The sequence below is a fragment of the Panthera pardus genome, unplaced genomic scaffold (genome assembly GCF_024362965.1).
Source record: "Panthera pardus isolate Hobbes unplaced genomic scaffold, ASM2436296v1 HiC_scaffold_3, whole genome shotgun sequence".
In the NCBI taxonomy this organism is placed as follows: Eukaryota; Metazoa; Chordata; class Mammalia; order Carnivora; family Felidae; genus Panthera; species Panthera pardus.
In genome coordinates this window covers 22926422-22987369 of record NW_026526876.1, presented here as the reverse complement: position 1 = coordinate 22987369, position 60948 = coordinate 22926422, and the positions used below count along the sequence as shown (strand labels likewise).

Below are 60948 nucleotides of genomic sequence, written 5' to 3'. Positions count from 1 at the left end.
AAAATAAAATAAACGTTAAAAAAAATTTAAAAGAAGTCAAAACATTCTTCACTCATGAGACATATAACAACAGCAGATGGACCGGAGTTGGTCCGTGAGTTGTAGTTTCTGAACTCCTTGCTCAAAATCATTAACCTCCATGTGTGGTGTGTGGCGATCCCAGTGACTTCTATGCTTAGTATTTTCAAAATTCAATGAATTTAATTCACATTTATTAAAAAATCTACGTGTAAGAAGTAAGAGGTGCTGCGAGATTCAAAGAGATGATAAGGGAATTCAGAAGGGAGGGACCAACTGTCCACGGCATCCTGTAATAGGCACTCATGGGAACTCCTGCTCTAAAAATAATGCATGGACCTACTTACCACTTTACTTTGTCATTCTTGAACCTGAACGGAAACAGATTTCATGTCAAATCTGTGTCATTATGGTAAGGTTGCCAGGGTGGGGACTGACTGACTTCCATTTACTGTATTTGTTCCCAGAAGTACAGAGCAGTTCTCCCAGTTCCCTTAAGGATTAAGGTGGGGTTTGGGAATTAAGTGATAGACACACCTATTAGCAAGTCCCAGGGACTAACTATTCTCCTTGTGCTCCACAATTCAGGCTCTCAGTCATACTTTACTCCCACCCAGTGTGTTCCACTCTGCTGGCCAGTTAATCAGACAAAGCAGGAGACAAGTATGGGCTGGTATGAGATGTCACAGCCTTGAAAGGGCAGTGCCATTCTAATACTCAAAAGCTGCAGCCTTTTAGAAACGTGAAACTTGTTCTAATATGTGTGAAAAGACCTGTTAACCTTGGGAAAATATCACCAGCCACTGAGCAAACATTGTCTTTATAGAGTATATGCTTTCATGTCTCTTTCCAAGTCTCTTAACTCATCTTTAGCTTTAAGTTTTATAAGCAAAAGGAAGCGGGAGGGCTGCTAAAGAAGGGGACAGCCCTGGGGCGCCTGGGTGGCTCATTTGGTTAAGCAACCGACCTTGGCTCAGGTCATGATCTCGCAGTTCATGGGCTCGAGTCCTGCGCCAGGCTCTGTGCTGACAGCTCAGAGCCTGAAGCCTGTTTCATATTCTGTGTGTCTTTCTCTGTCCCTCTCCAGCTCACGCTCTGTCTCTCTCTTTCTCAAAAATGAATAAAAATTTAAAAAAAATTAGGGGCGCCTGGGTGGCTCAGTCGGTTAAGTGTCTGACTTCGGCTCAGGTCATGATCTCACGTTTGTGAGTTCAAGCCCCGCGTTGGGCTCTGTGCTGACAGCTCAGAGCCTGGAGCCTGTTTCGGATTCTGTGTCTCCCTCTCTTTCTCTGACCACCCCCCCCCCCCCGTTCATGCTCTGTCTCTCTCTGTCTCAAAAATAAATAAACGTTAAAAAATTTTTTTTAAAAAAGAAGGGGACAGCCCTTAATCAATGACCTTGGATAAAGGAATCATCTTGTTTCACGTGTCCTTCCAACTCCCATTTTTAACCCTCGTAAGGCTCACTTGATGCTTTCCGAACGTTCATCAATAGGTATACTCCTCAATCTTTTGTGAAGAATGATCTATATGGTCCTTTACTTTGGGCGCCCACCCAGTAAGAAGCAGATCTCGAACTCCACCCCTCCCCCCACCATGAGTGAAATATTTAAAATAGCTGTCAAACAAACTTAGATGCCTCCATCCCAGAGCACACAATACATTCGCAGAGTCTTCCTTTAGAGCAATTATATTTAAGTGAAAATAAAGCAAAATTTTTATTTTAATGGAAAGGGGAAAAATAAAGAAGCAATAGTAGACGAACATGAGTTACAGAGATGGAAGAAGTCTCTGGAAGCCATCACTTCCTTTATTTGGTTATGTGCAGACTTAGGCTCAAGCCATATCTGAAAAGACAGTGAACACATCTCAAGGAGCCCAGACCCTCACCCAGAAGTATGCAGGGAGCCACCCACAAGGTTTGTTTTAAATCCCTCGCACCGTAATTTTTGACAGTGAATATTTATTGAGACATCAGCAAGTGACACTTAACCTCAAATAGGAAGATCCCTTGTCTTTCCTGAGATGAGGGCTGCACGTGGCATGTTCTCTGCAAAAATTATTTTTGTCCTTACCCATGAGCTAAAGTCCTGGCTTAGAAGCAGGATACTGGGATACAATTACAGATTCTTAAATAGACCTGGAAGGAACTTAAGAGAGCTTAATGGGAGGATCACTCATCTTGGAAACAACAATCTAGAATGTCCTGGTGAGTTGAGTTTGCTTAGCTGGTCAGTGGATGTGCTAATTGGATCAAAGACAAATGGCTTTTTTTGTTTGTTTGTTTTTTGATTTTTTAAAAAAAAATTTTTTTTCAGGTTCTGAAAGTGGATCAGTTAGGTTTCTTTCATGCTACATGAATGGGCTTTTATGCAGAGACAACAGATTTCCAGTACAAAAGACAGGATTCATGCTGCTTCCTTTTTTCCACTGTCCCAGGAAAAGAGGTGTGTCCTGAGTGCAGAGGGAGTGGGGCTTCTTAGCCTGGACTCTTTTCTTTTCAAGTTTGTTTATTTTGGGAGGGAGAGAGAGAGAGAGAGAGAGAGAGAGAGAGAATGAGTGGAGGAAGGGCAGAAAGACAAGGAGAGAGAGAATCCCAAGCAGGCTCTGCATTGTCAGCATAGACGCTGAGCTGGATCTCAAGATGGCCATAACCAAGATGAGCCAAAACCAAGAGTCAGATGCTTAACCAACTGAACCACCCAGGCACCTCTTGCCTGGACTCTAAGCCAGATAGGCATATGATGGTAGTGGGGAGGGAAGGCAGACATTGTTCTGCAAGCCCCAGGGTCTCCTACAAACTGGATCTTGACTTGTCTTATTAAGAGGGGGAATAGTGATTCCAAGGGCAGGTCTCTTCACGTGCCACACCACTGGCAAGAAACAGAATGGGTCCTGTCATCTTAGGCTGCTCCAGGGAGAGGGTCAGATGGTAAGGCTATAGTCCTAGCCTCCACAGAGGGAAGCAGGCCATTGGATCTGGGCTGCTGAGGTCCCGATGGACCACACATATTTAAAAAAAAAAAACATAGTCAAATATAACTCCTCTTCAAACACAGCATTTTCTGCCAAATTAAACTGTTTCATGTATTGGCAAGGACCAGTTTTATACTTTTGTTCCATAGGTTAGGACCAATTTGAAAGGCAGTTTGTTGAACAAAGGAAGGGATTCTCTGAACAACTAGGCAGTTGGAAGGAGAAAACACTGGAAATGGGAAACCCCTAACTTTAAATTAGGGAAGATGTGAGGCACCTGGGTGCTCAGTTGGTTAAGTATTTGACTTCGGCTCAGGTCATAATCTCATGGTTCATGAGTTTGAGCCCCCCATCGGTCTCTGCACTGACAGTGGGAAGCCTGCTTAGGATTCTCTCTCTATCTCTTTCTCTCTCTCTGTCTCTCTCTCTGTCTCTCTCTCTGCCCCTCCCCTACTTCTCTCTCTGTCTCTCAAAATAGATAAATCAACTCAACAAAATAGGTTAGCCAAGACAGGCAGTGCTGTCTATGACTCCCAATTAAGGGGTCTCTCCAGGACACCAAGAGTGAAGTGCCTTCTGACCAAACTGTCTTAGGAAGTTTACAAAACTATGCATAATAAAAAAGAAAAACAACTTCTAGGGCAAATCAGGTGAAAAAGTCAAGTATGATGCTAAGGCCAAGGGTTACATTAACTCAGATGAGAATGGACACCAAAAGGTTTTATAATTCTAAACATGACCATAGATTTGGTTCAAGTTTTTTAGTAGCTCTTGGATAATCAACACATAATGGCTATGTGAATGTGTATCATTGTGTGTGAGTGTGTGTGTGAGTATGCATGAATATAAGTGAGTATGTGTGTGAGTATGCATGAGGGTGTGTACACATGTGTGTGCATGTGTGTGGGATTTGTGTGAGTGGGCGTGAGTGTGTGTTCCAAAGAAATGACTTTCCTTGCTACTGTTGCGAAGGCATATGGTAACTGGTAGTCTTTGAATGAGTTCAGCAAAGATTTGAGACTCTGATACTGGCCTATATAGATTTCTCAGTGACATGAAAGCTTGTCCGTGAAATACAAAACAGTAAATATATTAATATTTAAAATTTTGCTTTAAAATAATTTAAATTTTGAATAACTAAAATTTGTCTTATTTTTTTTTTTGCCGTCAGATCTTGCCTTTCCTTATTGAAATATGGCTTATTCTAGCTAAAATTAACGTGAGCTTTAGGAATGAACATGATTTCTTTGAGCTCATACCAGCCAGGACTTCGTGGCTTTGAGAAATATGATATAGATATTTCATAAACAGCCAAGCATAGCTATTCATAATGTAGCATTTCACGCAGATCGCTCAGTGGTGTTTAGAATACAGTGGATCATTTTGGCTGCATGAGAGTTGAAAGATTAAAGACATCAAGATCACTATTTATTTTTTCTACAGCCTCAATTTGCTCATCCCCAAAATGGAAGAGTTGGTATCTACCTTACTTTGTAACTTGACCTCTGAATTCTTTGCCTCTTTTTTTACTGAGAAGTTATGTTGGCAATGGAATATCAACCTGTATTGTTGTATTTGTTGTTTTTAGCACAATAACACTAGTACCAGACACGGTTATTGAGTATGACCATGAACCGTGCATTGTGCCAGATAGACTCTATGCCAAGAATAATTTCAATTAATCCTCACGTTAACTTGAAAACAATAGCTAGATCATGCTGTTGCAAATGAAGAAATAGATTCTATAACTCGACAAGATCACCCAGTTCGTGTATAATTTAAATTCAAGGTTAAAATCAAGAACTATAAGGGGGGGCCTGGGTGGCTTAGTCAGTTAAGCGTCCAACTCTTGATTTCGGCTCAGGTTATGATTTCACAGTTCGTGGTATCGAGCCCCATGTCGGGCTCAGCACTAATGGCATGGAGTGCACTGAGGATTCTCTCTCTCTCTCTCTCTCTCTCTCTCTCTCTCTCTCTCTCTCTGCCCTTCCTCTGCTCATGTTCTCTCTCTCTCTCTCTCTCTCTCTCTGCCCTTCCTCTGCTCATGTTCTCTCTCTCTCTCTCTCTCTCTGCCCTTCCTCTGCTCATGTTCTCTCTCTCTCTCTCTCAAAATAAATAAATAGACACTTTTTTAAAATCAAGAACTATAACAACTGGGAGTTTTTAAACCCTGTATTCATCTGAGACAATTTTGGACCACATATTGGCAGCAGAAGGTAGCACTATGTCAAAGATGGCTCAGCCTGCATGCGACTGAGGCTGTCCGGGGGATATGGGTTAGCTCTGCTCTCCTAGAAAGGAGCACAAAACAGCTTAGGAAAGCAGAAGACATGAGTCACTTCCAAACGATAGTTTCCACCACACTGGGCAGAGATACAGAGAATCAAAAGTTGGGTATGTGACATTCTGCGCTGTGTAAGAGAAGGCAAAGTGTATAATGTGCTGGGGACACCAGAGCAGCCATTCAGATTTCTATTTTATGTACTTCTGTTTTCGCTTCGATTAAATAATTCAATTCTTTATTTCCACTCTTGCAAAGGGGAGAGGGGTAGAGATGGGAGCTGAACGAGAGGTAATATAAGTGACCCAATATAAATGGTACCATAAAAGCAAGCTAAAATTTACGGCTGAAAATTATTGTAAGTAAATAGTGATGTGGGCACAGGAATGCATTGGAAATTTGGAACTGCTGTTTTCCCCTGTGTGAGAAAGATAGCAAGTTTGCCTAAAGCCTCAGTTCGTATGCGTTTATTTCCACAGGCTTTTCTTAACCTCAACAAACACTGTGTATCCCAACTCTGCGCTGTGTGTTTGCATCAACATACAAACACATAGCAATAGACTTTCTGGAGTCTCCAGAAGTCCTAGCTGCAAGATGGTTAAAATGTTTGCTCCACTGTGCCAACTTGCTGTTCTTGTCCACAATCTCTCTGGGAATATTTATCTTTTATGAGTTTCAAAAAAGATTCCTGGCCTTAGAGGAAAGACAGATGAACAAATTAACCCCTATGGGATTACACTGGCTGCTTCTGGTCATGCCACCTACTTAGACTAATCTTTTCTTCCTCATATCCCCATATAGGGGGTGTAGTTTAATGAGGAAAATCATCATTAGTGGAATATTTATTGAGAAATCCAGAGGTCAATGCCACCCACCCTTTCCCCTTGTTACTGGATTACAATAAAGATTGGGAAGCCTAATTATGTGGTGTTTGGTACTTTTTACTGTGTGTGTTAAAATGCTCATCTGTGTTTGTTGGCATTGTTTCTATTTATTGTCTTTATGTATCAGTTTGAGGTTTTTTTTTTATACATTTCAAATTACAATTGTAATATTTCAAGCTTTACAGAGTGAATTCTTACAGGCTACATAGATGGCAGAGATATATGACACTATTATGGTGAGGTTTAGGATTCCTAAGATTAGGATCCATAGAATGACTATTCTTTTAGGCCTGCTGATAATGAAAAGGAGAATGAAATGAGGATATAAAAACCCACTTTTTAAAAAACAACCTCTCTGGCTTTAATTCAGCACCTGATGGAAATTCAAACTTATAAATACCTTACTGAGCGCATAAAATGATGTTTACAGACGTGAAAGGGACCTGGAGAGAGAACACGATACAGGTGTCTGCCTGAGCATCTGAGGTTGGATGGTTATATATGGGACTTGTATTCCAATGACAACAGTTGGTTTGGCATGGGGGCCAACCGACCAGAATGGACAACCATTGCTCTGAAGAAGGATTCTGGAGGGCCAATGTTGTTCTCCATCCTACGACCATGTTTTGCTGGGTAATGGGGAGGGAGTTGGGGATAAGCCACGGCATTGTGAGCTAGTTGGGGGGCCTGGACAGTAGCTATGTAGGAAACAATTTGGACTTGGACATAGGTCAATATTTTAACAAGGAATATGAATCTACTAGAGAAAACCACACACATATTAGCCCTACATATGCTTTCTTAGAATGAGCCTTCTTCTCTTTATAGAGCATTTTTCATCTAATACAAAGATTCTCAGTACATTCATCTGCAATCTCTCCAGTTGAACCATCCATGCTATGGACCTCTTATAAGAACTCTTCATTTATTTGAAAAGAGTCATTATTTTCCAGTTTTCTTCTCTTTTCCAAAGGAGTGAGGGAGTGGCTAAGAAGCATTTGAGCTTTGGGGTGAGGCAGATTTGGGGTTTGAATCAAAGTTACCAGTGCTACATCATATTACACCATTTCATAACTCAGAGCATTTGTCTGTCTCCTTAGCTATGACGATGGCCACTCGCGGGAATTAAGTGAGGTGAGTCTGTGGACAGTGTTTGGCACAAGTTGGGGGGGCCATATATGTTTCATATCATTTGTTCCTTTTTGTCTGTATGACCCCTGTATCATACTATAAGGATTTGTCCCGGGTCTCATCTCCCTTATTCCATAACAGGCAGCATCTCAGAAGGACTGTGTTTCAAAAATTTCATCTTTGGGGCCATCTGGGTGGCTCAGTCGGTTAAGCATCCAACTTCAGCTCAGGTCATGATCTCACGGTACGTGGGTTCGAGCCCTGTGTCGGGCTCTGTGCTGACCGCTCAGAGCCTGGAGCCTGCTTCGGACTCTGTGTCTCCCTCTCTCTCTGCCCCTCCCCCACTCGTGCTCTGTCTCTTTCTCAAAGAAAATAAATAAACATTTGTGTTTTTAGAAATTAACAAAACTAAACAAAACAAAATTTTCATCTTGATTTTCACCACTGCACAGAGGGCAGGACCATGGACCCAGCTAGTAATTACTATCCATTGAACAGTTCTCTCCAGCTTTTATTCCTAGGACTTCACTTTCTATCACTTCAGGCACTTTTTTCCTTTCTCCTGGATGCATTCTGGATCCTCAATATCCTTTGAATGTAACATTGGTAAAGTACCTTCCAGGGACACATGTGTAAAGAATAAAGCTGTGTCACTGGAGTCCGTGTGAATATTTTTAAAACTTTTATTTCCTTAGCTACTCCCTATAAATCTCCTTCATCTGGGCTGACAGAGCCTTTGTGTCCCCTTCTAATTTACAGTTCTTATACACTTCACACGTCACCACGTAAATCCCACACACCCTCGCCCCATCCAAAAATAACTATAGACCCTGAAATTACCCAAGAACTTTTACAAACTCCTTTATTAATTCCTTATAGAGTCACGTTGGGAGGCCATGCGGCATAATGGTTAAAAATATAGGCTCCAGGAATATATATGGGTTCAAATCTCTTCTTTCATTTGCTGGTTTTATGACTTTTAGCAATGTAATTAATTCCTCTATGCCTCAGTCTCCCTATATGTAAAACAAGGCTAACAATAGTAGCTACATTAAAGGGTCATTTTAGAGGTCATGTAGTTAATGCATGTAAGGAACTTAAGTAGTAGCTGATAAACGGTACTTAGCAAAAGTTGGCAATAATTATTACCTGTAACCACTCTCCCCTCCCCTTCAGTTTAAACTAGTAATGCATACATTATACAGTTGTATTTAAATAGCTTATCTGGGAATTTCTGACAGAAAGAAGCATTCTAGGAAAGCACTAAGGTACTTAACTGCAGCATTGTGAGCATAGTCGTAAAAATTAGCCACAATCTAAATGTCTGTTATTAGAAGAATAGTAAAATGAACCAGAGTGTACCCATTACTGTAGATTATCATACAACCATTTAAAATAATTAAAGGTGGCACTTGGGTGGCTCAGCCGGTTAAGGGTCCAACTCTCAGTTTCAGCTCAGGTCATGATCTCACGTTCGGTGAGTTCGAGCCCCACATTGGGCTCTGTGCCCAGTCCGACAGAGTCTGCTCAGGATTCTTTTCTCTCTCTCTCTCTTATTCTGCCACTCTCCTCCTCGCCCTCTGGCTCTCTCTCTCAAAATAAATGAACTTTAAAAAACATAAAATAATTTCATGTTTCTAAGGTATGTTGTTAAGAATATGAAAGCAAGTTATAGAATAATACATTATGTCACATAGGTAAAGATATGAAAAATATAAACCATGTACCGTACTTCTAAATAGATACATAGAAAGCAGTTTTAAAGGATCCACACCAAATTAAAAGCTGTGATAACCTCAGCAGAAGGTAGTGGAATTGGGCATAGTAAACTGTTTTTGTTTGGTTTCCTTTATTTCTGTATTTTAAATATTATAATACAAATGTATTTCTTGTGCCATGAAAAATCAAAATAAGAATAAACAAAGTTCAAAACAGAAAGCTAAAGTGAATACTTTGGTTCAGTGGCATTGAAAGCTATTGACTTTTTTTTTTTTTAACACTGAACTCTGTTTCTTCCTAGGATTGAGAGAAACTTCATGAGAGAAAGTCAGTTTATTGATCAATAATGAGTCAACAGGGCTAATGAGCTCAACTGGTTTGAATCAATGGCATCCTTTCTTAAAGCAAGTGTATATAAACAAGTCAATTATGCATTTTCAGATCAATATTAGGAGGACTAAGATTTACTGTTGGGCTTCTTTATGTGCTTTTACAAGAAGGCACCTGTATTTTATGGGATAAACGAATCCAGAATGAAATAAATCTAAGGACATCCTCCCTGCAGCTTCTGTGTCTCTGGAGGAGACCACATTCCTTTCTGCATTTCGCGTGTTTTACTGCATTTAGAATCCATTCTTTCCTTTAGTATCTAGGACCTTATTTCTCAATGGGGAACTTTTCTAGATCGAAAACAAAAATATCACTACGTTTTTGAGTTCGGGAAATTGTGACATTATGACTTTACTGATTTTTTTTTCCTGAATTTTATTTTTGGAAGGAGCTGTATAAACATAGCCTGTTGTCGGTCACAAGTGTTCTAAAGGCCAACAAGTGTTTACGAACAAGGACTGAGCTTGTGTGTACCAGCTGCATTGTCCTTCTCCCACTGATAGATTGTAATCTATTCTGTGGACAGGAACTCTGGCCTTTGTTGGGTTGAAAATTCTCATGAACTCAGACAAGGAAAGGCAAGCAAAAGCAATATGCAAGCATCCTCCAGTGAAAACACCAGGTTTCCCGGGATCTGGCTGAGGTCTGAGTGAAGCATGGCCCCACAGGGTCAGGAGAGAGCAAGAATATTGATCACACCTCATGTTCCCTGTCCACAGTCTGCGGCGGCTGCGGTGCTCATGTTGTTCTCTAACTGGGGAGCAGGCACGCTCATGGAGTTAATCACAAGATGGTAAGTTCCCGGGCTTGGAGTTGGGAATAGGGCTTGGCCACTGGTAGGCTTTAGGCATACCATTTCTTCCCTGGGAGATGATGTGGGAGAGTACAAACGTAAAAACACAAAGAGATTCTCAAATTGGAATAACCAGCCACCAGATGGAAAAAAAGAAAAAAACTAAAGTCTACCAGTTCCAAATAGGAGGCGGGGCTGGGGGAGGGGGCAGGGGTGGAGGTATCCAACAAGGGAAACTTTGCTGAAGACAGGGTACAATTAGTGTCACCATTTTGGAAATTAATTTCACAATAAAGTTGAAAATGTGCACATCCTTCCTAGGTATTCACCAAAAATATTAAACGTATATACAAGCAAACCTGTTTGTATGTTTCTCCAATATAATCTTGTACATATGATAAAGTGAACAGAGGTACATGTAATAACACGGACAACAAACACAATGCTAATAAAAATCTCACACGCATAGATTCTACTCTTAGCTTTACCATTCACCATGTGTATAATCTGGACATATTTTTTAACCTCTCTGATTTTTAGATGTCTTATCTATAAAAGAGAATTAAGAATAACTTCCTCATGGTTATTGTACAATTTTAAGATAGTATGTCTCAGAAAGACCTGGAATATATAGAGATTTTTTTTTTCATTTGTAAAATGGTAACAACAGAAGTGTGGCGAAATTTAGGAAGTGTAGCCAGTGTGACAGTGTCTTGATATGTTAACTCTACTGCGCATATGATATTTAGCATGGGCAGTTGTGATATTATGCTCCAATACCCCACAGATCTCCTTACTGAACACCTGAGAGCAAATTGCTCTCATTGGAATATTGTTTGTACCTCCAATTTATTGTGTTATCACTGCATTTTTTTCAAATGTTACCACTCATATATCTAAATCCATCCCAGAAGTAGATAGATCTTGTTACACAGGCTTTATTTGATCCATCCCCTAAATCGGGTATCGGGTACTTAATGAAAACCTGGCAGTTTGCTGGAATCTGGGGAGTAAGGGAAAAATACGATGTGCTATTTGACACCTGGTAGCTCACAATCCAGTATCGAGGTAGAAAACAAGGGAACAAAAAAAATCGCAATGGAATAAGTGCTCAAATTTACAAAGAGCTTTGGGAAAAGGCAGTTAAGAGCAACTGATTTATCATTTGATTACCTTACCCCACTTGATTTAAATTGAGAAGAAAATTATTTGGCCAAAGATACAAGAATCCTGAATTCTTCTCTCACTCTGGCTAGCTCATCATACTTTCCACCTTTAGCCGATCCGTACGCTCTCCTTTGTCTTTGCAAAAGTTGTTAAACACATCTGTCTTCTTTATGATAATAGCAGCAATCCTAGTAAAGTACTGAAAGAAATAAACTTCATTCTTGCATCAATTCAAAATGTATTTGTCCTAGTAGAATAAAGTCTTATCTCCACGATCTCTACTTGGCGTCTAGGTCAAAAAACAACTTAGTTTCATGCTCTATGGCTCCCCAAATATTTTAGGGTTTTTTTTTCTTCATTTAAGAAATTCCATTTTATAGTAGTTGGAAGTCTTATTAGAAGTTCATTCTAAAAAAAATGCTAGTTTTTTAGACCCATAAGAGTGGAGAGTAACCTTCCTCCACCATCCACTCTACCATCACCCCGAATACTACAGTGCTAAACCCAATGTCAGAAAATATATGATTGGATTTGCTTCTTTGGTCATTAGAGCTTGCCGGGTTACTGACAGACACTGAAAAAGGAAGGAAAAGGAAGAAAAACAAACAAAGAAAAAGAGGCTGAGGTGGTTGCTTCAGGTGAACTATACTGGGTGTCCAACAATAGGTCTAAGCAGATTTCTTTAAGTTTTCTGCTTATTAACCCTCTTTGTCTGTCTCTGTCAGCCTGTGGAGTTATTCTCTTGTGATTGCTCACTGTCGTGTGGGAGAACCGCCGACTGTATTGAGCATGAATCAGCTACTAAAATAAGTGTCAGGGGAACTGGGGTATGTCATTTGACCTTCAAATTAATTTTCCCTCGTCCCTGTTTCATTTCTCCTTTCCTGCAACCCCTGCCTGTCTCTTTTCAGCAGACCTCTGCCAGACAAATCAAAAAGCAAACTGCGCCACCGCCAAGGTCCTGAACAAGCCCATCCCTCTTTGATTTCTAGGAACACTCATTTGCGAAAAGCACAATAATGTATTCATTCTTGTAGCAGCATCAAGAAATCTACAACATAAACGCACTTTGTATTTTTCCCCCTCTGATTTAGGCAGCATCTCGGTCTGTCACCGTTCTTGTCACAATGGTGCTCTGATTTCAGTTAACATGGAGATCGGAGAACAGTACATGAGTTTTATTTGGTCTCTTTGTAATGAGTTAAAACACATACACTTTCAAATTCTATAAACTGCTTGACCTGGGCAAAGCAGGCAACACGTGTTTTGAGGGACCACTGCATCCTTTATCGTCAAGTCATTTGAAATTCTACTGGGGAATAGGCAGAACGAAAATACTCCAAATCTTCTTTTGTGAACATGTGCAAGGACAGAGATGTCACTTACGTAAAAAGTTGGCTTCTGAGTCTACTCAGCCCTACACGGAAGAGTCTCCCTTGTGCCTCTCTAAGCTTTCTGTGACTGTAACTTGATAAATGGAAGTTTGGAGTGAGGACACCAATCTGAGTAAAGGCTTTGCTGCTGCTGCTCTGCCACTGAGGGGTGAGAACAGCAGACAGAGCTTAGAGTGACATATTATGGGATGTGATGAGAGGGAGCACTCACCCAGAGCAAACACAGAGGAGGCACCTGTGAGTCTAATGCCACTTAATGTGCAGATTCAACCCCAGTCGTAACAATACTGCAGGAATCACTGCATTGAGTAACAAAGGAAGAAGATGAAAGGAAGGAAGAAAGGAGAGTAGGAAGGAAGGAAGAAAGGAGAGAAGGAAGGAAGGAATGAAGGAAGGAGTGAAGGAACGAAGGAAGGAAGGAGAGAAGGAAGGAAGGAAGGAAATAAAGAAGGAAGGAGAGAGGAAGGGAAGGAAGGAAGAGGAGAAGGAAGGGGAGAAGGAAGGAAGGAAGGAAGGAAGGAAGGAAGGAAGGAGAGAGGGAGGAAAGGAAGGAAAGGGTGAAGGAAGGAAGGGGAGAAGGAAGGAAGGAAAGAAGGAAGGAAGAAAAGAAGGGAAGAAGGAAGGAAGGAGAGAGAGAGGGAAGGAAGGAAAGGATGAAGGAAGGAAGGGGAGAAGGAAGGAAGAAAGGAGAGAAGGAAGGAAGGAGACAAGGAACAAAGGAAGAAAGGAGTGAAGGAAGGAAGGAAGGAAGGAAGGAAGGAAGGAAGGAAGGAAAGAAGGAAGGAAAGAAGGAAGGAAGGAGAAAGGGAGGGAAGGAAGGAAAGGGAGAAGGAAGGAAGGGGAGAAGGAATAAAGAAAGGAAGGAAAGAAGGAAGGAAGGAAAGAAGGGAAGAAGGAAGGAAGGACAGAGGGAGGGAAGGAAGGAAAGGGTGAAGGAAGGAAGGGGAGAAGGAAGGAAGGGGAGAAGGAAGAAAGGAAGGAAGAAAGGAAGGGAAGAAGGAAGGAAGGAGAGAGGGAGGGAAGGAAGGAAAGGGTGAAGGAAGGAAGGGGAGAAGGAAGGAAGGGGAGAAGGAAGAAAGGAAGGGAAGAAGGAAGGAAGGAGAGAGGGAGGGAAGGAAGGAAAGGGTGAAGGAAGGAAGAAAGAAGAGAAGGAAGAAAGGAGAGAAGGAACAAAGGAAGGAAGGAGAGAAGGAAGGAAGGAAGGAGCAAAGGAAGGAAGGAAGGAGGGAAGCAACAAAGGAAGGAAGGAGATCAGGAAGGAAGGAAGGGGAGAAGGAAGGTAGACAGGGAAGGAGGGAAGGAAGGAATAGAATGACTCTCAGTCTAGTGTAAAAAAGCTCAGTACCTAGGAAAGCATACCAGGTTGTATTCTTTAATCCATAAACTATGAGTTCCTTTGGAGACACCTATTTCTAAAGTTTAAGAGAGATGAATTTGACAACCAGGGCACGAGGATATTTCTAATTGAGTTTCTCCCTAATCCTAATCTGATGAATTAAAAGGCAAAGACTAGCATTTATCAAACATAGGCAAGGAAAGAAAGTATTCTTTATAGTTTACTTTTTTTTTTTTTTTGCTTAAATAAATGAAAGATTGGTGAGGGCCTCTCATACAGATGTGGAGAAAATGAATGTGCCAGAGAGGGCAGAATCCAGAAGACTATTAGGTTGACTTCATCCTGAGAGGCTGGGGATATAGTTAAAACAAACCACAGCAAAGTCCCCCCATTGATATGACCAGGATATTCCTCTGGAAGTTGTAATCATTTCTCTAATTACTATATGACCCTCATATGTTTGGCCAATGCTGTCAGTTTGCCAAAAAGTTGGTCGGGGGCTGTAATCCAATAAGTTTTATTTTCAATTGCACATTCGCAAATTAAACCACAGCTGCAACCCAGATCAACCCGATCTGTGCAGAGAGGCATAGGAAAAGTCAATTAGTTTTTCCACTCTCTAGGGCCAAATGGACAATTAGACTAGACAAAATGGGGGTGGGGCATGCGTGTGTGTGTGTGTGTGTGTGTGTGACCATTTCGTGGACAAAGTAAGACTTTGAAGACTGAAGTATCGAGTTCACATAAATCAACCCACCTAAAGCGTGTCGTTTTCAAAAGGACATTTTTCTGCTATTAGCCTATAAAATTCCAGAAGGTAGGATTTATAGAATGATCATCATCTGTTCACCCGCGTCTCACAAAACACATACTGTATAGAAGGCTCTTAAATATTTGCCGAATGAATGTCTGAATGATTGGTGGAAACATGATCCTCTGTGAAAACATGCATTCAGGTAATCACATTCATTTTACCACTTGTTCCTTTCCCAGCCCCCAGGTACAGTTGTCAGACCACGCTGTCCTATATTTGGAATAGCAGAGAGCTGTCAATGTAGCAGGTGTCTGGGTTAGCGGTCCAATTGCCTCATTCTTTTGTGGATATTGCCATCAAACAGTGGGTGAGTTCAAAATTAGATGAATCATCACCTCTCTTGTCACTTGATATGCCCACCTGCTGACAGGGAGTAATTCCCCCTTAATGGGAATCATCCCCAGTGAAGAGAACACACCTCCACGTCATTAGAAGCAAGCAGTTCAAGGCTGACCTGGGGCAGGGTGTAAGGAATTTAGTGTTTATGATATCATGATTTGCTACAAACAAAGGTAAACTGTGTTTGGAAATAATGTGTGGCAATGGAAATTTAGCTGTGTTCTTGGAAATATTTTTATCAGTGAATATCGTAGCAACCACAAAATTGCTATGGACTTTTTTTTAAGCTTATTTATTTATTTTTCAGAGAGAGAGAGAGAGAGAGAGAGAGAGAGAGAGCACAAGCAGGGGAAGGGCAGAGACACAGGAGGACAGAGGATCTGAAGCGGGCTCTGTGCTGACAGCAGAGAACCCATTGCAGGACTCGAACTCACGAACTGTGAGATCATGACCTGAGCCAAATAGATGCTTAACCAACTGAGCCACCCAGGTGCCCTGCTATGGACTTTTGTTAACAGGGAATCATCTCCTTGCTGTTTTGCAAAACTTTTAAGAAGAAATCATTAATTATAAAATAACATCCTAACTCAGCATGCCATTCGGGAGTCTATGTCATTGCTTGGCCAGCAATCTCAATAAACTTTTCTAATTCAGCCTCAATAGGCATGCTATGTTTTCTCACCTATGACCTCCATTTCCTATGTCAATAGTGCATTTTCCCCACCCATGTCCGCCTTTCTACTGATTCATCAACCCTTAGCTCTGATCATCTGATTCACAAGTATTTCTCTGGTCTCCCTGGCCACTACTAAATTCTGTCTCTCCTGAGTTGCAATACATTATTCTGAAATTTTATTTTATTATTACTTATCACTAATTATCCATTACTTATTGTATGAAGGAATGAGTGACAGATTTGCCTTCTGGCTTTGCTAACTGTGCAAGTGTTACCTTCCTCTGAGGACAAAGATCATGAATTTTGGTTTTTCTCTGACTCAGCGCTTTGCAGTACCCCTTCTACAAAGTAAGAAAGCGGGGCACCTGGGTGGCTCAGTCGGTTGAGCGTCCGACTCTTGGTTTCAGCTCAGGTCATGATCTCACAGTTCGTGGTTTCAAGCCCCACATCAGGCTCTGCACTGACAGTGTGGAGCCTGCTTGGGATTCTCTCTCCCTCTTTCTCTGCCCCTCCCCCACTTGCGTTCTCTCCCTTTCTCTCCGCCCCCTCTCTCAAAAATAAATAAACATTAAAAAAAAAAAACAAAGTAAGACTGCAATAACTATTAGTGGAATTGAATTGTACTGAACTGGCCTCATGAGGCTTTTAGTCTAATTGGGAAAAAAGACAGATTAAGCAGCAGAAAAAAAGGAAGGCAAAGCATCAGAGTTATAACTGTAAAATAATATGGGATAAAGTGAATATGTTCATCTTGGAGAAATACACTGTAAGGAATTATTGTAGTTGAGTAAGAGGTAATCAGAAAAGATGTTTAGACATACCTCTTGTGCTAAATCTTAAAGGATATTGTTATGTTTTTGCTCCAGTGACTAACACATTCAACAGTTCATTAAGAAAGTGGAATATTTGAAATGCCAGAGGTTAAAGTGAGAAAGACAATGTCATATACATTCTATAGAAACATAAATTGGCATAAACTTTCTGAAAAGTACTTTGGTTTTATCAGGAAACTTTTGGGAAGTCCATAACTTCACTCCAATTCTTTCATTTCAAGCAATCTATTCTATTTTTTTTTAATATATGAAATTTATTGTCAAATTGGTTTCCATGCAACACCCAGTGCTCATCCCAAAAGGTGTCCTCCCCAATACCCATCACCCACCCTCCCCACCCTACCACCCTCCCCACCCTACCACCCTCCCACCCCCCATCGACCCTCAGGTTGTTCTCAGTTTTTAAGAGTCTCTTATGCTTTGGCTCTCTCCCACTCTAACCTCTTTGTTTTTTTTTTCCCTTCCCCTCCCCCATGGGTTTCTGTTAAGTTTCTCAGGATCCACATAAGAGTCAAAGCATATGGTATCTGTCTTTCTCTGTATGACTTATTTCACTTAGCATCACACTCTCCAGTTCCATCCATGTTGCTACAAAGGGCCATATTTCATTCTTTCTCATTCAAGCAATCTATTCTAAATACATAAATAAACATTGGAGCAATGTTTTTTATAGGATTATACTAGTCTCTCCTTTTTTATCTATACCATGGGTCAACCTTCAATTCATCACATTCAGTACACTCTAGGCTGCCTCAGGACTTTTGCTCTTGCTTTTTCCTTTGCCTGAAGTATTCTGCTGCAAACCTTTTCTTCTCTCAGCTAGATCCTATATATCTTCACCTCTTACTAAGTTTAAATATCCCTCTACCAGGACTACTTTCCTTCTATTCCCACAGAAGAACAGAAGTTTGGTTTACTCCGAAACTCCCTCCCCTCACCAATATGCTTACATATCACTCATAGGTCCTCACTCTCCTCCAAACATTTACAGACATGTATTGAGAGTCTGTCTTTTCTATATATTCTAACTTCCATGAGAATAGGAACAGCTCTATCTTTCTTATTTCCGTATCTAAATGCCAAGCACAGTGTTGGCAGAGCAGGGCACACACTCGGCCAGTATTTGTTAAATAAACATACCAATAATTTCAATAGCAACAGATTAAAAAGAAGCTAAAAATTCAAGAGCCAAGTACTTGTTTATAAGTGGTGATATAGTTGTAAGATGGTATATGATAACCATTAAAACAATGTTCACATTTGACACTCTCCCATAAAAATGCTTGCAACTGTAAATGCAAACAAAAAGGTATAAGGCAGCAAATATATAACGATCATCACTCTATGAAAGGTGGAGAAATGTTTGCAGGAAGTAATTAATGCACTAGCAGACCGTTGACACTGATTATGGCAGCCTGGAGGGCTTGTGGGTGTGCCTCGTTCAAGTTGCAGGCTTGGGCCCCGGCCGTCAGTAATAAGTAAGAAGATGAGAACTTTGATCTTATGGAATTTACTTGTTCATGGTAGAGACAGATGATTAACAAGGTATAATTAAATATATAGAAAGCCAATTCCAAGTTAGAAGCTCTTCTGGGGACCATGCAACAAGGTAGAGTGACAGAGTATATCAGTGCAAAGAGTCCTCTTGGGGTCTGGTTGACAGGGAGGGTTTTTGCCAACTAAGACCTCAGGGGTGAGAATGAGCCAAGCTTAGGAACAGTGTCTCTGAGGTGGGAGAGAACTTGTGACTTCAGTTTTCTTTCTTATGCTTTTCTGTATTTTTATTTCTCTATAATGAACATGAAACAGTTCTAGTTAGAAACAAATTAACTCCATAAAAAGCATATACATTGTCATAAAATTTGCACAGAGTAGTGTGAACCACATAAAAAGGAAGAAAGAAAGAAAGAAGGAAAGAAGGAAGGGACATGTATACCATTCATTGAACTCAGCTACCTGGTGTCTACATAATGTCAAGATCTCCCACACTGCTCATCCTGACCCCATATATATTGAGGATCTCAGCTGGAGTCTAAGTTGGGATTTCAACGTGGGAAATTAAATAATATAGTACACATAAATTATTTAAAACAGTGCCTGGTACTTAGATGGTGGGGTGACCTATTTGCCTCAGTTTAACCAGGACTGGTCCCAGTGTTAATGTTTATTTATTTTGAGAGAGAGACAGAGGGACAGAGGGACAGAGCATGAGTGAGGGAAGGGCAAAGAGATAGGGAGACATAGAATCTGAATCTGAAGCAAGCTCCAAGCTCCCAGCTGTCAGCACAGAGCCTGACTCGGGGCTCCAACCCAGGAACCATGAGTTCATGACTTGAGCCGAAGTTGGGCGCTCAACCAGCTGAACCACCCAGGCGCTCCTGTACTGGTCCCAGTTTTAAAACCTGGCACCTCCACCCACCTGCCCACAGTCCTAACATACAAAGAGAGTTGGTCACTCTGTTAGCAGGTACTTTTAATGATAAACTAGTGAATGGCACTCCCATTTTTGAATGAGTGTTTTTATCCAGAGAGGAAGAGAGTTTTCATCACTAGCAGCTGATTGCCACCACCATCCATGTGTATCTCTTAGACATCAGTTCCCTGTGCTGAGTTACCTCAGACCCTTACAAGAGGGGCTGTAGACAGAAACCGAATAGGTGATTTTCACAAAAGCCTCATGAAATAAGCATTGTTCTGATGGCTGGGTGAGTTGGGAAGGGAAAATATTCCTAACTTCCGTAGGGAATATTGCACAGCATTGGTGAATAGAAAAGAGAAGGTAAGTCAGGGCTACAGTCAACTGAGTGTTTAGGTTTGTATCTTTTGAAGCCACTAAAATCTTTGAAATTTAGGACATAATTTCACCTTAGTGTAGTTTCATTACTTTGTTCATTTATTTTAAACACATGATATATTATAGCAATATTAATGAAATTGAAGGAAGTTAATAATACACAACCACATGATTCTAATATAATAGATGTTATATATTGTCCCAATATTTTTTAATATGCATTTTAAACAGTTATAAGTATAAGATGCTGCAAGTTAGGTATATATATGTTATATATATAAAATCTTTATCTTTTTAAAGCCCTTTTAGGTTCAGAGAAAAACTGAACAAAAGGTTCAAAGGTTCCCAATACACTCCTTGCTCCCATACATGCATAACCTCACCTATTAGGAGCATCCCCCACCAGAGGGGTACATATGTTGCAATTTTTTTGAGTTTCTTTCTTTATTTTGAGAGAGAGAGAGCAGGCAGGGGAAGGGCAGAGAGAGAGAGGGAGAGACAGAATCCCAAGCAGCCTCCATGCTCTCAGCACAGAGCCTGACACGGGGCTGGAGCTCACAAATTATGAGCTCACACCTGAGCTGAAATCGAGTCAGTCAGGACTGAGCCACCTAGAAGCCTCACAACTGTGGAGTCTACACTGATATACCATAACCACCCAAAGTCCATAGTTCGCACCAAGATTCACTCTTGGTGCTGCATTTTCTACGGGTTTAGAAAAATGTATGACATATATCCATCATTACAGAATCAATCATACTGAATAGTTTCACTGCCCTAAAAATTCTCTGTGCTGCACTTTTTGATTCCTTCCACACCAGATCTTTTTACTGTCCCCATAGTTTTGCCTTTTCTAGAATGTCATGTGGTTGGAACCAGTATGTAGCCTTCCCAGTCTGGCCTCTTTCATTTAGGAGTATGCATTTAGGATCTCCCTTGCCAAGTCTTTTTGTGGCTTCACTGATCACTTTTTTTTGGGGGGGTGCTGAATAATATTCCTATCCTGGATATATGGTATGGATGTGCCATAGTTTCATTATCCATTCACCTACTGAAGAATTTCCAGATTGTGGCAATTATGAATGAAGCTGCTATCAGCACTTGTGTGCAGGGGTTTGGGTGGACATAAAGTTAATACCGGAGAGTGTGACTGTTGGGTTGCATGGTAAAAGTATGTCTATTTTTTTAAGAAACTGCCATACTGTTTTTCAAAGCAGCTGCGCCATTTGCATTCCCACCAGCAAGGAATGAGAATTCCTGTGGCTCCACGTCGACACCACCATTTGGTGTTAGTTAGTATGTTAGATTTTGGCCATTATGACAGGCATGTAGAACTATCTCATTTTTTAATTTTTTTAAAAAAATTTTGTTTAATGTTCATTTATTTTTGAGGGAGAGAGGGTGGGAGGGGTAGAGAGAGAGGGAGACACAGAATCCGAAGCAGGCTCCAGGCTCCGATCTGTCAGCACCGAGCTTGACATGGGGCTCAAACTCATGAACTGTGAGATCATGACCTGAGCCAAAGTCGGGCGCTCAATCACGGAGCCACCCCGGCACCCCTAATTTTTTTTTTTAATATTTATGTATTTATTTTGAGAGAGAGAAAGAGAGCAAGTGCATGCTAGCGGGGGAGGGGCAGAGAGAGAAGGAGAGACAGAAGCCAAGAAAGCTCTGCACTGTCAGCACAGAGCCCAATGCAGGGCTTGATCTCAGGAATGGTGAAATCATGACCTGAGCCAAAATCAGGAGTCCAACGCTTAATGGACTGATTGACCCCGGCGCCCCTAACTCATTTTTTTTAATTTGACTTTCCTGATGATATAGCATCTTTTCAAATGTTTATTTGCCATATCTGTATCTTCTTTGGTGAGGTTTCTTAAGATCTTTAATCATTTTTAATTGGGTTGTTTTCTTACTGTTGAGTTTTAATTGTTCTTTGGATATTTTTGGTAACAGACCTTAATCAGATATGTCTTTTGCCAATATTTCCTCCCCGCCTGTGGCTTGTCTTTTAAATTTCTTGACAATGTCTTTTGCAGAGCAGAAGACTGTAATTTTAATGAATTCTACTATTAATTCCTTCTCTCATGGATTGTGTTTTTTGGTGCTGTATGAAAAACGCACTGCCAAACCCAAGATCTCCTAGATTTTTTCCTATGTCTTGTTCTAAGTGTTTCATAATTTTGAGTTTTAGATTTATGACCTAACTGTAGGTCTATGACTCATTTGGAGTTAATCGTTTATGAAGAGTAGAAAGTTTATGTCTAGATTCATTTTTTTTTTGCATGTGGATATTTACTTGTTCCAGCATTCTATATTTTTATTTAATATATCATGCACATTGTTTCCAGTTCTCACATATCCTTTACCACCATCATTTTAAAGGCTGTGTAACATTTCATCACCAACATTGTGCCATAAGGCATATTTACAGAACTGTAATTATGCCCTCAAATGCAAGAACACACTAATGTCTTTGACTGCCTTTGCTACTTACTTGAAAATGCCTGTTAGTAATTTCAAGCACCAACAGTAGGTTATGACATCTATAGACAAAAAAAAAAAAAAAAAAAAAAAAAAAAGTCTGGTGTTTTATTTTGCTTGTATTCATATTGAACATTTTTATCAAGTTTGCTTACTAGTTGTATGTCTTCTCTTGTACATTTCTTTTCCTATTTTTTCCCACTTATCTATCAGTGATTTGCTCTCCTTGACAAATATTTTTCTATTTTTACTAAGGTCTCCTGCTCTTTTCTCATCTTATTTTGTAAGAATAGTGTCTACTCTGCTGTTTACCTTTGTGTTTTGTTATATTTTTAACCTGCATAAAGTTTAAATTTTTACATAGAAATCTATTGAAAATTTTTTTCTTTTTGTGACTTTTTCACTTGTCCATTTAGAAACCTATTTCCCTTCCATGACTTTAATAAATATTCAATTCTATTTTCATTGTAAAATATACACTCTAGTTTTATATAGACATATATCTATATCTATATCTATATCTATATCTATATCTATATATCTCAATTTAATTTACTCTATGGAGAGATTTAAGACACTGTGCTTTTTTATTTTCCAATTTGTTGCCACTTACTCAACTATGTACTTCAATGTGAACTCAATGGCATTTTAAAATAACATAATTGGAGTTCACATTTATGCCTTCTTTACTACTGTTGAACTATGTTTTAAGCTAAATTAATAAAGCAATGGCTATGTTGATAAAAAGCCATTTTTATAAATATCATTTGAATATTTTTTACACATTTGACTTACATACATAACAAACGTTTGGAAAGAAATAATATCTGTCCCAAACCTGATGAAGATTTGCAAATAATCATTTTGAGGTTTTAGATTGCTTTATCTCATTTCTACTGCTCCTTGTTGTATTTTATGACTCATTGATTAAAAGGAGATGCTATTTTAATCTATTTTGCAAACTTCTCGGTAAATAAATGAACAAGTAAATGAACAAATAAATGAACAAAAACCATATATTATTCCATGCTCAGGTTGGGGGGGGTGTAATTAATGATAAGACATAAGATTCTGCTCATATGAATAGGATAGAAAAAATATACAGCTTAAAAAAATAGATCAAGAGATCATGACATAAAAAAACAAAGATTATGAGAGCTGGCTAGAAAGAGCCTTAGAAGACATCTGGTTCAACTAGTTCATCAGATTTGTAATAAAAATAATAGTAGTGAATGTTAACTTGACATGACAACACAGAGACTATACTAAGTGTATTATCTCATTTATTGATCAGAATTACCTTCTACGTACTTCCAGTTTACAAATGAGGAAATTTAGGTGTGATGCCATTGTTTCGGCATGATCATGAAGACACTGACCTCCAAAGAAGAAAAGTGACTTTCAAAAATTACAGAGTTGAGTCAAGACTATCAAACACACTGAGATATGCTGATATGATGTGGCTGGTGTAAGACAGTACACACACACACACATACATCCAGATTTTCTGATAAAGTCATTTCATTTTTTTTATTTTATTGTTGAAAAAAATTTTAATGTTTATTTTTGAGAGAGAGAGAGAGACTGAGCACGAGCAGGGTAGGGGCAGAGACACACACACACACACACACACACACACACACACACAGAATCCGAAGCAGGCTCCAGGCTCCGATCTGTCAGCACAGAGCCTGATGTGGGGCTCGAACCCACAGATTGTGAGATCATGACCTGAGCCGAAGTCAGAAGCTCAACCGACTGAGCCACTCAGGTGCCCCTCATTTTTTAAATAGAATCATTTCTAAGTACCCAAAATATACAATGCACAAATATAGAAAATTATTAATACATTTATACTCCTTTAAAGACCTGCTATTGTAAAGATATTTGTGCCTCTCACAGTTGTGACAGATAGAAGTAAAATAATTAATCATAATTAACTGTTATGCTCAGGCTTTCTTGCCAAATCCGTTTAATGTAATTAGATGTGCTCCTTGCACTCCATTTTGCTGTGATGGGCTCAAATTCTGGCTGGGTTTCATGTGGTGTCATCACATCCTGTAGTCATCATTGTAATTTTCTCCATTAGGGTAGCTCCCTGACGGAGTGCCCTATGCCAGGCACATCATTCTATATTTTCTATTCTGTTAACGATGTCAAGGAATGCATCACTACCACCTTTTCTCCTCGCACCAAAATACCATGAATTGCCAACATATGATTTAAATGGGAGGGGGGGATCTTAGGCTACAGGGCAGAGCTCTGGCGTATAGAAGCCTGTAGTTAATCTTTTGTCTCTCTTGTAAACTAGCGGATCACTTTTGGGTCAAGTTACTTAATCTTTCTAATTCTCATTTTACCTGTCTGTAAAATGGAGGTAAGGATTCACAGAGTCTCAGGGATTTTATAGAGATTTACATTTACAGCATGTAATTGATTCTCAAGAAATATTAAGTTTCCTTTCCAAAGACAGGTTTCTTTCGTAGAAATGGGGCAGTCCTTGAGATGTTGTTTGCATAGTTATCACGGATAGGTTTTAACCCGAGTATTTCTTTTACCCTAATTCGGCCTTGAATATTAACATGGCATTCCTAATTAGGTCTTAATCTCGTTGGGAGAGTTAACAGTAAGTACTAAGGACTCCCATAACACAATCTAAGCTTGCGTATTAGTCCAGAGAAGGACAGCTATAATTTTCCATTCTTCTCTGGTTGATTTTCCCCTATTAACATTATTTGCTGAAGATGGAATTTCATAGTAGGAACAGAAGGGGAGGGAAAAGAAGGATTTCAGCTTATGATGATCACAGAGCCATCTCTGAAGGGCTTGGTCTTATACATGCTGGGTGCCAAACTTTGGTCTTCATTCTGAACTTCCTTACGCATTCTCTTGGATACACGAAGCGAAAAGCCGAAGCCACTGCAGCGGATAGATTTTTACAATGGCGAAATATGACGGAAAAGACTCTGGGCTCATCATTCAGAGAAACCATCTGTGCCGGAGTAACTGTCTGTAGAGGGAAAAAATAAATCATTTTCAAAAATCCCATTGCTCCAAAATCTGGTCCAGTGCCACCGTCCTGAGTGCCAACTATTCCATCTGGCAAAAGCAAGTCATGGAAAAGCACAAAAGCAATTTACCCAATTGGCCTGGGCAGCAAGTTTATTCTTCAATTATTTTTTTGTGAGTCTTCCCTCCGAGTGTGGCTCAGATAGTTCTGCACTAGGATCCCCAGCTGGGCAGGGTTCAACTAGGCAAAAACACAACTTGGGGTGAGTAGCAGTGAAATTTGCAGTTAGTCTCCCTCATTTAGAATCCTCCCTCCTGTTTAGAATCCCTCTTTCTGAATGGGTTAACCCTATTGAGTGGTTTTTAAAGAGTAGCTTCCTGATAGGATCATACTGCGAGATATAGAGTAAGTTGGTATTCAAATTTACTATTACAAACTATCGGGGAATCTTTGAAAATTTATAATCTGACAGCCTCGCTTCTTAGATGGGCTGCTGTGGTGAATGCAATTAATTGGGGACTTCCTCATCTCTATTCTTTTCTATTATTTTTAGGCAAAGGTTTCATTTTAAAAGTAGTCTATTTTCCCTTCAGTATCCTTGGAAACCAACCAATCCAACGGTTTTGTTGCATTGGTGAGGCCATCTATTTCTTGGGAGATTGCCATTTAGAGGATTAAAATTATAAGGCCCCAAAGAAGGAATTTTTCCAACAGCAGTCAATCTGTGTACCTTTCAGAGAGTTTTCTAGAAATTTGCTTCAGAACAGCTGAATAGATGTAATGTCATTTCAGGACTAGGACTCTCAGCTCCGATAGAGGTTCTAACCAGCAAACGTTGAGAGCTATCACCAGCTGGTTATTTGCAGTCCGTGGAATACATGTTCTGTACTCCAGAGACATGAATCACTTGTTCAATTAAAAATAGTATTTCCCTAGCAATTATTTGATCAAGAACGGGAATAACGTGTGGGTGAAATGATGGCCAATTTGCGTTCCCATCTTGGAAACAGGCCTGTCGTTTTGACAGCATATACACATATCGATCTGCTTTTCTCTCTGAAACAACCAGCTCCAGAATTAATGACTGTAGATTCTTCTAGGATTTCCTTAAAATTAGGTCAAGGCTTTCCACTGTGGGAGTTAAATGCATGCTTCTCGCTGTGGAATTCAGGGGGGAAATGAGTTGCCAAGAGAAAGGCATATTAAGGACCTAGTCATACACAATTCTTTACCAAATTGTATCTGAGTCCTGTTTTGCTTACTCAAGACAAAGCTAATTACTCCATAGGATTATAGCATGGAATAGCTGACCAATGACAACCTCCAAGTGTCACAATCCAGTTTAAACAATCATTTTATCTGAATTATTAAATGCCTTAAATTTTTCAAAACTTTATTAGATACCTCCAATGTGTCAATTTCTCCATAGAAGCTGGGTATAATCCATTGTGGTCTAAAGCTTTAAAATGTTCACCACTGTTTGAGAAAGATTCATATAAATTAATACTTAGAAAATAAAGCATATAACACTGTGAAGGAAAAAGGATAGATCAGTTAATTATCCTATATAGATTTGATTTCTGCCTTTGGATTTGAAGCATGAAAAAGTAAAAAAACAAAAAAAAAGTGGAAATAAGGGTAATTCTAAACAAAGGTAGGAAGATGCCGAAGCCATTGACTTGTGAAAGTTTGGGATAGTGTGGAAAATACATAAATGGTTCAACATGACTGAGTGTGGAAATAAAGGAAGTAAAGGAAGTTAAAAGGGGCCTTCTGTGCTATGTAAAAGTGTTGTGACTTAATTGTCTAGGATATAGATATTTATGGAAGAACTTTAAGCAAAAAAATGCTAAGCTCCTGTGTGCATTTTAGAAGAATGAGGTACAACAAAGAGTTTTAGAGGGGAAGCAGTGGAGACAGAATAACAAGTTAGACAGTAGGAGTCCCCCAAAGAATGAGGATTGGACCTAAAAGTAAAATTTGGGCAGATGGAACCAAGAAAACTGATGGTGAGGATGTGTGTCATTGCTGATGTCATTAACAGAAGGTAGAGAACAGAGGAGTCAAATAGATACTTGCTTTTCATTTACTCTTTGTGTTTTGGCTTGCTTCAACTATGTCATTATTTCCCTATTAATATTCATTTACTTATATAGATGGAAGTATTCTAGCATGAAACCAGGAGGAAGGACAACAAATGATAATATATGTTGTGGGTGGAGAAAGGCTACACTATCGTCTTGGATAACTGTAGTATTTCCTGGATTTCTGTTTGGGAAATCTGACTTAAATTCATTCCTACTATCCCTGATCTGTCCAGTGGCCATTTTCAAATCAGAATATTGGATTTTATATTTGATCTTTTAAATGTCACTGTTCCGGTCTGATGAGACTACTGAGAATTTTGATTCTGTTGTGTCTTATGTTCATTGTGTCTTTCACCTTTAGGTCATGAAAAGGTGAGGGGCAATATTTGTGCATATAGGATTTTCCCAAGTCACAAATACAACTTTTACTGAACAACACCAGGAACACTGTGCTGTTGAATAAAACTAAGTACTTCACTCCACTGAGATACCAAGAAACCAATCAGTCTTCCAGTGGAGTTATTCAGGAGTCCTAAATCTACTGCAAAATGCTGTAATTTAGACCAAGGCTATAAAGGGAAGCTACATCGAGTGCGTTTTGCTTAAATCAATAGCTTGTAATTTCCCATTATATCTACAAAAATCCGGGGCTGGTAGCTGTAAATGTACTTCACGTACCTCTTGATTGATTATAGCTTGATGTCCTTATGTAAAATTCAAAATGATATTTCTGCTTTCAATATTTGTCTTGGCATGGTAGAGTAACATCAGGGAAATAAGGTTTATTGCATTCTTTTAAAAAATAGTTAGGAATGAAGAATACTTTTGTTGTAAGCTTGATCCCACTATCATCTAATAATACTACGTTTTATTAGTTAACTAAAAGGTGCTGTAATCAATTGAGTGCTTACTACATGGTAGTCATTAATCATCTAAATTGGTGATTTCAGCTAATTCTCCTAACAATGGCATGATTTTAGCATCATAAGTAGTCCTGGAACATGGGTGGGGAAACTCATGCTTAGAAGAATATGGTACTTTCTCACAATATTTAGGTTACCCAGTATATATTTGAACCCACATCTGTGTACCTATCTACAAGAACCTGAACACTTCACTGGATAGTATGATGACATCTGTTAATAATCCATAGGAATAACAAATTTATTTTTCAAAGCTTCTGAACTCCAGAAACTTGAAAACTCAAAGCCTAAAGTCTGACAAACATAAGATGAATTCACATATGAGCAGAGAGTGGGATAAAACCAGCTCTCTCACTGTGTTTAAAAAAAAATGAACCAATGGAGTTCATTGGTTCAATGTCAAAGAAGGAGACACCGGGGGTGCCTGGGTGGCTCAGTTGGTTAAGTGTCTGACTTTGGCTCAGGTCACGATCTCGCGGTTTGTGAGTTCGAGCCCTGCATCAGGCTCTGTGCTGACAGCTCAGAGCCTGCAGCCTGCTTCGGATTCTGTGTCTCCCTCTCTCTCTGCCCCTCCCCTACTTGTGCTCTGTCTGTCTCTGTCTATAAAAATAAATAAAATGTAAAAAAAAAAAAAAAAAAGGAGACATTGGATTTTCTATAGGCAAATGTGTTTCCAATTGTTGACAATATCTGAGGTAGTTGGCTAAATTGGACATTCTTTTGAGACCTTGTTCTTTATTTGGTCTAAATTTGATTCAGTGTGCATCTATCTCAGCAGGGATTTGAAACTACAATACTTAACAGATTACTATTCTTGCTCCTGAATGCATCATATGTCTTTATTCCTACAGACTGAGATCTGTGAGATGTTTCTCAGGTTATACCCTTTCCCTGTTGCAGAAAGGGGATTGGTGTGCATGGTATGACAACTTTGTGGCTACTCATGGGCCACGTGTCTTCACTATTTTATTTGAAGCTGTGTCCTATAGCACAATGCCCATAAATATGCCGGTGCAAAAACTACGTCCAAAGCCAAAACTTATAGCTTTTACTTTATCTCTCCTTTGGAGCAAACAACCAAGAACTTACTAGTGTTCTTTACTTTCAATCGGTATCTGGGAAATTGCAACACGTAGAAAGAAGACAACAGCTCAATACTCATCTCCCCGAGGACAAGTTTACTTCAGTTTAAAAAAAAAAAAAAACACCACAGGGTATTTTACTATTTGTAGTTTTTCTTGTAAAGGGAGAACTTGAAAGAAATGGTTTCCACCGCTGTGTACCAAAGAGGAAATTATGTTGAGAAATTGCAGACTTTTGAGGCATTAAGCAATGAGCTGTCCAGAAAAATAAATAAATAATTTCACAAGGAAAGAAAAGAAAAAAAACCCAACCTCCTTGGGAATTGAAATATATTAGACAATGCATCAAAGAGGGTAAAAGAAAAAAGAAAGTCAGGTAGTTTACAATAAGATCGAGGGAGATAAAGTCCTGAATGTCCCACTTCTCATGATTAAAAAGCAAGGAGGCAACACAGGGCTGTGCATTCAAGGTAGTTCATAAGGACAAACGGAAAAGTGTAAGAAAGAAAACAAAACAAAACACTTCAGTCCCATGGCCTTATTTCCATCTGTTCACATTGCCCCCACCTGCTCCAGTTTATAAAGTGGCTCAGTGTCATGTGAAGGACATTCTTGTTGCGTTGGCTTGGCCTGCACAGAGCCATGTGACATGTTGGAGAAGTTTCAGCCTGTTCTTAGCTTCCCTGTGCGACTTTGGAGCTACATTCCTGACATTGAAGATAGACATTCTTCCCTCAAGTTTTCCCCCTAGATTTACACGTGTGCTCTTTTCTTTTTAAAGCAGGAGTGACTTCAGCAGTTGCTTAGATCTGGGTTTTTCTCACACACCCAGAATTTGCTTTGGTGAAGGCAGCCAGGCAAGTCAGGAAGGAGACCACTCAACACGTAAAGAATGTCATGCTGTTTTCTTCCTACGGGTAGGTATTGTGTCTTGAAGAATCACAGAAATGGAGACTATTTGATCGTCACACTCAAAAAGAGGACAGAGTTTGTTCTGCAGAGGTAGCAGGGAATAAACTGAAATTTATGACCGAGAGTCAGAAAGTCAGGCCTCCATTCACAGCTTTACCTCAAGTCGGGTGACCTGAATCAAGCTCTTACCTCTCCGAGCTTTAAATTCCTCATCAAAAAAAAAAAAAAAAAAAAAAGAGTGCATCAATATTTTTCAACTAGCTCCCTATTCCCCATCAGACTCATATAGAGTTGTAGATATAAGGTACACGTACATCACATACACAGAGATACCTAGACATCAGGGATCAGGTTTTCTTCCAAGATTCTAGATTTAAGTGGACAGTAGGTGAAGTCCAGACACTAAAGAAATTAGTGTTGGGGCGCCTGGGTGGCTCAGTGGGTTAAGCGTTTGACTTCAGCTCAGCTCACGATCTCATGGTTCGTGAGTTCAAGCCCCACACCGGGCTCACGGCTATCAGCATAGAGCCTGCTTTGGATCCTCTGTCTCCCTCTCTCTCTGCCCCACCCCTAGCTCACACTCTCCCTCCCGCTCTCAAAAATAAATAAGCATTAAAAAGATTTTTAAAGAAATTAGTATTTATTAAAAGCTGTCCAACTGACACTAATGAGGTACCTTGGTTTAGAGCCACTTATATAGACAACATCTAAGTGACCCCCATTCTCTACCTATAGAAACTCTACTTAAAATAATTTTCAAGGAGTTTTTATGCACATGGCAATGAGGCAAAACAAAGGAGGAAGAAGAGGAGAAAGAGGGGAAGGAGGAGGATAAATGTAAATCATTATTCTTGGCCTTCAGATCCTCATAATCTCCCAGGGAGTACCCAACAATATCACTATCACAACAGCATAGGTTATGTTTAGTCAAAGGAGTTTATGGCCAAATCCTTAAAAAAATAGAAGTGAAATAAGAAGTGAAATAGAAATAAGTTCATGAGAACTTATAGAAACAGGTGGAAATCAACAGGAATTAGAATTAGGGCATGGAAGAGATGTGTGGAAGGACAGATGACATGTGTTTATCAGGTGTGAGAGAATGCGCTTTAGACACACAGGACTCTTCCTGGTCCAGATCCATCATGGGGTGTCACGCCCCTGAGCCTTTGCACCTGTCACTCTCTCTGCTCACGTCACTTCTTTATCAGTTGCTTTTATGTGTCATTTCCTATTTGTATATTTTCCTACCTTTAATAAAGATCTGATTACCCCTCGTTTTTGTTGCTGAAGGACCTCTTCATATTACCTTTTTATCACCTACTAGATTTCATGATAGTTGTTTTGAAATCTGTCTCTTTCTTTACAGCTTTTTAATTAAGTGCTTAAAGTTTCTCTTTTATTGTCAACATGTAACACAGTATCTTGCACAGAGAAAGTTACCTTTTTAAAAAAGTTTATTTATTTTGAGAAAGAAAGAGAGAGAGAGAGAGCACGCATGTGCAAGCAGGAGAGGGGCAGAGAGAGGGAGAGAGAAAGAATCCCAAGCAGGCTCCGCACTCAGCACAGAGCCCCAATGCGGGGCTCAAACTCACGAACTGTGAGTTCCTGACTTGGGTCTAAATCAAGAGTTGGAGGCTTAACTGACGAAGCCACCCAAGCACCCCTCACACAGAGAAAATATCCTTGAGTTGAAGTAAGTATGGGCAGAAGAACAATAGCAATAAAGATTTTTACTTAGAATGATTAGGGAATAAATAAGGACACACGATGAGGACAGAATATAAAATTTGTGTGTTTTGAGTAGTGTCACATTTGGAGACACACACAAATAAAGGGAAGTAATTTGAAGCTATTGCAACTGGAATTCTCTGAGCAGGAAAATAACAAGAGTTGGAGACTTGATTGGAAAGGGAAGAAAATAAAGGTGAGGAATGTTCAAGAAGGATCAATAAGAACTGAGAACTAGAGATGAATTAAGAGTGCTATTGTCCTTCAGATAAAAATGTACTCATATCTGAAGCACATAAAGAGAGGATGGGGTATCCATATGAAGACTTTTTACAGACACTGGAGGGGTGAAAATAGCGACTGAATTTTGCAAAGGAAGCTGAGGCTGGAGGTGGGGCTCTGAGAGCTGTTGACACAGGGGTGATGACTAAAGATACAGAAACTAATAGAAAGAGAGAACATGAGAAAAATGAGCAGAAGGTTAAGCATCTTTGGGAAAGGGCTTGAGGAGGAAGAAAAATCACCATGTGAGCCAGGAACAGAGAAGTAAACAAGAAGAGAAACAGTTAAACTGAAAAACAAAAACAGAAACAAAAAACAAACTTGGGTTTGTTCAAATAAACTGAATACAGAAATAAATAAATAAAAATTAGTCCTAGATGAACCGAAATTCCACTCTAGGGAGAGAAAGCAAAATTATTAGAAGATAAAAATTAATTCCTGTCCATTTTTTTTTTCCAGCTTCCTTCTAATCTGGAGATTCTCAAAGGGGGGAGAAATGAAAGAAAAAAAAAAGGAAGAGAAACCAAAAAATGTGGTATTAGAGTCTAAAAGGAACAGAGAGAGTTTCTAAAAGGAACTAGTGGCAAAGTGAAAAAATTCCCAGATAGGGAAAATAGGTTTAGAAAGAATGCTGTTGTTAGTTTTAGCTAAAAGAAAGTTCCAGAAAACTCCTGAAAAAGCTTCAGTTTCTTTGCAGAAAGGAAGCTCACAGGGAGGAAGGCAATCATGTAAATTGACTGAGTAACAGAATAAAGGAGAGAGTTGAGATGAATGATCGAAGCAGAAGTGAATTATTTTTCAAAGAAATGGGATGGCATTTATCTGAAAATAACTAACAAAATAAGCATTTTGTTCCATCAACCTGTATGTCTGTTACATTGTTAACATCACAGGGTCTAAATTATGGAATTCCATACATAGTAAAGCTTGAAATCTGTATGTGTGTCCTCCAACTTTGTTTTTATTCTGCCAATTGCTTTGATTATTGTAAGTCTTTTTCATTTTCATATACATTTTTGAATCAGTTTTTCAATTTCCACCAAAAAAATCTAGGTTTTTTTTATTGGGATTGTTTTCTTTCTTTCTTTTTTCTTTCTTTCTTTCTTTCTTTCTTTCTTTCTTTCTTTCTTTCTTTCTTTCTTTTCTTTCTTTCTTAGAAATGTTTATTTAGTTTTGGGGGAGAGAGCATGAGCAGGGGAGGGGCAGAGAGAGAGGGGGACAGAGGATCCAAAGCAGGCTCTGCACTGACAGCAGAGAGCCCAATGTGGGGCTTGAACTCATGAACTGTGAGATCATGACCTGAGCCAAAATCAGATGCTCAACTGACTTAGCCACAATCCAGGTGCCCCAGGATTATTTTCAATGTATAGACTGATTCAGAGGAGATTTGACAACTTTGATAATCTCAGGTCCTCCTGATCAATGAATATATTTTTCCACTTATGTAATTTATTTTTAAAATTTGGCTTCTCACATTCAATGTTTTGTAGTTTTTTAGCATATAGATATTGCACATCTTCTTTCAAAGCTATTTCTAAAAGTTTCTTGATTTTGATGCTACTGTAACTTTTGATGCTATTTTTATTTCAATTTCTAATTGTTCATTGTTATGAAATTTTAATGTATTAGTGCTCATCCTCCTGCATTGCTAAGCTCACTTGTTAGTTCTGGTAGCTCTTTTGTAAATTCTCTGGGGTTTTCTATGTAAATTATCATCCATTCTGTAAATAAAATTCTGTTTTATATCTTCTTTTCCAATGTACATGCCTCTATTTTCCTTGTTTTAAGTGGTAGAACCACTAGAACAATGTTAAGCGGACGATGTTTTCTTTGTCTTGGGAGGATCATGTTCAGTTCTTCACCATTAAGCATGATGCTCCCTGTTTTGTAGCTGTCATTTTTCAAGTTGAGGAATTTCTGTCTATTTCTAATTTGCTGAGAATTTTTATAGTGAGTTGACATTGAATTTTGTTGAGTGCTTTTTCTGCATATATATATATATATATATATATATATATATATACACACACACACACACATACACACACACTTTGCTTAAAAGTCTAGTACACTGCTTTTGTTAATATTGAGCAAACTTTGCATTCCTAAGATCAACCCTAATGTGTCTTGTTGTGTTATCTGTTTTGGGGGTTTTTGTTGTTGTTGTTGTTGTTGTTGTTGACGCATTCAATTTATTAACATTTTGTAAAGGATTTATATCTCTAACTTAATAGAAGATGCTGCTTTCTGCTTTTTTTGTTTTATTTTCTTTTTGTAACATCTTTGGTTTCGTTAATAGAGAGATTCTGTCTTCATAAAATGAGTTGGTAAGTGTTCTATCTTCTATTTTCTGCATGATTTGTATTACTATTACTACTGATTTTTACCGTTTGGTAAAATTTGCTGGTGCAGCCATCTGGGCCTCAAGTTTTCTAAGGGGAAATATTTTTAAATTATTAAATGAATTTCATTAATGGATATTAATCTATTTCTTCTTGAATGAGCTTTGTTAATAGTGTCTTTCAAAAAACTTGTCCATTTCATATGTTATCAAATTTCTTAACGTAAACTTTTTTCATAATATTCTCTTAACATTTTAAAGTCTATAGAGTATGTACTGATAAGCAATTTTTCAGCTGTAATATTGTTAGATTACACCTTCTTCTACATTTTTTAATCAGTTTTTGCTTTGATCTCTTAAAACAGTTTTCGGTTCCATTAAGTTTTTGATTGCTTGTCTGTTTTCCTTTCCTTACTTTGAATTTTGCTTTTTTTAAAAATTTTCTTTTATCTAGAAATTTCTTTTATTGAAGTATAATTAAAATACAGTGTTGGAGCGCCTGGGTGGCTCAGTCAGTTAAGCGTCCGACTTCAGCTCAGGTCACGATCTCGTGGTCCGTGAGTTCAAGCCCCGCATCGGGCTCTGGGCTAATGGCTCAGAGCCTGGAGCCTGCTTCCGATTCTGTGTCTCCCTCTCTCTCTGCCCCTCCCCCGTTCATGCTCTGTCTCTCTCTGTCTCAAAAATAAATAAACGTTAAAAAAAATTAAAAAAAAAATACAGTGTTATATTAGTTTCAGGTGTAGAATATAAGCAACAATTCTATATATTACTCAGTGCTCACCATGATAAGTGTACTCTTAATCCCCTCTATTCTTTAATCTATCTCTTATTTTTATTATTCTTTTCTCATGCTTACTTTGGGTTTAATTTGCTCTCTTTTTTGGTTTCTAAGAGGGAAGCTAGACCATTGTTTTGAATCTTTATTATCTTCTATAAACATTTATTTCTACAAATAGCCTTCTAAAGTACTGCTTTAATTGCATCCCACAAATGTTGACATTTTGTATTTTTGTTTTCATTCAGTTCAATTCAGTTTTCCAATTTCCCCTATGACTTCTTGACTCATAGATAATTTATCTTTCTTCTCTCTTTATTTCTATTTTAATTCCTATGCTGTAAGAGGACATACTTTGTATTATTTCAATTCTTTTAAAGGTTAATTTTGTTAATGTTTATTTATTTATTTTGAGAGAGAGAGAGAGAGCAAGCAGGGGAGGGGCAGAGAGAAAGAGAATCCAAAGCGGGCTCTGTGCTGACAGTGCAGAGCCTGACGTGGGGCTCGATACCACAAACTGTGAGATCCTGGCCTGAGAGGAAATCAAGAACAGGATGCTCAACTGACTGGCCAGCCACCCAGGCGCCCCTCTCTAAAACATGTTAAGATTTGTTTTGTCACACAGAATGAGTTTTACCTTTGTGGATAATATATTTTTTATTTTTTAAAATTCATTAATTTTGAGAGAGAGACAGAGAGAGCAAGCAGGGGAAGGGCAGAGAGAGAGAGGGAGAGAGAGAATCCCAAGCAGGCTCTGCCCTGATAGCACAAGCTGGACTCAGGGCTTGAGCCCACGAACTGTGAGATCATGACCTGAGCCAAAACCAAGAGCCCAACCAACTGAGCCACCCAGGTGCCCCTGTGGATAATGTATTCTTAAATTACAAGTCCATTCTGTTACTATTAGATGTAGTGTTCTCTAAATGGCTATTAGGTCAAGGTGGTTAATAGCATTATTCAGATCTTCTCTATTTTTATTTGTTTACTTTATGCTTGTTCTATCAATTTCTGAGAGGCATGCATTGGAGTCTCCAATTATATTTGTGGGTATGTCAATTTTTCTCTTTTTAGTTCTACCTGTTTTTGCTTCATGTACTTTGGAGCTCTGGAACTAGGTACCCACATATTTAGGATTATTATCTCCTCTTGATTTATTTAACCATTTATTATTATATACTGTTATATTATTATTGTTATTACTTTAATAGTCTTGGTTTTTTAGAATAGCTTTAAGTTTACAGCAAAAATGATCAGAAAGTACAGAGTATTCACATATACCCTTTGTCCCCATACATACAAGGTCTCTCCCACCATCAAAATCCTGCACCAGAGTGGTTCATTTATTATGTATTGTCTTTTTTTAAAGCTGGTGATAGTTCTTATTTTGAAATCCACTTTTCTGATATCAATAGAGCACTCTAGCTTTCTTTTGATTACTGTTACATATTCTTTTTGCATCTTTTCATATTCAAGCAATTCATAAGACTTTCTCATAGACAACATAACGTTGAACCTTTGCTTTTATTTTACCTGACCATCTATTTTCTATTTGGGGTGTCTGGATATTTAATGTAATTATTGATAAAGTATTTGAGTGTATTATCCTGCTATTTGAATTCTATTTATCTTATCTTTTTTCTTGCATTAATTTATAAAGTATAGTTTATAATTAGTTTTCATTGTTGTATTATTTGTCTTCTTGTGTGTTTGTGGTTACAATCTACATCTTGAACTTATCACAATTATTTGCTAAAAATACATATCACAATTATTTGCTAAAAATACATACATTATCAACCATACAGTGGTTACTTATCACAATTATTTGCTAATATCATGCAATCACTTATCACATATCATAAAAATCTTACACTTCCATTCCTCCTAATTCATGACACTGACATCATACTTCTACATACATTATCAACCATACAGTGGTTAAGCCTTTTTGATTTAGATAACCAATCATTTTTAAGAAGATGATAAACAGTAAAAAACACAAACAAAACATGATTTTTTTTCTTTTTAAAATCGTTTCTGGTGCTCTTCATTTCTTTTTAAATAATGTTTACTCAATTTTTTTTAAGTTTATTTATTTATTTTGAGAAAAGGAGAGACGGCACAAGTGGGGAGGGACATAAAGAGAGAGAGAGAGAGACAGAGAGAATCCCAAGCAGGCTCCTCACTGCCAGCACAGAGTCCGTTACGGGGCTCAAACTCATGAAACTGCCAGATCATGACCTGAGCTGAAACCAAGAGTTGGATGCCTAACTGACCGAGCCACCCAGGTGCCTTACTTTTCTTTTTTTTGTATGGGTCTAAATTTTATTTTGATTCTATAGTCTTTCTACTTTAACATTTCTTATGGCACAGACATGCTAGCAATGATTCTCTCTGCTTTTGTATCTGAAAAAAACAAAGTTTTATAGATTCCTCAGTTTTAGAAGATATTTTTCCTCAGTTTAATATTTTCGTTGACTCCCTCCCCCCCATTTTTTTAAAAAAAAAATTATCTTTACTTATTTTTGAGAGAGAGCGTGAGTGGGGGAGGGGCAGAGAGAGAGGGAGACACAGAATCCAGAGCAGGCTCCAAGCTCTGAGCTGTCAGCACAGACCCTGACGTGGGGCACAAACTCATGAACCATGAGATCATGATCTGAGCCGAAGTCCGATGCTGAACCAACTGAGCCACCCAGGCAACCCTCCCCCCACCCCAAATTTAAAGATATGTCTCTATCTTTAAGCTGGCTTGTTTAGTTTCTGCAAGAAACTTGTTATTATTCTCGTCTGTGCTTTTCTGTATGTAATAATCCTTCATTCTTGTGCTGTCTTAAGATGATATCTTCATAGTTTTGAGCAGTTTGGCTATGATATGTCTGTTATCTTTTTGTTTGTTCATTTCTAACCTACTTGGGGTTTACTAAGATTCTTCAATCCGTGGTTTGGTTTGTTTCCTTAAAAGTGGAAAATTCAGCTCACGTTATCTCTTCAAATATCTCCTCTTTCTGTTCTCTCTCTCTCTTCCTTCCTTCCTTCCCAATTGCACGGATGTTCCACTGTTGCGTCTTTCCTACTGCTCTGGTGTACTATTTGATATTTGTTAAAACTGCTTGTGTTCCCCCTGTTTTGATCATATCCATGACTCACCTTCAGATTCATTGAATCCTTTATCTTTAGCATCACATCTGCCAATGAGCCCATGGAAGTTTTCATTTCCAATATTATGTTGTATATCTCCCACGCTGTCAGTATTCCCATTTGCTTCTTTTTATACTTTTCCATCTGCCCAGACATGTCTTCTACCTTTTCCATTCAGTAGTTGAACATATTAAACATAGTCTGAGGGGCACCTGGGTGGCTGAGCATCTGACTTCGGCTCAGGTCATGATCTCTGGGTCTGTGGGTCTGAGCCCCACATCGGGCTCTGTGCTGACAGCTCAGAGCCTGGAGCCTGCTTCAGATTCTGTGTCTCCCTCTCTCTCTGACCCTCCCCCACTTACACTCTGTCTGTCTGTCTGTCTCTCTCTCTCTCCCATAAATAAATAAATAAAACATAAAAAATTTAAAAATAAACATAATTTGCAAAATTTCCTGTCTGGTAATCCTCACATGAGTCCAATCTCTGGATTTGGGAAGGTTGACTGCCTTATCCTTTCTTCCATTCCTTCCTTCGTCCTTCCCTCTCTCCTTCTCTCTTTCCCTCTGTCTCTCCTTTTCCGTCCTCCTCTCCTTTCTCACAATTCTTGTTTGAATAGTGGACACTGCTTATGTATAAGAGTAAAGAGGAAGGTAACCAGCATGTATGACCTGAAACAAGCACATTTGTTTTTCTTTCTGATCCTTAGCGTGGGCAGTTGAGTCAATCGGGTTGGTAATCAAGCAGATGTTGCTAGCATTCCTGCCCCTCTGCCATGCCGTCCAAAGTGTACCTTGTATGGGTGGAAGGGGAAGGTTCTTGGGTGGGAGGGATTTTCCTGTGTCTCCTCCCCAAGCAGAGGGGTTTTATTCTATTTCTTCAGCAGCCGTACTGGGCCACTGCCTGAGACCAGTGGGAGGAACGGTAGTGTCCTTCCTGCAGCTGTGGGCTATGCTATCCCCATCTCGGGGGCAGACCTCTTGCTTTGACCCATCACTCAGCAGAAATGTACCTTGGCTTTGTCCTTCAGTAGCTGATGCCCCTTGTTTGTTTTTTCTCTCAGAGATGGTTAATCTGTGTCTGAACCTTTGGGACAGAAGGTTGCCTGCCCCTACCCCAGTGACTTAGGGCATTTGCTTTGTATGAAAGAAGTTTCCAAGAAAGTGGGTGTGGCTTCATGCTGAGTGCTACTGAAGGGGGCTCTCTGAGGTCCCTTGCCCTGTCCCTAAGTGCTTCCCATGAACACCAGGAGAGGTCCATGAAAAAGAGGCTATAAGGGACTGTGAATTCTCCTCAGGTCTAGGGCTCCCAGGTATTTTAAGCTGTCCTGTTAGCCCATAAATTTGGCTTTTAGGAATTTGCTAAAATTTTGGCTGTTTTCTTCTTCCCTGCTGTTATGGTAGCTGACCTTTCCTTCTATATTCTGCCCCAGGCGAAACTGGTCTTTCTTCTCTCCTTAGAGTGGCTGTCATCTTTTGGAATTCACTTCATTTGGCTGCAGTGTGACCTCTGTTCTCTGATAAGGTCAAGAAAGGAGATGACTTCATAAATTATCTGGCTTTCCCCCCTTCACTTTTAGGGTGGGATCAATATTCTTTTGTATATTCCTTTACGTTAAGCAGAGGCAGCACACAGGGTTTTGGGATCCACTTCCAAAGTTTATATTTGGGAAAAAAATAAAGTTTATATTTGGTAAGATCTGTCAGACCAGTCAGAGTTTACCTTTATGACTTTGTTGTGTGTGTTTTTTCAATTTTACATTTAATCTCTCTTCCACATTCTGAGAAAAAGAAAACATTATAGTTCTTTAAAATTTATTCATCACATCGTGTTCTTTAATGTAGCTGGATTCCTTCTTCTTAATGGTTAACCAAAGGCCTCAAAACAATTTATTAAATAGATCAGTTTCCCCAAGTATTTGGCTCATACAACTTAATATATACTAAATTCCCACATGTATTTCTTCCCCTCTGTGTTTACACAGATGTATGGCATGATAGGTGTGGTCAATTGTCTGCAAAGATGACTGCCAGTAATTCCTCTCATTCTTATATGTGGATGTTGCTCGCCTACCAAGAAATGGAGAGTATTTCCTCTTCCCTTGAGCATTCTCTGGCCTGAGAATTGCTTTGGTTATTAGAGGTTAGGAGTTAGCTACACCACTCCTGGGCTTTGGGTTTAAGAAGCTTGGCCGACTCTGCCTTTGCTTGCTTAGAGTTTCGATTTACCATAACTAAGTTTGGCTATCCCACTAGAGAGATCAGATGGAGATCATGACCTTCTGAAGGTAGAAGCCCACAGGGAAAGGAGGACCTAGAAGATGAAGGACCATGAGGAAAGTGAGCCTCAGTTTCCCAGCTGAGGCCCTAGGCATGTGAAGGAAGCCATTTCGGATCTTCCAGCCTGGACTGGGTTCAACCTGACCAAGCCCAGCTATCAACTCAGGAAGAAGAAGCAAGCTTTCCCTGCTGAGCCATGGCAAGCCAGTTAGAAACATGAGCCAATTAAGTGGTGGTTGTTTTAAAACACTACATTTGGGGAATGGTTGTTATGTACAAATAGATTAATGAGATCATGTCAGTTAGAAACAATCCAGGTCATGCCACACTTTTGTTTAAAGTGCGAGAAGATGAATCAATTCTAGGAAATAAAAAAGAATTGGATACATTTATTACTAATTGCAGGGAATTTGCCAGAAGAATTAAATGGAAGATAAATCCACCACTCAGCACTAACGAGACCTCAAGAAGATGGACAATATTTATGTGTAAAAGACTGATCAATGCAAATTTTGGGGTACAGTTATGTTGAAATAACTGTTAATAACAAGTCTTAGAACATCTTGAAGCCAATGCATTTGCACTCGCTTTTTATGTCCTCTATTGTTAGGGATGTCCCTTTTCAATTTAGGATCCTGAGTAACACCCCACTTGTTCTTTAGGGAAGTGATTACAAGTGTGGGCATTTTTTTCAGATGAGACCCTATCCACTGACCACAGATGTCAGGCCTTATTCTCACAGTAATTGAGTTGGGTCCATTCACTTGCATTCAACCTGACCTTTTTACAAACCAACTATGTGTATATTTAGAATATCAGGCAAGATGGCCACCGGGGCAATTAAAGCTGTCTGAATCCCTGTTAGAGACGCAACAGCATTGAGGGATGGAGAGGCAAAGACCAGAGCTTCTGAAGGCAGATTTAGGAACATTAACCTCTCTCTCTCTCCCTGTTGTGTCTACTGTTGAAATTAGACAGCAGCCCTTGCAAGGTAAACCCCAGGCAGCAGCTGTCAGTATTGGACATCTGGCAGTTGAGCTGTGCTGTGCTTTGGCACTGATTCACCTCTCCACCCCCAGCCCAGCCCGGAACTTTCTGAGGCTGAGTATCACAGATGCTTGTACTCCATGTATCACTCTTATTGCAAAGCAGCCCCAGAGACATGAAGGGAAAAATGATGTTATGGGGGAAGGGTTGCGGACAGATGTCTCATGAGACGTGTTCTGCACACAGAAGGTGGGATGGCTGTGATGTTTGACATCACTCAGGAGTTATTTCACATTTACAAGCCTGTGATCAGATCCCGTTCATTTATTCTACCTAAAATGACACCACAGGAACAGTGTCTTGTAATGGAAAATTTTCTACCTGGGTCTTTTTATGATTTCGGCGAAGATATAAACATCCTCATTTTTCACAAGAGAATAAAAACTGTTAAACATACATCCAATGGGGCTTTGCAGCCTTTCAAGTGGAGCATTAGAAGCCAGTTTCTGCTTTGGAGTTTAAATCTTTTAAACCCGAAAGCTGCCACTCTGAGGTGATCCACTTTTCATGTTCGTGAAAGCCTGGGTGAATCTTTAAAAGTAATAAAACTTGAATCGTCCCACTGGGGACTAGGAAATGAGCTTTCAGAGCAGGTGGATTCATTCAATTGCAATCATGTGAAGCTAAAGACAGAGCAAGAGAGGGGAACAGACAAGAAGATGAAGAGACATGGTGTGGCTGACTTGAGAGGAATGACCCGCCCTTCTCCCACTGGTCATACCCTTCGATATAGTTTCTCATGCACCTAGGAAGAGAAACACAAAAAGCCATGCCATTGGAAGGCAAGTTCAGTAAAACACAGCCACAGGAAAACTCTCTCAATGATCAATGTGTGCATCTTCTATTTTTTTATACAAAACAAGGACAGATTTGTGTCAGACCAAGACCTATTGCATTGTGCTTTCCTTTTTTTATTTTAATGTTTATTTCTTTCTTTCTGAAAGAGAGTGAGAGAGAACACAGAGGAAGGGCAGAGAAAGAAGAGGGAGACAGAGAATCTGTCAGCACTGAGCCTGACGCTGGGCTCGAACCCGTGAACCATGAGATCATGACCTGAGCTGAAGTTGGTTGCTTAACAGACTGAGCCACCCAGGCGCCCCTCACATTGTACTTTTCTGAATAAATTATATGGATGGGGGGGGGGGGATAAAGCGAATTATGATGCTGCATAATTCTCTAAGAAAATAAAAACCCATAGTGGTCTGAAATTATAGTTCATACATTTTGAGGTTGGTTTTCGGTCATTTATTAGCTGCATACAATGATATTTGTGAATATATAATACTTTCCAGGGGAGGAGGGGGGACAATAAAATAAAGCAAATAGCCAAATACCTGGATGTGAACAGCTATATGTTTGCTGAAGCCCGGAGCTCAGATACAAGTTGTGGACAGGAGGGTTTAGTGTCACAGCCAGTAGACCACACAGCGAGGGACACCCCCAAGGCCTCTGGCTCCAGGCCTATTCCCTTTATGTGACCTTTTGCTATAAGAGGACTGTGCTAGGGGAGAGTCAGAATATTATTTTGAGACCTGGGATTAGTACCCAAACCAGCAAGAGAGGACCTGGAAATATATTTCCTTAAGCCTAATTGGCTAAAGGAATCTTCCCTCCAAGAACTCTGAGTTGCCAATGGTTTTGAGTTCTTTCTACTCAAAGCTTTGTGCAAAACAGATACAAACATATCCCCAGTTCTTTTCCCCTCAGGCCTGTTTCCTGCTGGAGGGAAAGTGTGGATATTCAGAGACGTGGAGAAAACATAGAAAACTGGACTTCAATATCTCTCTGCTGCCCTCCTACTTCTTTCTTAGGAGAAATCTCTTCTTTTCCTTCCACAGATTTTCTGCCTTCCAGAAGACTAATTTTACCATATAGAACACAGAATACATACAGTAAACTTAATATATGAATGCAGAACAAATCAGCCAATATGAAATCAAGACAGCTTTAGAAAGGGTCATTAATCTATATGGAGTATAAAATAAGTATCTACTCTTAGGCTGAGCTTTTCTTTATAGCTAGGATTTTCTTTGACTTTCAAATGTGCTCACTGGAGCATTTGCTATTGTCCTCATTTTAAAGCAGAGGAAAACACGGGGCGCCTGGGTGGCTCAGTCGGTTGAGCGTCCGACTTCGGCTCAGGTCGTGAACTCGCAGTCCATGAGTTCGAGCCCCACGTCGGGCTCTGTGCTGACAGCTCAGAGCCTGGAGCCTGTTTCAGATTCTGTGTCTCCCTCTCTCTGACCCTCCCCCATTCATGCTCTGTCTCTCTCTGTCTCAAAAATAAATAAAGGTTAAAGCAGAGCAAAACAAGACCAACAGGTAAAGACCATCAGATTTGAGAATTTAATCACTGCAGCACACTGCACGTAACTAACACAGGTTTAATTTGGGGTTTTTGTCTTAGGTAGAATCTTTTCCATTTCGGTACCATTAAGCTTGGTAAAGGCAAAAGAGACCCCAAGGGTAACACCTGCTTTAGTCTTTTTCCTCTTCCACAGCAGACAACAACACTCTTGTCAAACAGAAGGAATCCATTCAGTGTTGAGCCAGCGCCCAGGAACTTGTTAGAGAGTTTGAGGTTGCCAGGGCAGAGCACTGATTTTTGCAGACCCATCGACTTCGTGGCTCCAGGTTGCTAGATATTTGTCTAATCTTCTCCTCAAAGAGGGCCTTGATTTACTTGCTGTAGTTTCAACCAAGTTTTCAACTTTGAGACCATAATCCTGTGATCAGAAATCTCTTCATTGGCATGCATCCCGAAAAAGATCCTATAACCCTGGAGTCATGTTTGCATTCTAAACAGAACATGTGTTTCATACAGTGTGAAAATGCCAACAGAAACTGCCTGCTTAATTTTATCAACTTTCTTTTTTAGAGGGTGCTGACAGCCTTGCAGAGGCAGGGCTAGAAGCTTGGACCGGTAAACCTGCATTCTGTGGCTTTTTCGTTAAGTGGTACATCAGGAGATTAATTCAGCCTGAGTTTTGCATTTGCATTTTGTACCAATGCCCAGAGGTCTTGGGAGCAAATGCATATTTGATACCTATTTATCTTTGTCAAGGGGTTGTCATGGGAGCCAAGGTGATATTGACTTTAGTGAGGTCCTTTGAGGAGAGGTGATGGGCAACCGGATATATCTGCTAGGTTCTATTTTCACATCTATCTACTGTTTGCCAAAAGGTTAAGTTTCTCCCACATCTCTGTCAGCACTTTCCAACCTTTTCCTTCCCATGGTACTTTCGCTAACACCAAGCTAACATCAAGCATAGCTGCTGGTAGTGATGATGACAAACAGGGGAGAGATGTGTGCTTATGCGTCTATTTGCTCCAGGTGAAAGTTATTTTTTTTTTGAGCCTTCTAAAATTTTATAGGTTGGTGGGTGGTAGTTTAGAAGGAGAAGCCTGGGTCTTTTAGAAGGATATACCTTACTCTCTCAAGTGTGAGAGAACAGACCAAGAAAGGTAATGCATGTCAAAGAAGTATGAAGTAAAGAAGTATAATGGAATCCTAAAAGAAACAAAAAATTATAGCCTGGAACAATCTATTAGAGCAAAAGCTAGAACCATAGGAAAGCCATCGTTTATTGACCTATCACTTAGATTCTAAGCCTGTTGTCATTTGAAACCTCTGTTATGGTTTCATCCATTACTTTAATACACTGCTTGGGGGGGGGGGGAACTGAGAAATGAATTTAAATCAAGTGTTAAGTCTCCGGTTCTGAATTTTTAAATGAGCTTTCCAATGTTATATCTCCTAAGCTTACAAATAAATACCATTTTCTGAAAGCAATGCCTAAAATAATTAGAAAGACATTTTTCCCCCCAAAACACTCCGGGCTGAAAACACATGTGTTCTCTCTCTCTCTCTCTCTCTCTCTCTCTCTCTCTCTCTCTCTCTCACACACACACACACACACACACACATCACACATAATTGCTGTGTTTCTGGCCAGTTTTTCTTTCCTGTTTCTAAAGCTTGAGTTTCTAATATGAGTCAAGCACTGTGCTAAGCATGTTAGCTGGATTGTGTCAGTAATCTTCAGGTTTACAGTCTTTATACCCATTTTACAGGTGAGGCAACCAAGGCATAGAGTCCTGACACAAGTACAAGTTGAGACCCAACTAAAAGCTGAGATCTGTTCCCTGAGCCTCTGCTTTAACCCCCAACTAACTTCCCAACTAACGAGACTAAACAATGATACATACTCTATTAGCTGAATTTGTTTTTATTCACAGCCACATTTTTTAATCTACTTAAATTGTTTTTAAATGTTTTCCTTCTGTCTACCTGTGGAAAACTAGGTTTTTAGCCATTTTCCAGTGATGACTTTTTTATAGTAACAAACTGTGTGTATGGTTAGGTGTATATATGCGTAGACTTTTAGACATATAGCTCTGTTACAGGATACAAAAGAAACTGTGATTGCTTCCAAAATAAGACAAACAAACAAAAAAGATTAAGTAACATGGTTGAGGGTAAGAGGGTCAGATTTTGAAATTTCTTTCATGTTTGTTTATTTTTGAGAGAGAGAGCGTGAGCAGGGGGGGTACAGAGAGACAGGGAGACGCAGAATCTGAAGTAGGCTCCAGGCTCTGAGCTATCAGCAGAGAGCCTGATGCAGGGCTGGAACCCACAAACTGCGAGAGCCATGACCTGAGCCAAAGTTGGACGCTTAGCTGACTGAGCTGCCCAGGCATCCCTGTTGAAACTTCTTACATGTACTTCTATTACCTAACCAAAATCCATTTTAAAATCAAATTGAATCAAAGCCAGAATAACTAAAACTTATTCTCCTGGAAGAATGTTGGCTTTCAAGTGGATAAGCAATCACCTGTGATAACTTTTATGCACCATCAATAAAACGTTATTAGCCACACCCTATTTTCTGCAAATTATTACCATTAAAAATTAGTTCAATTCCAGGGGCACTGAGTGGTTCAGTCAGTAAGCATCCAACTCTTGATTTCGTCTCAGGTCGTGATCTCACAGTTTGAGTTCAAGCCCCACATCAGGCTCTGTGCTGACAGCGCAGAGCCAGCTTGGGATTCTCTTTCTCCCCCTCTCTCTGTGCCCCTCCCCAGCTTGTGTTCGCTCTCTCTCTCAAAATAAATAAAACTTAAAAAAATTAGTTCAATTCTAATGATCTGTTAATTATATTTGATTCTTCTAGCATGCGTCGCAATTTCAGTCTTTACATAAAAATAGATGGGTTTAACTCAGGTACATTCACGCATTCTACAAAGAATCCATGTTTTATCGGTTCTTACTCAAAAGTTAGAAGTTAAAAGTTCTAAACGTCAGCTTTATTTTGGATTTTGACAAAGCACCACCCGACAGGCTGTGTGTGGTAGCAGGACAGAAATTTATGACGGCTTCTTTGAGAATGTTAGCCAACATCAGTATGCTCTATTTCAGATCTGGGCATCACTATTCACTCATGCATTCATTCGTTATTCCTTGAATTATGCACTATGTTAATTAGGTCCCTTTCAGATGTCTGCTTTCCCTCTGGTCCTGACAATATTTGGAGAATTACGGGAGCAAGGAAGGGATTTCAACAGAATAACACAAAAGCCATCCTAGTAACCTATTCAGTTGCTGGGGTCCCAGCTGCTCCTCATCACAGACAAAATTGTGGGCACGGCATGCTCTATGGTGGCATAAATACCAGGCATTCTTTCAGACTCAGATGCGACTTAGTTGAGGTTTGTATTTGGTCATTGAATCCTTTTTTGTAGCCAGCTGGAGTGTTTGGCTGTGATACCTGAACAATTTTCGGATGAATCATGCTGTGGTCATTACAGACCTCTCACCTAACTGAATAATTAGATTTGGTTTTCACTTTCCTTTTTAAAATGGTTGATTACACGTCCGTTAGCATGCATTATGTCGGTTGGGCCCATAGAGGCATAACCAAATATATATCAGTAAAATATTCTGCAGGCAGTTTAAACAAACTGCGTGTCTGGCTGTCAAAGGGAGCACTACTTAAAATGGCTAAGACTCAGCTCTAGGGTTTTCTTGTCTGGATTTGAATGCTGGGTTTGCCCCTAGTTAGCTCTGTGCCCTGGTGTAGGTTGGTTAAATCTCCCTAAGCCTTAATATACTCATGAAAAAAAAAATTGTTGTAAGGATCAAAGTAAAGAACATGAATAAAGCTCTTAGTACAGAGCATGGTCTTGGGTAATCAGTAAGCGTTAATTTTTTATTTTTGTGTTAGAGTCCCTGGATGTTGCTGAAGAGACATGCAGGAGGGCAGGGGTAATGTTGGAACTCACTTAGCTGCTCTGTAAGGGTGGGTTGAAATAGGAATTTCCTCCGATAGCTCAAATTTCTCCTCTTGCATGCAGAGTCCTCAAGGATACATTCCTAATCCTCACTTTCCTCCTCCTTCCCAACACCAACTCTGTCAGTCAGACGCCTTTACTCACACCGCTCTCTCTGAACTTTCCCTTGGGGGGAATGCTCTGCCCTCTTAAACCCCATTCACATTCCTCCAGCCTACAAAACCAGTTTGAATTTCATAATAGCGAAGCTCCTCCAAAAAATATCCTTCCCTCTCCTTTCCCAAATGCTGGTAAGAGAATTAAATAATTTTTGCCACTTGTTTTGGTGGTACGTTAGTACTCTAAGCTGCCGTGACAAGTGGCCACAAGCTTTGTGGCTTCAAACAACACAACTATGTTATTTCACAGTTTTGTTGGCCAGGAGTCTGACTTGGGGGCTCGTGTGGCTAAGGCCAAGGTGTCAGCACGACTTTTATTCCTTTACATAGGAATCCCCCTCTCTTGCTCATTCAGGTGTGGGCGGGATTCATTTCGGCGCAGTTGTAGGACAGAGGTCCCTTCCCTTCCTGGCATTGGCTGGAGGCAGCTCCGAGTTCCTGGAGGGCACTCTCGGGTCCCTTACACATGGCCTCCACTTCAGCTCTTCTCATGATGCCATCTGTAGACTCAACCTTCTGCCTTCCTCTTCCAACTTTAAGGACTTGTGATTAGATTGGGCCCACCAGCCCCAAATAGCCAAAGTAATTTTGAAGAAGAAGACCAAAGCAGGAGGCATCACAATCCCAGACTTTAGCCTCTACTACAAAGCTGTCATCATCAAGACAGCATGGTATTGGCACAAAAACAGACACATAGACCAATGGAATAGAATAGAAACCCCAGAACTAGACCCACAAACGTATGGCCAACTAATCTTTGACAAAGCAGGAAAGAACATCCAATAGAAAAAAAGACAGTCTCTTTAACAAATGGTGCTGGGAGAACTGGACAGCAACACGCAGAAGATTGAAACTAGACCACTTTCTCACACCATTCACAAAAATAAACTCAAAATGGATAAAGGACCTGAATGTGAGACAGGAAACCATCAAAACTCTAGAGGAGAAAGCAGGAAAAGACCTCTCTGACCTCAGCCGTAGCAATTTCTTACTTGACACATCCCCAAAGGCAAGGGAATTAAAAGCAAAAATGAACTACTGGGAACTTATGAAGATAAAAAGCTTCTGCACAGCAAAGGAAACAACCAACAAAACCAAAAGGCAACCAACGGAATGGGAAAAGATATTTGCAAATGACATATCTGACAAAGGGCTAGTATCCAAAATCTATAAAGAGCTCACCAAACTCCACACCCAAAAAGCAAATAACCCAGTGAAGAAATGGGCAGAAAACATGAATAGACACTTCTCTAAAGAAGACATCCGGATGGCCAACAGGCACATGAAAAGATGCTCAACGTCACTCCTCATCAGGGAAATACAAATCAAAACCACACTCAGATATCACCTCACACCAGTCAGAGTGGCCAAAATGAACAAATCAGGAGACTATAGATGCTGGAGAGGATGTGGAGAAACGGGAACCCTCTTGCACTGTTGGTGGGAATGCAAACTGGTGCAGCCACTCTGGAAAACAGTGTGGAGGTTCCTCAAAAAATTAAAAATAGACCTACCTTATGACCCAGAAATAGCACTGCTAGGAATCTACCCAAGGGATACAGGAGTACTGATGCATAGGGGCACTTGTACCCCAATGTTTATAGCAGCACTCTCAACAATAGCCTAATTATGGAAAGAGCCTAAATTTCCATCAACTGATGAATGGATAAAGAAATTGTGGTTTATATACACAATGGAGTACTACGTGGCAATGAGAAAGAATGAAATATGGCCCTTTGTAGCAACGTGGATGGAACTGGAGAGTGTTATGCTAAGTGAAGTAAGCCATCAGAGAAAGACAGATACCATATGTTTTCACTCTTATGTGGATCCTGAGAAACTTAACAGAAGACCATGGGGGAGGGGAAGGAAAAAAAAAGAGGTTAGAGTGGGAGACAGCCAAAGCATAAGAGACTTTTAAAAACTGAGAACAAACTGAGGGCTGATGGGGGGTGGGAGGGAGGGGAGGGTGGGTGATGGGTACTGAGGAGGGCACCTGTTGGGATGAGCACTGGGTGTTGTATGGAAACCAATTTGATAATAAATTTCATATATTGAAAAAAAATAAAAAATAAAAATAAATTAAAAAAATAAATAAAAAAAAAAAAAGATTGGGCCCACAGGGACAATCTGGGATAACCTCCCTATCTTGAGACCGGTCACCTAAGTCACATTTGAGAAGTCTTTTCTTGCCATGTTTAGGATGTGGACATTTTTCAGGAGTCATTATTCTGCCTACCCAGGTCATTTGCTAAAATCCGTTTAGGATTATAATGATACATATGCATGTATGAACCACGTGCATTTTTTTTTTTTTTTCAATTGTTTCTGTGTCTTGCCTCCCTGTCAAGATTCTGGAAGTTAGGGAGGGACCAGAAGCGTGTGTCTTATCTTACTTGCAGCCCTTGCCTGAGCCGCCCCAGGGTTTTTTTCGGTGAGACAGGTGATTGACAGGCAGTTGGCAGATTGCCAAGTCATTGGTTCAGTATCTTCATATTCCTAATCTTATATCTTAAACAGTCAAATTTATAAAGGACTTATTTTTTATTGGGAGACTGATCTAAGAGATTCCCTCTGATACAGACTCTTCCTTAGGCAAATGCCATAAACTTGACTGACCATGCTTGGAATGATTTAAGTAACAGGTGTCATGCTCTTGAAGCTGAACTTCAAGGTTGAGTTTACTGGCATTGAAGAAAAGTTTATCCTAATAGCATTTTGTGAAAGCATGCATTCTAGCAATGGCAAAAAAGATAAAGTGTCCTATACATGACAGACATTTTTTTTTTCTCCAGGAAATGGTGTTTGAATGTCCTTAGTGTTTACATACTTTTATGAGTGGGCCCATTCTTCTTATCTTGGGTAATCTATTAAAATATTAGAACCTCCCTTCTGAGCTTTTTCTTGTAATATTCCCTCCTAATTCTTCCTACTTCTATTCTGTGATTCTAAATATAGAAAAACAAATCTTTAAAAGAAGCAATGCCTAACCTTTGCACAAGTTTTTTTTTTCCTTCTCACCGACATAAAACATGAAGCATGTCAGTTATTTTGTATCCCTCGTAATTAGTGCCATATTTGACACCATAAACTTAAAATATGTGTGTATCAGTTGACTAATAATAGCAATCATTAAAAACATGAAATGACAAGGTGACATCTCTGGATTTTTCCCACAGAATATAATCTTAATTGCTGTTTCCCTCCTACCCACCCCACCCCCAACCCCAGCACAGCAGTATTTGGTTTTGCTTGTTTGCTCCATGTTTATAGCTGACTCTTTAGATTATGGGATCTGATTGACAACGTCAGCCTGAAAGAAACCTTTCTTCTGTTGCAGACCCCATAAAGACATTGTCCTGAAACTCTTTCTTGTGGTACAGAGCAATGTTTGACTTCCCAAGGAAACAGTAGAGTGGAACTCCTTAGCTCAAAGCTGGTAAGGACTTCTGATGTTCAGCTGACTGTATCTGTAACTCGAAGCATCTCCAGGACACCACATCCGACCTACCACATTATGTGGAATTGGCCTGCATCGTTATAATAGTCTTTATCGCTCCAGGAGCACTGGAAGACCATGTTTCACCGTGATATTATCCACCTTTGATTTTAGTTTAAATTGTAAAACGTGGCTTCAATGTCCCTTTGTGTCCTCCAAATGCAAAACAGATCCACTGTTTGCCTTTACAATGATTTTTAAAAGTCCCTCATTAAGTATTAGTAAACCTTACATAAACATGGGGAGGTGGGATGGGGTAAGGGGTCGCCATATAAAAATGCATTTACATATTTATTCACCTATTAGTCTCTGTAGAACATTCTGTCCCGAGGCAAATCCTCAATATAATAAAATCATTTAGGAAAAAAACAACTACCACTAGCCTGCTCTTGGCAACTAATCACGGATCTCAAAACTGTATTCTCCCGGAAACCAAAAGAAAAGAAAAATGATCTCAGAAAGGCCTGTTTTTTGGCAAGCAGCGAAATGCAATCGCATTTCTACATATTGAGTAGCAGTTGGAATTTTATAAATGGTTAATGCTGGGATGGTTCCAGGAGGCGTTAGAAATATTAGAGCCTGTGGCGCATTACAGCTCAGCGATTCTGCACAGCACTAAGGGCTGAGCAGCATCCATAGAGAGTATTTCTGACGTAGCCAGGCACTTGAGAATATGTTTCTGGAAGCAAAATGAGATGAGGAGGAGGGAAATTGTGTAACGGATGGTGCCAAGATAGGTAGAAAGGAAAATTATTCACCGGACAAAACAAGTTCATTTGAGCATGGAAGGCATTTCTAACAATCTCTCCACCTATAGAAAGTGGACCCTGTTGAGACTTGAAGAAAAAAAAAGGGGTATTAGCAAAGGCCATAAAGGGCAAGAGTCTAGCTGATATTTGGTCATGCTTTTCTTTGAACCCCTCACATTGGAACTTGGGTACACACACATCACATAGCTACGTACATACACACGTTCGTGTAGGTCATTGTGTAATTCAGACTATTGAATCTTTTTAATGATGATCCATTTCTTTCTTTTTTAATTTTAACTTCCTGTTGAATTGCTGCTTCTATAATCCCGCAAATACAGAGACACACTGAGCTGCACACCTTGCCCCATTATTCCTTTGACTGGCTCGGAAGCTCAATGGCTTTCGTGCTTCCACTGTCTGGCGTCCCGGTACCAGATGGCTTCACATTTCTTTGCTCTGGGACCCGAACTCCTTGCACTGCTTTCATTCTCTACATTCAATTGCACATTTGCTGTATCCACGATAGACTCTCACAGTAGATTCCTATCCTCTTTCTTCCACGTGGAGATTCCTATGTCAGACTTCCCCCATTTGGCCTCTTTCTCCCAGGCACCCAGGCTCAAAATCCTCAAGCTTTTAATCACTTCCTTTGTCTCACAAAGGACACCTGTGTAGTCTCCAGAATCGGAATGAGCCCATATTCTCCCTCACGTCTGCCCAGTCTCTTTCGTTGCCGCAGCCCTAGCCTATCATTTCAGAGCTCAACTAGAGTGGCAGCAATATGGTCATTGGTCTGTCTGGCTTTATTCTTTCCCCACTCACTTTATCCTAGGCATTACTACCAAAAAAACAGACCATTGCATGGGACACAACCCTCACGTGAAACCATCTTCTGTGTTTCGACTTTGTTTTCAGGACAAATCCAGATTTTGCCTATCCTTCATCAAATCTACACGTTGAACTCTACCTTTATTCAACATTTTGGGGGAGGGGCTACAAAATTCTGTGCTTTGGGTCACATGATTCATCTTTCCTGAAATGTTCTCCCTTCCCCACATCTTTGTCATAGTCCTACCCTTTTCCATCGTACGCAGTTCAAATCTGATCGTGTTTGAGGAAGACCAAAAAATTCCATCCAGCTTAAGTTGAAATATTTTTTTAAAGTCCTTATTCATCAGACCTGTCATGTAGGAAGCTTTTTCATCCAATGAAAGCAAACTGTGGGAGACGCAGGGCAGTTGTCTGCATCCCAATGTGGGAGGTGAGTAACTCGCATGGCATTTCCTGAATGGTGGGCGGCTGATGACCAGTGGTGGCTGGTCTTGAGACCGAAGTCTAGATCTTTGGATCCCAGGCAACATCCCTAGCACACAATGTGAGTGGAGGCACTGTGGCATGCTCCTTATGTGCAAACGCATAGCTATCAGGTGGCCTGGGATTCCAACCTGGCTCTAGGAACGTAAAGTTGGACAAATCGCTTAATATATCTGCTCCATTTCCTAATCTGTGAAATGGGCCTGGGATTTGTGTGAGGTCAAAACAAGGTAATGCAGATAAAGTGTTTTGTACAATGCCTGCAACGAAGAAAGCCTTCAATAATGCAGGCAGCTGCTACTGCAATGTCATGACTGGTTAAAGTGGTCTTCCTGGAAGAATCACCTCCCCAAATGCCAGTGGTCTAAAGGGGAAGTTATTTTCAACCTTACAACTCTGATTATGTCTATACATGAACTAAGATCCAAGGTGCTTTCCCCTCCTATTCTAGACAAGATAATTTGATTATATCACTACAATCAAATAAGATTACACAGGCTCATCAATTCATTTGATACTTGGCCTTTTTTTCCTTGGGCAAACATAATTTCATAACAGTATTTTCATAATTCATAACAGTATTTTCTTGGTGGGTATCAGTGTTTTACTCCTAAAACTGAAATTATTTCTTTGCTCCTTATGTCTCTCACCAGGCCAGGAAAATTAAAGCTTCAGGTCACACACACTTCCAGAAAACACTAGTTCATACCATAGATCATTACTTGGCCTGGAAAACCCACAATTTAATTTTTGGATTAACCACACTAATCATCTCCTTGAGAACCAGATGCCCCCTTGCCAGATCATACCAACAGAAAGAAGTAACGTTCAGCTCTTCGAGAAATTCTAAATAATTCCAAGCAGGTAACAGGAAGCAGTGTATGCAGTAGCTAAACGCTTTGTCTGGACTCCACTGTCTGAGTTGAAATCTTGCCTATTACAGCTGTTGGATCTTGAGCAGTACCTTTCCATACTGGATTCTATTTTATTATTTTTATCTTGTAAGATTGCTGTAATATATACATAAAATAATGCATATAAAACATTCAGCGCAGTTTCTGTAATCTAAGCACATAAAACCTAAATGTTTTATTATCAGTGTTAGTGTTATTATTATGATGGATCCAAAGATGGGCTATCACTGATAGCAGCTTCTGAATTCCCTGTTCTCTGTGCTGTGCACTTATGGGTTTCTCCCTTTTCTCAGTCTTTTCCTCAATTAAACTGAAAACAATTTGGCAAAGTTCCAAGTAGGTAAACCCCAGCGTATCAGAGGGCAGTGGTGGGGAGGGTGTATAACAGTGGGTTGGAGGTCTTACTCAAAATGCCCACGATTGGGGATATTCGTTCTGGCACTAAGTGACTTCCAAAAATCTGAGTTAGCACATATAATACCAAGTTGCCATAGTTGCCAGGGATGGCATTTGATACCATCTACTGATAAATGACTAGAATGTTCTTTGCCTTTCCATAAAGGGCATCTTGTTAAGTGAATTGGATAACTCTTGAGAGTGTAATAAGACTTGGCAAATCAATGCCCTTCTGGAGAACATAATCATGCTTTCTGGAGCCATACCACAGTAGAGTACTCAATTATTTAGAGAGCCTCTCGGGCACCCAGCCCATCAACTCTTGGATAGTGCTTCAGAAGTCACGAGTGTTGCCTATCTGAGCTGCTGAAAAGCGGAATGTCCTACATCACCCTTTGAAATGGGTAACAGGTAATGCCCTGAAGTTTCTCCAATCATCCTCTGGTCTAGCCCTTGCCTTAATTCTGTGGAGACACATAGATAAGGAGATGCTTGTGTGCAGAATTGCAGAATTGTGTGTTTTCTATTATATGAAATTTCCCCTAAGTTACAGGTGCTCTGGTGAAATGTATTTCTGTAGGACTATTATCTGTTGTACTAAAACACAATGTATTTAGGAGAGTACAGGGAAAAAAATCATTATTTATTGTGTATACTTTTGGTGGCCCACTAAATCCTTGCACATAGGGGTCCACTTAATTCTTATAATCATCTTGGGTATGTGCCAGGTCACTTGCCAAGACCACACAGCCAATAAATATCCAACCATGACTTGAATCCAGGGCTTCTGACTTCAAGCTCACTAGGCTTCCTAATACCTCATTCTACCTAAGCCATAGATTGTTCTCCATAGAATTGTAGGTTTAGTAAATAAATTGGTAACCAATTGTTTAGGACTTTTTAAATCATTTTTTTTTCAGCATATATTATGTGCCAGTTTCAAATATCTCTCCTCCCCGATTCCCTGTTGTCTACCTGTCCCATCCACTCCATGCCACTCTGTTCATTTGGCCACACCTTTTCAGTGGCCTAACAGTCCTGAAACTTCATTGTATGGGAAAGAGCCCCTTGCAGTGTTTAATAAACTGCAGATTCTAGGACTCACTACCCAAGAGACTGCAATCCAGGCAGTCCAGTACTACGTCCTGAGAAATGTGGCGCTCAGCTCTTTTCCCGTGAGTTCCCCTAGGCCTTTCCTCCATGTGGATTCCTGAGCCAGCCATTTGAATACTACCACCACCCAAATCCCTCTGCTCCTGACCTTCAACAACAGAGACCTGAATCCTCCTCTCCTTCTTCTTCCCACCCCCCATCCTCCTCTTTCTTCATTTCTAAAAAAACACCTCCTGAGAAAGATAAATCCAGACTCCACCTATTCAAGCAACACTCTATCTGGTCACTGTCCTAGATTATTAATTATAGTGCATTTACCTTTGGCTTCAGAGTACCTTCCCCCAGGAGCCGATCCTCTCTTCCCCTGGTCCTTCACCATCTCCACCTTGGGGTAATAATATTTTAGGGCTTCTTTTTAAAAAGGTTCTGTTGGAAGGTCCATGGGATATGCAACCTTTATTGGGCATTACACCCTACTCAGAGATGCATGAAACTCTCAGCCTTGATTCTTGCATCACCCTAATCCTGGTTACAGAGTGTCCCAAACTAGAGATCTTTCATGTAGGAGAAAGTATAAGGCATTAATTCTTTCAAAGGGTCCAAAGTGTCTTATTTTCCCTCCATGACTAGCCTTTAGTCATTCAGCTCAGATCACAGAGCCTCTGTGTGTTCTGCTGGATTGTTATTAAAAATCCAGATCAGGTATCTGACCACCTGAAACGACGGGGTCTCCATCTGCAGATGATGGTTCTTGTAACTGCCGATCTGTGGTCCATCACAGTAATAGCTTCGTCTTACTGGCTGGAGGGAGTAACAAATCCAATTACCCTGAATCTGACCTTAGGACATCCAGACATGGGCTGTGGGCATCTTCATGCCTATTGCATCACAGCCAAGTCCTAATCTGGCATAGTAAATTGGTGCTCTGACTGGATTCTTGCCTTTGTGTCCCATCCAGGTACCCACTGGGGCTATTTTGGACCTTACTAATGACACTTGCTGACTAAGTTGTGAGGTGCTGTACTTCTAACTTTGGCTCTCATCTTCAAACTGCAATCTGGTTTTCAAAATCCCCCTAACCAGATAGGACTTCCTAGACCAACCTGTAGCAGACCCTAGGCATTCATCTTCCTCCTCTCGACACCCCTAACATTGGAGATTCTGGCGATCTTTGTGGAGTCATGCTTTAGAGCCAGGTTAGCCTCCTTGAATCCTTACCCTACCCAGATTTCTCTTCTTTCCAACCACCTAAAGTCTAAGAATTCTTCCCATCTAATTATACTGAATTTTGAGAGAAATCGTTCATCTCCCTCCTACATCACCAGTAGATGCCATCAAGTTTTGACTAAAGCCAGGCATGTAACTGAAGTCTGATCTCTTCCCTCTAGCAATGGTGGGCTGAGGGTTTGACCCAGCCTCATGTTCCTATAACCAGGATTGAGGACATGTGGTTGGCTGATCATGGCTAAGAAATATGGAGCAAAGGGCAAGTTAATTTATAGCCCAAGTGTGTGGGTGAACTGAAAGGCAGGGTAAGTCTAAATCCTCTAGGGAGGAGGAATAAGTGAAATGCCAGAAAGGCATCTGAAACACCCAGTTGGCTAAAACAAATTGAATTGCAACCTGAGGGTGAAAGGGTAGGTTTAGAATAGTGAAATTTGAAGGCAGAGCAGAAAGTTCTAGGAAGCTACAAAGCCCAGAGGGTGTCAGCCTTTTATAGAATGCTTATGGCTGAGCCTGTGATCTGAGAGGCAGAATTTAGGCACACTGGCCAGCTGGAAGAATGCTGGATTGTTCTACTCTCAAAGAAACATCCATTCATTCTAGAGCTTTTTGATAAGTTGCCCAAACTGACTTCTTTCAGCTGAACAACTATACCACTGGCGAGGGTACTTGAAAGAGATCACTAAAGCACCACACTGAGTACTCTGGATTGAGTAAAGGAGTTTAAGGTTTGGTTAAGCTATACGTTATAACCAGACAACCTTCTGGTGCTCTGGTAATGACATACCTAGTAATTTTCAATGCAGTGTTCTTGTGAACATGATAACTAGATGATATTTTTTGTTTTTCTCTCCATTTAAGTTGAATACATTTAATACATTTGAACAAATTATCTTCTCTAAGAGTATTGACTCCTTGTTCTCTTGAAAAATATATCCACAACTAGCAAAGAACTAAAATGTAGGAGCCATTAATCTCAAGAGAGACCATGCATAGACAATTCCCTCTTTCCCCTTACACTTCCCCCAAGGGATTTTGATGGGTGGAGTTAGGAAGTAGCTACTAGTGTGGCTCAATTGCTCTTTGTGTTGACAGTGTTTACCTATACTGTAGCAATGAATTCTTCACAACTGTGCTACCCATCTTAATTTTACTAGCTAAGGCTGCTTACTCAGTGTTTTCTAGCCCAAATAGTCCTTAACTCTTTGCAAAGATCTTAGATCATTGATCACTATAACCTCTTGGGGGTATTTTCTAATAGGTGTATCTCCTACCCCAAAGTCAAAACCCAAGGGAAAAGCCATCAGCAAGTATTATATTCATGTACTTCCTAGTCTTGTAAATTAATTACCCTAAGAAAAACATCAATGGCAAACACAATAAAATAAACAAAAGGCAGGGTGGGGGGTGGGGGAAGAGAAAGCCAGGAAAATGAGTATATTATTTTCCTATTGCTGCTGTCACAAAAGACCACAAATGTAGTGGCTTAAAACAACACATTTATGGTCTTGGAGCTCTGGAGGTCAGAAGTCTGGAATGGATCTTTTGAGCTAAAATCAAACATGACGGAACTGCATTTCTTCCGGAGACTCAGAGAGACAATCTGTTTCCTTGCCTTATCCAGCTTTTGGTGGCCACATACATTCCCTGATTGGGACCCCTTCCTCCCTTCCAAGTGCTTCTGACCAACCTATGCTTCCGCCTTCCATCTCAATACATCCTCTCTGCTTTTGACCTTTCTGCCACCTCCTTATAAGGACTCTTGTGCTTACATTGGTCCCACCCAGATATTCCAGAATAATTTCAAGAGTTCAAGAATCAACCCACCCCTGCAAAGTCCCTTTTACCATCAGGTAACATATTAACAGGTTCCTGGGATTAGAATGTGGACATCTTGGAAAGGGGCTATTTTTCAGCTTACTGAAGTGAGATTTTACATTGTAAATGGGCTTAGATGGCATAGTTGACTTTTATAAGAGTCACTGTCCTACTCTTCATTTGATTCTTTTGGAACCCAGAACACCTATAAATTAGACCTTCCAGAAATCCCGTCTGGACTTTGGTGGGGCTCAATGTTCAATTTACACAAAAGCACTCTTTTTCCATTATAATGCAGCTTTCGTGTTTTAGAGTCTTTGTGCAGGTGCATTAAGTGTGTGTGTGTGTGTGTGTGTGTGTGTGTGTGTGTGTGTGTTTTAAAATAATCTCTACACCCAATGTGGGGCTCAAACCCACAACCCTCAGATCAAGAGTCACATGCTCTATCTACTGAGCCAGCCAGGTGTAGCCCCCGCTCTTTTTTTAATCAGGCACATTATCTTTGTGTAAAATGTCCTTCTTGCTTCCCAAATTGATGGTAAATTTCCAAATAGTCTACAACGTGCAGCTTAATAGTTACTATTTTCTTCAGTGAACTCATCCCCCCACTTCTCCCCACTAAGAGCAGTTAAATGATCTTAGAGCTCTTTGGCACACCCCAACAGAAGACTTAGATGTGAAAACACAATTACAGTTATACATGACTCCCTGTACTCAATTAAAGCAGGATCCATCATAATGTGCCCTTCAGTGTGCAAAAGTCCTCCTTTTCATCACAAAGTCAAGTACAAAAAAAAATATTTTTTTCGCTCTCCATTCCATTCCACTTTCAGATGATTTTCAATTCTTTTCTGTCTGTATGAGTTTCTACTAAAACATGTTACTATTGAAAACTAAAAGCAATACATATATTTTCAAAAGTCCTATTCAAACTGAGTTGGCATTGAAGGTTTCAATTCTTTTCCCAAAGTGCATCATGGAAGACTTTAATGATATGAACTATAATGCATGTGTAATATTTAAATGTGATATTATTCTGTGTAGACCTAACAATAATGAATCTTATTGTAGACCAAATGTCCTTCACTCTACAGTCTCTAACTTTAAGGGAAAACCTAAGGAGCTTCAGGTGCCAATGATCCCAAATACAAGTGATTCTTGGAGGATGAACAGTCACCCTTTCACATTAACCGATGTTCTTTTCCTAAAGGAGCCATGATAAGTATGTGCCATATGAATCCAAATGGTGCCTAATGCCCTAGCCCACTTGGCATAAAATTTATGACCCTCTCTCACCCTTGCTATCACTTTTCCCCCAATGTTGGGTGGTAGTGAAACCTTGGGTGGTATAAAGCCCAGGGATTTGGTGGCAGACTTTCTTCTACGTGAATTCTATGTAAAATTTTGATACACTAATCCAATAACTTATGTTTGGACCATGTCAAAATACCCCCCTATAAACATGGGGACACCATGACAGTCTTTAAAAGAACCATGTATCTCTTCTCATTTTCTTGTTTATTTAGCCCATGTTTTCCACCATGCAGGGCACACTGGAAGTACTCAACATATATTGCATGAGTTCATAAATATCACGCTTGCATTGTTGCTAATTATTTGGCACTACAGGGCCATAAATGACCAAGATAGTAGGGGGAGTAGGTTTTGTGGCAAGGTATGAGCCTGAAGATATATAGCAGAATCAGTTTGCAAGATTCCTTAGATTCCATATTCAGGATTTGGTGCTTTATACTGAAAGTAATTAAGAACCAGAAGGATTTGTAAGCCAGGAACCCCATAACAAGGCAGTGAATAAATTCGAGGGTGAAAGGGATGGC

General features: G+C 39.9%; 1 long non-coding RNA gene across 1 annotated transcript; it reads left to right on the top strand.

Moving 5' to 3' along the window:
- Positions 1-2173: 2173 nt before the first annotated feature.
- On the top strand, positions 2174-32992 carry LOC109277021 (uncharacterized). The gene is made up of 4 exons (XR_002084950.2): positions 2174-2227; positions 2337-2465; positions 29916-30048; positions 32513-32992. It is a non-coding gene; the product is annotated as an uncharacterized LOC109277021 (long non-coding RNA).
- The last annotated feature ends 27956 nt before the right edge of the window (positions 32993-60948 follow it).